We start from the raw sequence: 72,089 nt of genomic DNA, 5'->3' as shown, positions 1-72,089 counted from the left end.
TGTTTTTCATTGCCTTGAATAATTCATGATAATCCCTTCTGGCCTGAAATGTTTCTGTTGAGAAATCAGACAACAGTGTAATTGGGGTTCTTGTAAGTAACTACCTGCTTTTCTCTTGCACCTTTTAGGATTCCCTCCTTGTTTTTAAGCTTTGCCATTTTAATTATAATGTGTCTTGGTGTAGGATTATTTGGGTCCAACTTGTTTGGGGCTCTCTGTGCTTCCTGGACTTGTGTGTCTTTCTTCCACCAGACTAGGGAAGCTTTCAGTAATTATTTCTTCAATAAGGTTCTTATATCTTGCTCATTCTCTTCTTCTGATATTCCCAGGATGTGGATGTTGTTACGCTGCATGTTGTCCCAAAGATTTCTTAAGCTCTCCTCATTCTTTTTTTTTTTTTTGCTGCTCTGCTTGGGTGTTTTTTTCTACCTTGTCTTCCAAATTGCCAATTCAGTCCTCTGCTTCCTTTAGCCTACTGTTCATTCCTTTCAATGTACTGTTTATTTCAGATAGTGCATTCTATATTTTTTAAATATATTTTTTTGATTATGCTATTACAGTTGTCCCATTTCCCCCCTTCTCTCCCCTCCCCCTGTACCCCCCCAACCCATGTTTCCCCCCTTTAGTTCATGTCCATGTGTCATACTTGTGAGTTCTTTAGCTTCTACATTTCCCGTACTATTCTTGCCCTCCCCCTATCTATTTTCAACCTACATTCTATGCTACTTATTCTCTATACCTTTTCCCCCTCTCTCCTCCTCCCATCCCCCTGCTGCTAACCCTCCATGTGCCCTCCATTTCTGTGGTTCTGTTCCTGTTCTAGTTGTTTACTTAGTTTCTTTTGGTTTTGCTTTAGGTGTGGTTGTTAATAATTGTGAGTTTGCTGTCCTTTTACTATACATGTCTTTTCTTTATCTTCTTTTCTTAGATAAGTCCTTTTAGCATTTCATAAAATAAAGGCCTGGTGACAATGAACTCCTTCAACTGGACCCCATCTGAAAAGCACTTTATCTGCCCTTCCATTCTAAATGAGAGCCTTGCTGGATAGAGCAATCTGGGATGTAGGTCCTTGTCTTTCATGACTTGGAATACTGCTTTCCAGCCCCTTCTTGCCTGTAAGGTCTCTTTTGAGAAATCAGCTGACAGTCTGATGGGAACTCCTTTGTAGGTGACTGTCCCCTTATCTCTTGCTGCTTCTAGGATTCTCTCCTTTGTTTTTACCTTGGCTAATGTAATTATGATGTGCCTTGGTGTGTTTCTTCTGGGTCCAACTTCTTTGGGGCTCTCTGAGCTTCTTGGATTTCTTGGAAGACTGTTCCCTTTGCCAGATTGGGGAAGTTCTCCTTTATTATTTGTTCAAATACGTGCTCAACCTGTTGCTTTTTCCCTTCCCATTCTGGTACCCCTATAATTCAGATATTGGACCCTTTAAAGGTGTCCTGGATGCTCTTAAGCTTTTCCTTGATTTTTTGAATTCTTATTTCATCATGCTTTCCTGCTTGGTTGATTTTATCTTACTCCTGGTCCACTGTATTGTTTTGAGACTCATATTCCTTCCTTTCACTCTTGGCTCTCCTCTGAGTATCTTCCTGCATCTCTTTTATGGTAACCTGCATCCTTTCATCTATATTGCGTCCAAAATCAACCAATTCTGTGAGCTTTCTGATCACCAGTGTTTTGAACTGTGCATCTGATAGATTGGCTATTTCTTGGTCGCTCAAAAGGATGAGTCCTGGGGGACTGATCTGCTCTGTTGAAAACGTATTTTTCCCTGTCTCTCCTTTTTTCTTTTTTCCAGTCTGGTCGCTCTTGTTACGGTGGAGGGCGGAGCCTTAGGTGTTCACTGGTGCTGGGCACCCCAGTCGCTAGATTGTGACGTTATATGTGGGGGCGGGGGTGGGAGCGGGGACGGGAGGAAACAATGGCGGTAGTTCCGTTCTCCTGGGGTCAGACCCTTCTCTGGGCTCCCAGGCTGCAAGTTCTGCCCTGGTCCACAATCGCTGCCCCTCTGGGTCTGCCAGCTGCAGCTTGCGTACTCAGGGATCACCGCTGCGTTTTTGTGCCCCGGATGGCTGTTGCGCCGATTTTGCGCCAAACTTTCCCCGACCTCCACGCGCTGTCGACCCGTGCCAGCCCCAAGCCCGCCTGGCTCATCTTCTGCTACCAGTCCGGATGAACGCGTCTACTTCAACTTCTTGGCTGTCCGACTTCCATTCAGATAAATCCTCTGTCAGTTCTGGGCGTTATTCTATCTGTAAATTATTGTTGTAAATTATTGTTGTTCTAATCTTGGTTGTGCGAGGAGGTACGGTGTATCCACCTATTCCTCCATCTTGCTGGAAGTTGCGTTCTATATTTCTGATCAATCCTTTTTTATGGTTTCTGTGTTTTTTTTCATGTTGTTGAGTATCCTTATAATCATTACTTTAAACTCTCTATCTGATAAATTGGTTGCCTTCCTTATATTTAGTTCTTCTTCTGGAGGATTCTCTTGTTTCATTTGGAGCATGTTCCTTTATCTTCCCATTTTGGCACCCTCTTTGTGTTTTTGTCTGTGTATTAGGTAGATCTGCAAAGACTCTGGTTTAACCCTACGTCAGACCCTGACTGTGACTGGTCCTGGGCTAACTATTTGGAGCTATCAGTAATCTACAGCTTGTGGTTCCCTCTGCTGGGCCTAGTTGTGTGCACAAAGAACCAGGCTGAGCACCAAGTCTGGTTTTTACCAGCAGTAGGCCCTGAGGAGTGTCAACTAAAGCCTCAGAGCTCCTAGATATCTGCAGAGTTGTTAACCTAGTCACTGATATAGCCTCAAGCTGTATTCAGCAGCGGAGCTTAAGCTCCACAGGGTGTGGCAGAATAATTCCTTCAGGCAGGGCTATTACTTCCCCTCAGGCTGATGCCACCTGGAAGGGACTGCTCTGCCTGAGAAAGATGAGTTCTGCAGTATGGGAAGTGACTCTGCACAGAGATCCTGGCAGCTATTCCTTCAGTTTTCTCCCCAGAATCACCAGTCCCAGACTCCTCACACATCTCTAGTCCACTCTGTCCTGCCTTTGCTGGAGTCCAGTGTAAGTGTCTGCAAGTGACATTTTGTTCATTGGCCCTTTAGGAGGCTCTCTGCATCTCCAGCTGTTTCTTCCTGGCAAACAGAAACCCTGTTGCTTTTCACAGCTGGATATTATCTGGGTTTCTTTCCTGGGTCTGGTGCTGTAGGATAGGAAATCCCAGCGTGGGGTTTATTCCACATTTCTCAGGGAGAACATCCCCCACACCCCACCCTGGCACTGAAATATCCCTCCAGTTCTTCAGCTGCCACCCATGGGAGCCCAGCCAGCTCTCCTGCATCTCCTCTACACTCCCTATCAGTCACTTTGTGGTAAAGTGGTTTCTTTTGCCCATCCTTGGTTATAAGGCTTCTCTTCGGCTGGTGGTCAGTTGGTTATTCAGGATTTCTCTACTGTTTTGTTGTTATTTCAGTTTGGGCCTAGGAGGAGGTCTGTGCAGCTTCCACTTACTCTTTTGCCATATTGGATCCCTCTCCCTTTAGTTCTGTTAGTAGTTGCTTTATATATTTTGATGTTCCCTGATTCGGTGCATTAAGAAATGTTATGTGTCCTTGATGTAGTGTCCCCTTTATTACTATAAAATGTCCATTGTTGTCTCTTGTTAGGTTTGTTATCTTGAGCTCTATTTTGTCAGATATAAGTATGGCTATACCTGCTTTTCTGTGGATGCTGTTTGCATGGAGAATCACTTTCTACCCTTTCACTTTTAGTCTCTTTGTGTTTGCAACTTAGATGTGTCTGTCTCCTGAAGGCAGCATATGGTTGGGTTTTTTTTTTTTGAGTGCTGATTTAATGAAAAGTAATTTTAAAAAACCACTCCAATATTTCCCAATTTTATTGCCATGGCATCAATACCACATTGATAAACTTTGCTGGCCTAAAATGCATCAATTCTTTTTTTTTCTTGCATTTATAGAAAGATATTCTTTTTAAAAACATATATTTTATTGATTATACTATTACAGTTGTCCCATTACCCCTCTTCATTCCCTTCCACCCTGCACACCTCCTCCTACCCACATTCCCCGTTTTAATTCATGCCCATGTGTCATAAGTTCTTTAGCTTCTACATTTCCCATACTATTCTTGCTCTCCCCCTGTCTATTTTCTCCCTACCATCTATGCTACTTTTCTCTGTACCTTTTCTGCCTCTCTTCTCCTCCCACTTCCCTGTTGCTAACCCTCCATGTGATCTCCACTTCTGTGGTTCTGTTCCTGTTCTAGTTGTTTGCTTAGTTTGCTTTTACTTTAGATAAAATAAAATAAAATATCGTTGTTACTAACTGTGAGTTTGATGTCTTTTTTTACTGTTCATATTTTTTATTCTTTTTCTTAGGTAAGTCCCTTTAACATTTCATATACTAAGGGCTTGGTGATGATGAACCCCTTTATCTTGACCTTATCTGAGAAGCACTTTATCTCCCCTTCCATTGTAGAAGAAAGCTTTGCTGTATTGAGCAATCTTGGATGTAGGTCCTTGCCTTTCATGACTTGGAATACTTCTTTCCAGCCCCTTCTTGCCTGCAAGGTCTCTTTTGAGAAATCAGCTGACAGTCTGATGGGAACTCCTTTGAAGGCGACTGTCTCCTTATCTCTTGCTGCTTCTAGAATTCTCTCCTTCATTTTAATCTTGGGTAATGTGATTATGATGTGCCTTGGTGTGTTCCTCCTTGGGTCCAACTTCTTTGGGGGTCTCTGAGCTTCCTGGACTTCCTGGGAGTCTATTTCCCTTGCCAGATTGGGGAAGTTCTCCTTCATTATTTGTTCAAATAAGTTTCCCACTTATTGCTCTTCCTCTTCTCCTTCTGGTACCCCTATAATTCGGATGTTGGAACATTTAAAGATGTCTTGGAGGTTCCTAAGCCTCTCCTCATTTTTTTAAATTATTATTTCTTCATTCTTTTCTGTTTGGTTGTTTCTTTCTTCCTTCTGGCCCACTCCATTGATGTGAGACCTGGTTTTCTTTCCATCACTATTGGTTCCCTGTGCATTTTTCTTCATTTCACTTACTGTAGCCTTCATTTTTTCATCTAATTTGCAACCAAAATCAACCAATTCTGTGAGCATTCTGATCACCAGTACTTTGAACTGAACTGTGCATCTGATAGGTTGGCTATCTCTTGGTTTCTTAAAAGTATTGGCTATGAGACTTTGATTTGTTCCTCTGTTTGAGCCATTTTTTGGGGTGGGCGTCTGGTCGCGCCTGTTATGTATGAGGGGCGGAGCCTTAGGTGTTCACTAGGGCAGGGCACCTCAGTCACTGGGTTGTGATGCTGTCTATGGGGGCAGGGTCAGAGAGGGAGCAATGGTGTTTGCTCTGCTCTCTCTAGGACTTCAGTCCCCTCTGCCACTTCCCACAAGCAGATTGGGCCTTTCTGGTGCTGGATCTCTGGCGGTTGGGCTTGTGGATGTTCTAGGACTCTGTGGGTCACCCCAAGGAACTCTCCTGTGAGGCTGGGATATTCTCTCAGCACCTCAATCCCCATAGGTGTTTTCAGTCAGTGCTTTTAGGCTTTATTTCCTGGCGCTGGGTCCCTGGGTTGCATGGCCTGTGTCGCTGCCCATTTTCACCTGATTTGTCTGTGCACAAATGTGTAACTGAAGACAGCCAGTTGCCTTGTGCACCTCACTGGGTCTGTTTGTTGCCTCCCGCGCCCAGAGTCTGCCACCGGGTCTGTCAGCTGCCCCTGCGTATCTGGGGTCCGCCAACTGCCGCCTGCACCCTGCGTGCCTGCATCTGCCAGCCACCACTTTTTCCTGCCGGGACCTTTCGACCCTTCTCCGTAGGCCTCCAACTCTGTCCCTCTTACCAGTCTGGATCAATGGTTGTCAGACTTCCATACAGTTCATTTCTTTCTGTTCTGGTTGCTTTTTTTTGTTTCTAAATTTTTGTTGTCCTTAGTTTTGGTTGTGCGAGGAGGCCCAGTGTGTCTACCTATGCCTCCATCTTGGCCGGAAGTTGTATGTATGTTTCTAACAAGTAAAAATATCAAGAGGAAAAAAGAGAAATGGCATGCTTTATCCATCTTACTGAAAGGGCTTGAGTTTAAATCATCTAAAATAACAGGTACAATGAATATTGTCACAAGTTATTTTAATTTTTGAAGTGGTATGGGTACTGACTATCAGTAGTACCAAAAATATGTTCAGAATTGTTTTGAGACCTGTATTTACAAAAAACAATGTCGTGGGGACAGTTGGTGAATTTTTGTTAAAAGCTGTTTCTGTGTGTTACATGTAACAGACACAATAAGTATTTGTTTACTGTCTTTGATAAACATGCATGTAAGTTTAAGTGAAATCAGCAAGGAAATAGGTGTGTGTGAATACGTGATTTTGAAAGTGAAGTTAGTCTTAAAATGTAAATAAAATATGGATAATGTTCTAAAGAAAAAAATACACAGTAAGCAATGCACATGACCAAATAGCAGAGTCCTTCTGACATCTGGCAACAGGTTAGCGTGGTTTCCAGTTTCCTCCACTGCCCAGGGCTCATTCTGAAAGGGATGACGTTGAACCCGGAGCAGGTAACATCACTTTAGGCCAGCTATCCTTTCTATTCCCTACTTGTGCGTAAGCAGTGCATGTGGCCCAGTCTCTTTAAAGTCACATGCCTCCCAGTGTGGCTGAACTCATCAGCCAAAGATTTGAATGTTTCTGTAGTGAATAAGGCACTAACATTCCACATTTCTCTTTGCTACATCCTGGAGAGCAGAGTGACCAGAAGGCAAATGTAAGGTCATCTCTCTAGGGTCCCTGAGTCTATAATAAGAGTTCATTCAGGTCATCTGATAATCTTTTTCTTTCTTTTTCTTTTTTAAATATATTTTATTGATTATGCTATTACAGTTGTCCCATTTCCCCCTTCACTCCCCTCCACCATGTACACCCTCTCCCACCCACGTTCCCCCCTTTTAGTTTATGTCCATGTGTCATACTTGTGAGTTCTTTAGCTTCTACATTTCCCATACTATTCTTGCCCTCCCCCTATCTATTTTCAACCTACATTCTATGCTACTTATTCTCTATACCTTTTCCCCCTCTCTCCTCCTCCCACCCCGCTACTGCTAGCCTTCCATGTGCCCTCCATTTCTGTGGTTCCGTTCCTGTTCTACTTGTTTACTTAGTTTCTTTTGGTTTTGCTTTAGGTGTGGTTGTTAATAATTGTGAGTTTGCTGTCCTTTTACTATACATGTCTTTTCTTTATCTTCTTTTCTTAGATAAGTCCCTTTAGCATTTCATAAAATAAGGGCTTGGTGATGATGAACTCCTTTAATTTGACCTTATCTGAAAAGCACTTTATCTTCCCTTCCATTCTAAATGAGAGCTTTGCTGGATAGAGCAATCTGGGATGTAGGTCCTTGTCTTTCATGACTTGGAATATTTCTTTCCAGCCCCTTCTTGCCTGTTAGGTCTCTTTGGAGAAATCAGCTGCCAGTCTGATGGGAACTCCTTTGTAGGTTACTGTCCCCTTATCTCTTGCTGCTTCTAGGATTCTGTCCTTCGTTTTTACCTTGGCTAATGTAATTATGATGTGCCTTGGTGTGTTTCTTCTTGGGTCTAACTTCTTTGGGGCCCTCTGAGCTTCTTGGATTTCTTGGAAGACTGTTCCCTTTGCCAGATTGGGGAAGTTCTCCTTTATTATTTGTTCAAATAACTTTTCGACTTTTTGCTCCTCCCCTTCTGGTACCCCTATAATTCGGATGTTGGAATGTTTAAAGGTGTCCTGGATGCTCTTAAGCTTTTCCTCGATTTTTTGGATTCTTATTTCATCATGCTTTCCTGCTTGGTTGATTCTATCTTCCTTCTGGTCCACTGTATTGTTTTGAGACTCAGATTCCTTCCTTTCACTCTTGGCTCTCCTCCGAGTACCTTCCTGCATCTCTTTTATGGTAACCTGCATCCTTTCAGCTAAATTGCGCCCAAAGTCAACCAATTTTGTGAGCTTTCTGATCACCAGTGTTTTGAACTGTGCATCTGATAGATTGGCTATTTCTTGGTCGCTCAAAAGGATGAGTCCTGGGGGACTGATCTGTTCTGCTGGAAACATGTCTTATGTCTTTTCCTGTCTCTCCTATTTTTTTTTTTCGGTCTGGTCGCTCTTGTTACCATGGGGGGCGGAGCCTTAGGTGTTCACCGGGGCTGGGCACCCCAGTCGCTAGATTGTGACATTATATGTGGGGGCGGGGGTGGGGGCGGGGGCGGGGACGGGAGGGAACAATGGCGACAGTTCCATTCTTCTGGGCTCAGACACTTCCCTGGGCTCCTCGGCTGCAAGCTCTGCCCTGGGCCACAATCGCTGCCCCACTGATTTCCCCCCAGCCGCTGCTTGGGTACTCAGGGACCACCGCTGCGTTCTTGCGCCCCAGATGGCTGTCGCGCCGATTTCGCGCCAAATTTCCCCTGACCTCCGCGCGCCTCCGACCCACGCCAGCCCCGTGCCCACCTGGCTTGTCGTCCCCTACCAGTCTGGATGTACGGGTCTACTTCAACTTCTTGGGTGTCCGACTTCGATTCAGATAAATCCTCTGACAGTTCTGAGTGATATTATATCTGTAAATTATTGTTGTTCTATTCTTGGTTGTGCGAGGAGGTACGGTGCATCCACCTACTCCTCCATCTTGCCGGAAGTCGATAATCTTTTTCTTGCCTGGGTTAATTAGTATTGTCCCTTTTTTCCTCCTGATGTCAGAATCAGATATGGAGGTCAAAATATCACCTTAATAAAGCTGACCAGAAGATGTGGCCAAGTGGGCATGCTCTTACTTGTCCCTAGTCCCTGGCACTGTTGAACAACACAGACTTCCCAGTAGAACAGTGCAGGCCCATGTTGGGAGGGCAGACCTACTCTCTGCCAGATACTGTTCTAACAAGGGTGAAGGGAAGGGCTGAGCTGTTTATTCTCCCCACATATCCAACTAGTTGCTCCCCTTCCCCTGGGGAGGAAAAAATGAGGGTTTGGGGAGAGGCTCATTGATTCTCAGGCATCCTGGGAGTTTGAGGTCACCCAGGGGACAAATGTGCAGCTAGGCTGAAGAACCATCAGCCTTGCCAAAGTTAGTATATGTGGAAGTATAAGGGGTGGAGGTAACTGTTCTTCCTTATAACTAAGGAAGTTCGATGTGTGTATGTATATAAATGTGTGTGCATTGTTTTCCTTTTCAATGAAACTTTTTTGTTTTGAGATAATTACAGACTCACATGCAGTTATAGGAGATAATATAGAGATCCCATATATCCCTGACCTAGTTTTTCCCAGTGGTAGCATCTTGCTAAACTTTACAATATTGCAACCAGGATATTGGCATTGGTACAGTCAAGATACAGAATATTTTCATCCCCACAAGGATCCTTCATGTTGTCCTTTTATAGGCACACACATTTCTTTCCCACCCCTACCCTCTCTAGCAAGGTTTGTTTTAACTATGCTCTGCTCTTCTCATAAATGACAGATTTTCTTTGCTGTATTTTCCTTGCTATTAATACAATGCAAATAAAGACACATGTTTTCAATTTCTTCTAGTAGTAAAACTGTCTTTAGCCACCAAAAACCTTTTGCTGGGTTTGTGTTACCACTGTTGTTTTGAGCAAATTACCCGGAGTCATAAAACAGTTCTTTTGGGGAAGAGATTGGGTAGAAAAATGTGTTCATAAAATATTCTTCAGACATTTTCTACGTTGTTTGTGAATACCATAATTGATGTAGTTAATCATTTTTCCTTTGTTCAACTTGGCCCATAAAATCTCTGGAATAGCTTTTATTTTAAAGATGGCTGTAACAATTAACTGTCTCCCTCCTGCTTAAATTGTCAATAAACCAAATAATTAGTGTGCTTCTGACTGTATCAGAAACTAAAACACAGGTGGAACTTTACTTGTTCTTTGATGACCCTTCATGACATACCTTAGCCTCTCAGGACATATCTCTCCCTTGGTTTAGATTATAGAATTTCTGGCATCATCTCAGAAGATTCTCAGGAATGTCCTCACCTCAGGTTTTACCACCTCCGCCCCTCCAGTTCTTCTGGTTTTCCAGTCCCCTTCTAGCCTCACTCTCTTGCCTAGTTTGGAGGCCCCAGCATCCATCACTATTTCCAGCATTCTCAGTTCTCTCACGTTTCTACTCTTCTGTTTCATTTGTGCTAGTCCCTCAACCCCCACCCCAAATGACAATCTACCTTCTCCAGTTCAATTAGGAGGCAATTGGAAAAGAAGATACAACATTAGGTTTTACATCCGACAAATACAGATTTGGATCTTAAGTCTGCTATTTTATCTGCAGTGGACACTTACTCATTTTTGTTCACCATCATTCAATCCCTTTTCTTTTGACAGTAACATTCCAGTTCTCCTTTGGTGAATTTCATCTCTAGCACCGTACTCCAGTTTGGGAGGCAGCTTCCGTAACTAAGCATGTGGCCCTTGCTGGGGCAAAGAATTTCTGTCTCTGGAATTGGACTCAGGAGTGGAGTGATCCAAAGATATTAAGTGAATCACATAGATAACAGTGTCCTAAAGAATCAATCTATCTGCTCGTAATAGTGGGACCTATGAAAATACTTTGGTTTTGTCCTTTACATGTTGGTTCATGAGCTTCCCCTTTGTCTTGATAGGTTCACATATCCTTTCCATGAAATTTCTTTATCTTATGTTAGCCAGAGTAATTTTTTTTCTATGTAGTCACAAAATCCAAACTAACTAGCTGTGGAAGCTTATATTAGTGACTTAAATTCTGTATAATCAATAAAATTATATTTACATATATGCATGTCATGAGACTTAAAGGTGAACACACATTTAAAGGGTCTGACATGCAATAGCCACAATAAATCCATAACCACTAAATTTAGGTGAAGTTGCCACAGAGCTTGACAATGTTTTTATTTGTTCTGGGCCCTCTGCTTCTCTAAAATCCCCTCACCAGATTTTATAAACACTTATAATTTTCCTCAAGCTGCTCATTTTACCTCCACATGAATCTCAACAGGCTGTCTCAAGTGTTACGGGAGAATGTCAAGAACACAGAGGTACCAGGCTTGCAGAATCTCTGAAGGTTTTATTGACCTTGTGGTTCACACCAGTGTCACAACATCTCAAACCCAGCTCATAAGAATAAACTGTTGAAAAACATATGATCAAAGCCTTCCCAAACTTACAACATCAATCAGAGTCTGCTTACCATTATCTACATCCGATAATAAGTGTTTGTCATACTCAGAGAGACTCTCTGTTTCCTTTTGCACACATGCAGCACTTTGTAATATGCAGTAGGTGGATGGTAAATCAATGGAGTGAGGTTATAATTGGATCTGCTGCTGAAATTCCTCCTCCTAATTTGATGATATTGGACTTGAAGGTCATATCTGATAGCTTTCTCTTCTGTGGTCTTCTTCTTCTCCTTCTCCTCTCCGTCTCCTTCTTCTTCTTCTTTTTCTTCTTCTTCTTCTCTCCTCCTCCTCCTCCTGTTACAGAACAAACAAGGGGGGGCCTGGGACAATATACTATTATTGAAAGAAGGCCCCGGGTCCGTTATGTCTGCCGCCCTAGGAAAGACGTCTCTCAATGCCACAGATTTGTGAAAAGGAAAGGAAATGTTTATTTAATGCTATACAAACTTCAAGTAGTGACCTAATGTCTTTATCAAAAATCCTAAAGTCCCTAAAAACACCCACAAACACACAGTCCTTCCTTCCTTTCCCCTTTGCCCAGTCCAGAGTATCGTATCTCAGGAAAGGAAATAGAAGTCCATGGCTCAGGCAGTCCTCTGGTTCTTCCTCTCAGGGCTGCGGGAGTCTCCACTCTGTCAAGGCCACGTGGTTTCCCCTCTCTCAGGGCTGCGGTCCTCTCTGTAATTCAACAGCTGCAAAGTCCTCCCTCTTTCAGGACTGTGGGAAGGGAGAGTCCTCACTCTGCCAAAACTGCATGGTTCTCTCCTCCAGGGTTGCCGCATGGTTCTCTCCTCCAGGGCTGCTGCATGGTTCTCCCTCTCTCAGGGCTGTGGGAGTCTACACTCTGTCAAGGCCGCGTAGTTCTCCCCCAATGGCTGCTGTGTCTGGGTTTAAATCCCCCGCGCCAGTCTTCTTCTGCAGCCCCATTTCCTACTCCTCCTACACTTGGGCACACTTGCCCTGAATCTGCTGTCTTCTCCAGCTTTTCTGGTTGCCATCGTGGGTCTGGGCAGGTGTCACCCCATGTCCTGGAGCCAATCTTCTCCCAGCTCTCACGCAGGCGCTGTAACTCAAGGGACCTGCCTCCCAGGTCCCACCTTGGGGGAGAGGTCCCTTTCCATCCCCCTGGCCTTGAGCATGGCCATAGCTATTTAGCATATCTAAGTGACCAGCCAAAGGCTATAGGTATGCTAAATGACCATGCCATGGATTAGCTGCAAAGCTGCCCTGCATGTTCTTGCTCTGTGTGCCCCTTCCCCCAACTCACACCTGTGGGGGAAGGGGTGAAGACACCTTAAAATCTCCTGGACACCTTGAGTTCTGGACCCCATTTCAAATGCCTATTTGTGATCCCTGCTCTTGGCTGCACCCTGCAACACTCCTCCCCCCTCTCCTCCTCCTCCCCCCTCATCATCCTCCTTCTTCTTCTTTATTCTCCTCCTCCTCCTCTTTATCCTTCTTCTGACAGTATTCAATTTAATACAGAGAGAAATTGTGTTGTTGAAAAATAGTATGTGATAGGATAAATATTGAATATGTTTTGATTATTACATGGAGTTATTTAAGCTTTACATATAAAACTAATGCAGAGATTTGTTTTTAAAATGATCACTGAAACCATCATGAAATGATTCTTTTACACAGGTCAGTTATCACAGCAAATTATATTGCATTACTTTGTTAAAATAATGTTTTCTTCAGTTGTATGACCTACAAAATTATACGTTTATTCTCTACCCATTCTCAGGTATTTAGAAATAGAAGTTTTATATTTTTTCTAAAGAAAATTGTATCAGTTTCTACCTAGTTTAGCAGCTTAGATTTTAATCTATCTATCTTATAGAAATGCCAGCTATAATAATAAACACTCCTCTTACTGATGTCAGAAAATAAAGATTAAATAAGAATATAAAAATAGCCATTTCTGGTTCAGTATGGTCACAAAATAGAGGAAAAAGTGAAGACTATGCAAAGTGAGATAAAGAAAAATATACAGGGAACCAACAGTGAAGGGAAGGACACTGAGATTTAGATCAACGATTTGTTTGGAGCACAAGGAAGAAATAAACATTCAACCAGAACAAAATGAAAAAACAAGAATTCAAAGAAATGAGGAGAGGCTTAGGAACTTCTGGGACCACTTTAAATGCTCCAACATCCTAATCATAAGGGTGCCAGAAGGAGAAAAGGAAGAGCAAGAACTTGAAAACTTATTTGAACAAATAATAAAGGAGAACTTTCCCAATCTGGCAAAGGAAATAGACTTCCAGGAAGTCTAGGAAGCTCAGAGAGTCCCAAAGAAGTTGGAACCAAAGAAGCACACACCAAGGCACATCATAATTACATTACCCAAGATGGAAGATAAGGAGAGAATCTTAAAAGCACAAGAGGAAAGGAGACAGTTATCTACAAAGGAGTTCCCATAGGGCTATCAGCTGATTTCTCAAAAGAAATCTAACAGGCAAGAAGGGGCTGGAAAGAAGTTTTCCAAGTCATGAAAGGCAAGGGCCTACATCCAAGATTACTCTGTCCAGCCAAGCTCTCATTTAGAATGGAAGGGCAGATAAAGTGCTTCTCAGATAATGTCAAGTTAAAGGAGTTCATCATCACCAAGCCCTTATTTTATGAAATGTTAAAGGGGCTTATTTAAGAAAAAGAAGATCAAAACTATGAACAGTAAAATGACAACAAACTCATAACTATCAACAACTGACCTTAAAAGCAAAAACAAACCAAGCGAACAACTAGAACAGGAACAGAATCACAGAAATGGAGATTACCTGGAGGGTTATCAGTGGGGAGGGGGAGAGGGTAGTGGGAGAAAAGGAACATGGAATAAGAAGCATAAATGCTATGCTAAATAGCCTGGGGGAGGGCAAGAATAGTATAGGAAATGGAGAAATCAAAGAATTTATATATATGACCCATGGACATGAACTAAGGGAGGGGAATGCTGGTGGGAGGTGGGGTACAGGCCATAGGGGAATAAAGGGGTGAAAAAATGAGGTAAGTGTAATAGTGTAATCAATAAAATATACTTTAAAAAAGTAGTCATTTCTGTCAGTAATACTCCAAGTGCTGGTAGAGTGAAACTTCTGTATACCCTGAAGCTAAAATAATACCTATAGAAATTTTTAAAAGTCAGTTTTTAAGCCCTGACCAGGTAGCTCAGTTTTTAGAGCATTTTCCTGACATTCCAAGGTTGGAGGTTTTACCTTCATTCAGGTCACAGAAGAAGCGATCAATGAATTTACAAGTAGAACAAAAAATTGGTGCACCTCTCTCTCTTCTTCTTTCTCTCTTTCTCTCTCCCTCCCTGCCTCTCCTTCCCCTCTCTTTCTCAAATCAATAAAAAAAATTTTAATCAGTTTTCAAGAAAATGTGGATTTGTGTTAAAATGATTTTCTGTATCTAAGTTAAGCAGACCTGAAGATAACATAGAAAAGGTACACTCCAAGGCCCATAACGAAGGACTTAAATAAAGTACTTTAAAACCCTGGTGGTTTACTTTGCCCAAAAGGCACAAGAGTTTAAAATTTTGCACCAGTGACACCTGGGAGTGGTCTCACTGCTGCAGACATCGGTATTCTGCATTGATGTGCTTTGCAATAGTGTTCAGCTGAATATTTGATGCTCTTTTATGTATTGTACTTTGTTTTTTTAAAATATATTTTATTGATTACGCTATTACAGTTGTCCCATTTCCCCCTTCTCTCCCCTCCACCCTGTACCCCCTCTCCCACCCACATCCCCCCCCCCTTTAGTTCATGTCCATGTGTCATACTTGTGAGTTCTTTAGCTTCTACATTTCCCGTACTATTCTTGCCCTCCCCCTATCTATTTTCAACCTACATTCTATGCTACTTATTCTCTATACCTTTTCCCCCTCTCTCCTCCTCCCATCCCCCTGCTGCTAACCCTCCATGCGCCCTCCATTTCTGTGGTTCTGTTCCTGTTCTAGTTGTTTACTTAGTTTCTTTTGGTTTTGCTTTAGGTGTGGTTGTTAATAATTGTGAGTTTGCTGTCCTTTTATTATACATGTCTTTTCTTTATCTTCTTTTCTTAGATAAGTCCCTTTAGCATTTCATAAAATAAGGGCTTGGTGATGATGAACTCCTTTAACTTGACCTTATCTGAGAAGCACTTTATCTGCCCTTCCATTCTAAATGAGAGCCTTGCTGGATAGAGCAATCTGGGATGTAGGTCCTTGTGTTTCATGACTTGGAATACTACTTTCCAGCCCCTTCTTGCCTGTAAGGTCTCTTTTGAGAAATCAGCTGCCAGTCTGATGGGAACTCCTTTGTAGGTTACTGCCTCCTTATCTCTTGCTGCTTCTAGGATTCTGTCCTTCGTTTTTACCTTGGCTAATGTAATGACGATGTGCCTTGGTGTGTTTCTTCTTGGGTCCAACTTCTTTGGGGCTCTCTGAGCTTCTTGGATTTCTTGGAAGACTGTTCCCTTTGCCAGATTGGGGAAGTTCTCCTTTATTATTTGTTGAAATACGTGCTCAATCTGTTGCTTTTCCCCTTCCCATTCTGGTACCCCTATAATTCAGATATTGGACCCTTTAAAGGTGTCCTGGATGCTCTTAAGCTTTTCCTTGATTTTTTGAATTCTTATTTCATCATGCTTTCCTGCTTGGTTGATTCTATCTTCCTTCTGGTCCACTGTATTGTTTTGAGACTCATATTCCTTCCTTTCACTCTTGGCTCTCCTCTGAGTATCTTCCTGCATCTCTTTTATGGTAACCTGCATCCTTTCATCTATATTGTGCCTAAAATCAACCAATTCTGTGAGCTTTCTGATCACCAGTGTTTTGAACTGTGCATCTGATAGATTGGCTACTTCTTGGTCGCTCAAAAGGATGAGTCCTGGGGGACTGATCTGTTCTGCTGGAAACATGTCTTACGTCTTTCTCTGTCTCTCCTTCCCCCGCCCCCCCCCCCCCCCCCAGTCTGGCTGCTCTTGTTATGGTGGGGGGCGGAGCCTTAGGTGTTCACCGGGGCTGGGCACCCCAGTTGCTAGATTGTGACGTTATATGTGGGGGCGGGGGTGGGAGTGGGGACGGGAGGGAACAATGGCGACAGTTCCGTTCTCCTAGGCTCAGACACTTCCCTGGGATCCTGGGCTGTGAGCTCTGCCCTGGTCCCCAATCGCTGCCACACTGGTCCCCCCAGCCACTGCTTGCGTACTCAGGGATCACCACTGCGTTCTTGCACCCCAGATGGCTGTCACGCCGATTTTGCGCCAAATTTCCCCCGACCTCCGCCCGCTGCCGACCCACACCAGCCCCGAGTCTGCCCGGCTCATCGTCCCCTACCAGTCTGGATGTACGGGTCTACTTCAACTTCTTGGCTGTCCGACTTCCATTCAGATAAATCCTCTGACAGTTCTGAGTGATATTATGTCTGTAAATTATTGTTGTTCTATTCTTGGTTGTGCGAGGAGGTACGGTGCATCCACCTAGTCCTCCATCTTGCCGGAAGTATTGTACTAATCTTTGTATCTTGGAAGTAGTTTTCCACAGGGTGATCTTTGGTATAACCAATCCTCCCATCCACTTGATATAGTAATTTGTTGTTAGTCCTGAAATCTCTGATGCACAGTATTTGGCCATCGATGCTGCTTTTATGAATGGCTTTCCAGCTTCTAAAAGCCTAGCAGTGTACCCTAACCTGTGTGGTTCAGTTGGTTGGGTGTCGTTCCACAAAGTGAAAGGCTGCCAGTTGGATTCCCAGTCAAGGGCACCTGCATGGGTTGCAGATTCATTCCCCAGTCAGGACGTGTACAAAGAGGCAACTGACCAATGTTTCTCTCTCACATCAATGTTTCTCTCCCTTTCTTTTTCTCTCCCGTCCTTTCTCTCTAAAAAAAAGAAATGAGTAAAATCTTTAAAAATAATAAAAGCCTAGCAGTGTTATATGTTAGTAATCTTGCAGCTTCTAGCTGGGTGGCTATCTCCCACTTGGTGTTGGACTCTCTGAAAATCAAATATTCTTTTGTATCCTTTCTTTAATATATGGAATAGTGTAGTCAAAATATTCTTGAGTCACTCCAAGCCTCTGTGCAGCAATTCTTATTCTACCTTCATTAAAGGCTTCCTGTAGCATACGTATAGCCATGTCCAGTTTGCCCCAAGACATTGGCTTCTGGAACCTTTTTTAATGCCCATTAACATTTTTTGATGTTAATGGGCAGGTGGAAGAAGCTCTGATTCCCAATTTGTTTTCTGCTTTCCCTGTATGAAGGCTTTCTGTATCACAGTCTACTAAGAAGCAGGTAATTCCTTTATACCCCATGGTAGGGTCTACTTTCACTGTCACCAGGAAGAGCTATGTATACTTAGTATTGCTGAACAACAGCTTTGATCTGCTCACAACGTGTTTCCTTCATTATCAGTTCTGATCTCCAAAGCAAATGAATCTCTACCTGCCCTAGCCTCTGAAAGTCAGAGACTTCCTGTTTTTTCTGTTGCTAGCCTGGTGGGATAGGTAGCCTTTTTTCTTCTGTTCCATGTTTTCTAATCAGCCCTCTAACTACTGTGTTCTGGGTGTCACAACAAAGCCTCATATACATCAACTTAGGCTAATTCTTCTATCACTAGGACAGGGGAAGAAAAAAATGAATGCCTGTTCCTCTCTATTTTGTGTCAGTTTCAACAGTCATCAACTCTTGTTGGAATAATCCTCATATTACTGATTTCTCCATTATTGAATTTTCAGCCATTGTTGAAACCAAAGGAGCAATTTGTTGACTGTGCTTTTCCTTATCCTCTCCTCATCTGTAAACGTATGCCATGGGGTGCAGGGTAGCCCATTATTCATTATACTGGGCAGAGCTTCTGACTGGGAAGATTTTAGGACATGAGTGGAGCCTTCAAGAAGACAGGCAAGTTAGGGAGATTCTTCTTAGCAGCATGCTGCCTCACAGCAGCTCCTTCAGTAGGTGCTGTGGGCTGGGTAGCCTAATAACTTATTTTATTACTGTGGGTTTCTGGTATGCTGGCAAAGCAGCATTATTCAGTTTTTGTTTGAACAACTATCAAGATCAGAATATTCCTGGTTTGTCCTGGAACCAGAGATAGTATTTGAAATGTTTTGTGCCTTCTTCCAAGTTGATATTAGAATATTAAGATTTCACACAGCTACAAATAATTTATGTGGTAAAGCATCGGAATTATGCCTTAATTACAAAGAGTCTGTAGGGCATTCTCAACATTACCAAAATAGAAACAGATCAGTATAGAACATCAGCCATAAATGTAAAGAGTACCAATAATGATTAATAAGTAGCACTATGAGATGAAGAAGCATTGGCTAACTTGAAAATATAGTTTCAGGGTATCTCACAAACAAGCCCTGTACCTTTATCATTGATTTCTTGATAAGAAGGTTTCTTTTATATATATTTTCTCTTTCTCTTCCCTCCTTCCTTCCTTCCTTCCTTCCTTCCTCCCTCCCTCCCTTCCTTCTTTCCATCCCTTTTGCCTTTCTTCCTACTCTCCCTCCCTCCCTTCCTTCCTCTCTGCCTATTTATATTGTGATAATGAGTAAGCATTAAGTTTGTTACACATGGCATTTTCTCAGTACCTATGTTCCAAATTATCTTCCTATTTAAAACTTTAACCCTGATCGGTGTAGTTCAATTGGTTGGGTGTTGTCCTGCAAAGTGAAAGGTCTCTGGTTCAATTCTCGGTCAGCGCATATGCTTGGGTTGTGGGCCCACTCCCTGGTTGGGGTGTGTGCGAGAGGCGTGTGAGATTGATGTTTCTCTCACACATCAATGTTTCTCTTCCTCTCTTTCTCCCTCCCTTCCCCTCTCTCTAAGAATAAATAAATATATACTTTTTTAAAAGTTTATTTTATTTTGCCATTTTCCCTAGGCTACTGAATGTTTTCAATGTTTAGGTATATTTCCTGGATGAAACATGAGTTTCTTCTTGTAGTTCCTGACCAGTTTTAAAGCTTAGAGCAGCAGTAACACTGGTGACTGGTTTCTGGGCAGTTTCTGACTAGATGAGCTTGAAGTACAGAGGAAGTTTCATCAGTCTTAGAAAGGAGGCTCTGGAGACTCAAACGTTTGGAGAAGTTCTGAGTGCTCAGTCTCAATACCAAGTGATGCCAATGGAAAAAATTCATGGCTTCAGTGAGAGGAAATACCTGTTTACCTGACATCTGCTTTTGCTCTTGAGGAAGGGCCTATACTAACATGAAAATGTTAAAACTTTTTAACCTTGTATGTGTATAAACAGCAGGCTGCTGCCTAGGGTCCTGTGATTGGGCATTACGATGTTATTAAATATGTGCTCTTGTTCACAGCACATTTATGTGGTGGAAATGTAGGGGCAGCAGGAGTGGCCATCATAGTAAGAGCTACAGAATGTAGGCCAGTGGCTGTGCTAATAGCACACTGTGGGACAAGACTCTTAGAACTTGGCCTCATAAAAGTGGTTCAGGAGGTTTAGGTCTGAAACCCTGAGTGTTCCAAGAAGAAGCTGGTCTTAGTAGAGCAATTATATCTAGAAGGACAACCATCATGAATGAAGTATCTGAAGGAGGTGTCAGATTAGCAGTTGAATATGAGGTATCTGGGTACAGCTCTTACATTTATCATTCGCTGCATAAACTGATTTTAGGTGAACCTTCTGTTCCTCTTTATGTTGAATTCAAACTATAAATAATGGCTTGGTGGACATATTGGTCACTTTTAGAAAGGGAGGGAAATATATGCTGTATCTATATTCCTTTATGTCTCTGCACTAAAGCTTGTACCAAACAGATAAAACTCTTAGGAGGTAAGATTCCCTTTAGAATACTTTTTTTTTCCCCAAAGATTTTATTTATTTATTTTTAGAGAGGGAAGGGAGGGAGAGAGAGAGAGAGAGAGAGAGAGAGAAACATCAATGTGCAGTTGCTGGGGGTCATGGCCTGCAACCCAGGCATGTACCCTGACTGGGAATTGAACCTATGACACTTTGGTTTGCAGCCCGTGATCAATCCACTGAGCCACCCCAGCCAGGGCTTAGAATACTTTTTAAAAAAGTTTCTCCTCCCAATCAGAAGTTCTCAAAGGTAATTGATCCCCTCAAATTAAGCTGGCACATGTATTAATTGAGAAATTGGTGGAGCTTTCACATTCTTAAGCAAGGAATTGATTATATTGTGGAACTCAGAAAAGAGAACTAATTTGGGAATTTAGATTTGGCAGTTCACAACATACAGATGGTAGCTAAAGCCTCTAGTACAAAAGAGTTAGAAAGTGAGAGTTTTTAGAACAATAAGAAAAAAAGGGAGAGGGTTGAATTGTGAATACTGTTATTTATAGAGCAGTAAAGGAAGAAGATGAGCAAAGGAGACTGAGAAACAGTCTTGAAAGTGCTAAGACCAAAGGCAGGAAAGAGCTGTGTTACAGTAGAGGAGGGAAAAGAGGTTCATGGAAATTTGTAGAGATTAAGGACTGAAAAATATGCTGGAATTTTCAACCAAGAAGTCCTTGCAATGTCACAGTGAGCTGGGGATCGCAGTTACGTTAAAGAAGTTGGGGTGCAGGTCAAATTATTGTCGACCAGAGAAATGAGAAGTGGGGAAGTAGAGGTGTTCATGGAATTCTCCTTCAGGAGACTCAGCTTTGGAGACAGAGTGGTAACTAGAGCAGAACCTATAGTCTAGGAAGATTTGTATTTTTTCTTTTCCCCCAAGAAAGTATAAAAGTGAAGCTGCTGAGTATAGTTTCAGGGTATCCAGAATCAAGATAGGGAAGAGGAAGTAGTCAAAGTCCAAGAGCAAAAGGCTGATTGCTGGAAATAGGAGAAGATAATAAAAAATTTGAGAGCAGTATGGTAGCCGGAATCCAAGACAGCCCCGGTGATCTGTGCTCCTGGTATCCACAAACTTGTGTCGTCCCCCTCCCATGTTGTACCATGGATGGTCTGTATATCCAATTGAATATGGCATAAGTGATGCTATGTTGCTTTTGAGATGGGATATAAAAAACACTGTGGCTTCCATCTTGGTGGCTTGTGTGCTCCTTGTACAACTCCCCACTCTCATCCCATCATTTACTCTGGGGAAGCCAACTGCCATTGCATAAGCAACACTATGGAGAGGCACACATGGTGAGGGACTGGGGCTCCTTGCCGACAGCCATGTGAGAGAGCCTGGAAGTACATCCTCCAGCTCAGTTAGCCTTCAGATGACTGAAGCCCTGGCTGACATTTTGGCGGTAACAGCATGAGATGCCCTGAACCACGTACACTTAGCTAAGCTGCTCCCATATTCCTCACCACTTGAAATGGCATGAGGTAATAAATGTTTATGGTTTTAAACTGCTAAGTCTCAAATAATTATGCAGTGTAGAAGAGGAAAAAGTTTTCTTCAGCCCTTTTACAGTCCCTGGCGGGGTCTAAAAATGAAACTGACAGAGACACATTAGCAAGAGAAAAACATACAGATTTATTTAATATAAGTTTTACAAGATACAAGACCCAAAGAAAGAGTTAACCCTGGGTATTTATGCTAAATTTAGTGAAGAGTGAGAGTTTTAAGAGAAATATGATAGGGTGAGGTATATGAAGTAATTATAAATTGGGGACCCTTAGCGAGACCTGTTTGGATTTTTCTTGGCGTCCCTTTGTCTTTAGAGATAAAGATGCTGCTTTCTTCTGGGTATAGGGCGGGCACTCTGACATGAGGGTTTCATGACCAGTTTCAAGGGAGAAGGGTAAGGTCAGAGTGACCTTCTTGCTTCTGCTGTTTTTCACACTATTTCTGCTTAAAATATTCAATATGCCAAGATGCCATATTTTGGGGTGGCATGTCCTGAACCCTGTCAATACGCTGAGTAATAAAAAAAAATCTAAATTTCTACTTTCTTGATTCCCAAAGTGCTAATTTTACTAAAACTGTGGAAATAGGCAAGATATTTTCATAGCTGTAATGCTGATTTTTAAAAATGATGTGCAGATTTTGTATTAAGCTGGAGTAATTCATATCTGTGTGTTTGGTTAGAGATGAATGAAAGAGTACTAAACAAAGAAGCAAAGTCCAGTTTATCTACTGAGCCCAAGCCCATTAGCCGAAATAGAAAAATAATATGAGGGATTAACTTTGGGCAGAATGATGGATTCTGTTTCCTCTGAGAAGCTGTCATGTCTGGCCATTGTTACAAGTTCCTGTTCTTTAAATTGACCTCTTAGAGTGATAGATGAACTATCTGCAAATATATCCAAGTTATCCAGCAAAAAGTCTTTACTGGACAAAACAGTATGGCTGTTAGCATAAAACGACAAACAAATACCCAAACAGTGAGAAGTTAATTATCCAGGCAGAAAAAAAAAGATGCATAGGAAAAAAACCTATGCATGCATGAAGAACAATCTGAGAATGTATCAAATCAAAACTAAAATCAAAAATCAAATCAAAATCAAAGCAAAAATCATGCTTGCATGACGAACAGAGCCTCAGTTAAGACAAATGAATATTCTTGATCATAGAACAAGGAGAAATTCTTCCAGCAAATGAGTATAACTGCCAAATGGGATCATATAAAAAAATGTCAAGGGAAAACTAATTTCGAAGTTATAACCAGGAGGAGTTGAAGCTGATTGTTGAAGTTCTGCTATAGGTTAGTCAAGAGAATTGCACTCCCCTTTTAACCATTTATGCTAAGTTTGAAATTCATGTGTAAGAAATTATTCTGCTGGCAGATGTGACTTATCATGGTAAGAACTTTAAATTTTTCAGTCATTTCCATGATTTAGCTCAGACCTTTACTCTTATATTCATTTTAGGAAGGACTTATGTGCAAACCATTCTACCACACTTAAACTGTCAATGTATGCCTTAAAGAAAGTGGATTTTTAATTAATTAATTAATTAATTTAACCAAAGAGTTTTTAATCACTTTCTATTCTCCTTTGTTGTATTTTGGGCTTCAGTGGGTTGGAGCAGGCTGGACCACAGTGACGACCAGAGCTCCGCCAGGCCACAGGTTTACAGGCCCTGCTGTCAGTACAGAGAAGGTTCTGACCCTGTGGGCAAGGCATGGCTTTCACGGTTTCCCACTCAAAGTCTGTGGAAAAAATTATAGTACTTGGAAATGGAGGACTTTGATTTCAATTCTGGTTTTACTACTTAGTAGCTGTGTTATGCTGAGCAAGAGACTTGACCACTCTTAAGTCTCAGTATCTCCTTCACAAAATAAAACTAAAAAAATCCTGCCATGATTACATACTGGTCAAATAAGGCTTACATCAGGTATATGCAGAAGCCATTTTAAACTTCAAAGAACTACAAACATAGTATTTTTATTGTTGATGCTATTATCGTCCCTTCTTGCCTTGTATCTTTAAGTTCTCGGCAATAGCTCAGATAGGCTTTAAATCTTGAACATAACTTGAGAAAGGCTAATAGCTAAAGTGAAAAATAACTGTCTTTTAAAAACACATTTAAAATTAATTTTTGAATCAAAAATTAATGCCTAAACCAAATCTGAATTACTGGAAAACATTAAATATTTATCTCCTAGAGTTCATATGCAGGACTCTAGGACAGAATCCATTTTCCCATCACCAAAAGGCCAGCATATTAGAATTTGCTATTGCAAATAGATGCCACAAAAATAAAATAATCTAGATTTAATTTGTAGATTATGTAAAAAGAAAGTCCATTAAGATACATAAATATTTTCCTGATTATAAATATAACACATTCATTGTAGAAATTTTGGAAACTCTATACAGGTATAAAGAGAGAATTATTATAGCTCATAACCACAATGCTCATCATCACTCTTAGCATTTTTGCATAGTTTTTCCAATTTTCATCTCCTTTTTTTCACATATTTTAATTATATCACTACCAAACCATAACATTAATTAATCTTTCAAAACATGATTTTATTATATTATAAAAATGTTTTGCATATAAAATCCAAAAATCTTTTTTAAAAGATCTGAATTTTCTCAAACATAAATATTTTCCCTCCAACTAGTTCCCTAAGGACCCTATTTCGAAATCATGCATCACTTTGGCTTCTCCTTTTTTCATGTGGGATATCACCAGAATGGACTTTACTCTAAGTCAAATATGAAATATACCACTGAATCCTTTTAATTCTTTCCTTTCATTCCAATTGCCATGGCCCATGTTTCTTGAACTCTAGATTATTGAGCCAGTTTTCTGGCTGGTCCTCTTTCTAATCACTTTTCTCTATAGTCTATTTTACAAACCTCTTTCCTTTTTAAAAAAATATATTTTATTGATTATGCTAATACAGTTGTCTCATTTCCCCTTCACTCTCCACCCTACACACCCCCTCCCATCCACATTCCCCCTATTTAGTTCATGTCCATGGGTCACACATATAAGTTCTTTAGCTTCTACATTTCCCATAGTATTCTTGCCCTCCCTCTGTCTATTTTCTACCTACCATCTGTGCTACTTATTCTCTGTACCTTTATCCCCTCTCTTCCCCTCCCACTCCCCTGTTGATAAACCTCCACGTGATCTCCATTTCTGTGATTCTGTTCCTGTTCTAGTTGTTTGCTTAGTTTGCTTTTGTTTTTGTTTTAGGTGTGGTTGTTAATAATTGTGAGTTTGCTGTCCTTTTACTATACATGTTTTTTAATCTTCTTTTTCTTAGATAAGTCCCTTTAACATTTCATAAAATAAGGGCTTGGTGATGATGAACTCCTTTAACTTGACCTTATCTGAGAAGCACTTTATCTGCCCTTCCATTCTAAGTGAAAGCTTTGCTGGATACAGTAATCTTGGGTATAGGTCCTCGCCTTTCATGACTTAGAATAGTTCTTTCCAGCCCCTTCTTGCCTGTAAGATTTCTTTTGAGGAATCAGCTGACAGTCTGATGGGAACTCCTTTGTAGGTTACTGCCTCCTTATCTCCTGCTGCTTTTAAGATTCTCTCCTTATCTTCCATCTTGGGTAATGTAATTATGATGTGCCTTGGTGTGTTCCCCCTTGGGTCCAACTTCTTTGGGACTCTCTGAGCTTCCTGGACTTCCTGGAAGTCCATTTCCTTTGCCAGATTGGGGAAGTTCTCCTTCATTATTTGTTCAAATACGTTTTCCACTTGTTGCTCTTCCTCTTCTCCTTCTGGTACCCCTGTGATTTGGATGTTGGAACGTTTAAAGATGTCCTGGAGGTTCCTAAGCCTCTCCACATGTTTTTGAATTCTTATTTCTTCATTCTTTTCGGTTTGATTGTTTCTTTCTTCCTTCTGGTTCACTCCATTGATGTGAGACCCAGTTTCCTTCCCATCACTATTGGCTCCCTGTGTGTTTTCCTTCATTTCACTTATTGTAGCCTTCATTTTTCATCTAATTTGGGACTGAATTCAACCAGTTCTGTGAGCATCCTGATTACCAGTGTTTCGAACTGTGCTTCTGATAGATTGGTTGCCTCTTCATCGCTTAGTTGTATTTTTTATGGAGCTTTGATCTATTCTTCCGTTTGGGCCATTTTTTTGTTTTTGTCTTGCCGCAACTGTTACGTAGTGAGGCGCGCAGAGCCTTAGGTGTTCACCAGGGCGAGGCAATGCACGTCACTGGGTTGTGACACTGTATGTGGGGAAGGGGTCTGAGAGGGAACAATGGCGCTTGCTGTGCTGTCTACCATATTTCAGTCACTTTCCCCAATTCCCACAAGCAAATTGGGCCCTTCTGGTGCTGATTCCCTTGGGGGTGGGCTTGTGCATATTCTAGGACCTGGTAGGTCTCTCCAACAACATCTCCTGTGAGACTGGGAGTCTCTCCCTGCACCTCAACCCCCAAAGGTGTTTTCAATCAGTGCCCTGAGGCTCTATTTTCCTGTGCTGGGACCCTGGGGCTGCTTGGTCAGCCAGCCGCCTTGCACGCAGTGCTTCATTTCACAATCGCCGCCTCCCTGGGTCTGCCCATTGCCACCCCGAGCCCGGGGTCTGCCAGCTGCTGCCTGCAAACCCAGGTTCCACCCGCTGCAGTCTTATGCGCCTGGGATGCCTTACACACCCGGTCCCACTGCACTTTGTGCCTCGAACCCTGTCCGCCAGGCTGCCTAACTCCGCACCTCCTACCAGTCGGGGTTGAGGTGGCAGTGGGAGAAACTCCCAGCCTCACAGGAGAGTTCCCTGGAGAGACCAATAGGGTCCTAGAATGTACGCAAACCTACCCCCAAGGGAATCAGCACCAGAAGGGCCCAATTTGCTTGTGGGAATTGGGGAAAGTGACTGAAATATGGTAGACAGCACAGCAAGCGCCATTGTTCCCTCTCAGACCCCTTCCCCACATACAGTGTCACAACCCAGTGACGTGCATTGCCTCGCCCTGGTGAACACCTAAGGCTCTGCGCGCCTCACTACGTAACAGTTGCGGCAAGACAAAAACAAAAAAATGGCCCAAACGGAAGAATAGATCAAAGCTCCATAAAAAATACAACTAAGCGATGAAGAGGCAACCAATCTATCAGAAGCACAGTTCGAAACACTGGTAATCAGGATGCTCACAGAACTGGTTGAATTCAGTCCCAAATTAGATGAAAAATGAAGGCTACAATAAGTGAAATGAAGGAAAACACACAGGGAGCCAATAGTGATGGGAAGGAAACTGGGTCTCACATCAATGGAGTGAACCAGAAGGAAGAAAGAAACAATCAAACAGAAAAGAATGAAGAAATAAGAATTCAAAAACATGTGGAGAGGCTTAGGAACCTCCAGGACATCTTTAAACGTTCCAACATCCAAATCACAGGGGTACCAGAAGGAGAAGAGGAAGAGCAACAAGTGGAAAACGTATTTGAACAAATAATGAAGGAGAACTTCCCCAATCTGGCAAAGGAAATGGACTTCCAGGAAGTCCAGGAAGCTCAGAGAGTCCCAAAGAAGTTGGACCCAAGGGGGAACACACCAAGGCACATCATAATTACATTACCCAAGATGGAAGATAAGGAGAGAATCTTAAAAGCAGCAAGAGATAAGGAGGCAGTAACCTACAAAGGAGTTCCCATCAGACTGTCAGCTGATTCCTCAAAAGAAATCTTACAGGCAAGAAGGGGCTGGAAAGAACTATTCTAAGTCATGAAAGGCGAGGACCTATACCCAAGATTACTGTATCCAGCAAAGCTTTCACTTAGAATGGAAGGGCAGATAAAGTGCTTCTCAGATAAGGTCAAGTTAAAGGAGTTCATCATCACCAAGCCCTTATTTTATGAAATGTTAAAGGGACTTATCTAAGAAAAAGAAGATTAAAAAACATGTATAGTAAAAGGACAGCAAACTCACAATTATTAACAACCACACCTAAAACAAAAACAAAAGCAAACTAAGCAAACAACTAGAACAGGAACAGAATCACAGAAATGGAGATCACGTGGAGGTTTATCAACAGGGGAGTGGGAGGGGAAGAGAGGGGATAAAGGTACAGAGAATAAGTAGCATAAAAGGCTGGTAGAAAATAGGGGGAGGTTAAGAATAGTAAAGGAAAAGGAAAAGCCAAGGAACTTGTATGTACAACCCATGGACATGAACTAAATAGGGGGAATGTGGATTGGAGGGAGTGTGCAGGGACAGGGTAAATAAAGGAGGGGAAATGGACAACTGTAATAGCATAATGGATAAAATATATTTAAATAAATAATCTTTTTTTTAAAAAACCTCGTTGAATATTTGTATAATTTTGAGATGGGGAAGGAGCATCTAGTTTGATGCCAAAAATATAAACCTTAAATTGGGAAATAGAAATTTGAATTTTTAGTTATTATATTTTTTTATTTTGACTTTGTTTATTTTTAGAAAGAGGGGAAGGGAGGGAGAAAGGGAGAGAAACAACAATATGTGTTTGCGTCTTGACTGCCCCTTAGTGGGGACCTGGCACACAACCTAGGCATGTGCCCTGACTGGGAATTGAACTGGTGACCCTTTCGTTCACAGGCCCATGCTCAATCCACTTAGCTACACCAGCCAGGGCTCATTATTTTATTTCTATATTATATTTGCTCAATGGAGTAAAACATGAAATATCTTTTTCTGTTAGGTGAGCTTTCAACTTTTAGATTTGTGCCTTGAAGTTCTGTTGCTTTTAGAAGAGCCGGATTTTCTTGAACATGGTGGGGGAAATGGCCAGCCTTTCCAGACCTTGCTTAATAGTAGTACATGTCTCTACAAGGAACTTCTTGCTGTAGAGATAGAGAGAGAGTGAGAATGTGTAAGACAGCGACACAATAGAAAATATCAGTATTGCAATAGCCTTTGGTTCTGGACAGAATTTGAACAGTTACAGCAAGAAAAGGATGGAAAATTTGTAAATGCTGGGTATGAAACTACTATAAAGTAGATGGAAGTTAATCATGTTTTAGTGTTAGGGCTAAAGAAAAGATGTTGGACTTATCATTCATATCTTGAAATGTGAAGAAATCATCTTGATTTTCAAAAAGCCAAAAGAGGAGGGTTTTTTCCCCCCAGCGAAACATAGTAGAATCTTTGAGTAATGTAAAACAAATAAAGCACCTTCAAACTACTATGTTATCACCACTCCATGTTCTAATCTGAGTGATGAAGGCCCAAGTATAGCTCAGGAGGTCCCCTCCTCCACAGTCTTCATGCAACCCTCAACTGTCTCTCAGATGTCTTTTGGAATTTTCATTCTTGTTTATAAATAGTTGATACTTTTTCAAACCTGTAATGTATAAATAAAATCCTCTTTAGTAAGATGAGTTATATTTGCTGATCTATAACATATAATCTAAGTAGTAACTGGTGAACTTACAGTGCAAAGAGAAGAAATTGTCAACAGCCCCTTACCTACCCCTTCCAGACCCAGAATGTTGATCTTTAGGGATGGCAACTTGGTTGGGGTGCGAGAAGTGGCAAATGGGGCAGTGTAATGATGATTTATGTTGGCTAGGTTGGGGAGAGTTCATTAAAATTATGGAGGTACTACTGTCAATTCAAGACACCTCTTGTCACTGTGCTCCTTCCGAGCAAATTGTCAACCCTAAGCCCTATATAAAAATTCTGGCGATGTCACTGCCATAATCTTTCTAGAATATACCTTTTCACCTTCTTTCCGTTCCACTCTCCTTCAGAAGGCAAAGGTAAGTGAAGAAAGAAAATAATAATAATAATAACAACATTTATCAAACAATATGTATCAGGTGCTATTATGTCTGATTTCTATTTAAGTAACACATTTATTCTTCTCAACATCTTAGGTGGTATTTACTATAATTGTTCTTTTTTTGCATATGAGGAAACTGAGGCATGAGTAGGCAAAATAACCTGCTCAGGGTCACTAAGCTAATGTGTGGTAGAGCTAGGATCCTACTGATAGTTAAGTTTTCAGGATTCATGCCTTTAGCTACTAAACTAGGGACATCAGATGGGGATAAATTGGTGGGGAGAAAGATTCAAAGAAATAATAATAGCTATTTTTTTATTGAACAATTATGTACAACTAAGTGCATTCAATCCTCACTTCATAAACTATATCATCCTCATTTTACAGATGGAGACACTGAGGTTGAAAGAGGCTAATGTAAGAGACACTAAAATCCTAAGAATTTTTCATGAGGCACTCTTATGTCTATTTCGCCTGAAGTTGTTCCTCTCATTCCTGCTTGCACAGGATCTTAGCCCTTCATTCCTTCTATCCATTTAAATAAATCCAAATTGCCCAAACAGTAGATCGCAATCTGCAACAACAAGTCCCTTTTCTTCCAAGAAGCTTTTCTGACCAAGTATTCCCCAAACTAGCTGAATTTTAGGTGACAATCCCCTCCCCTACCCCAGCTAAAATTCTGTGAAATTCTTGCCCTTTCCTTCCCCAAGACAGACTGATCCTTAGCTCCTTCAGGAGCCTTCATAAGCCAGATATTTTAATTTTTATTTTATTAGTTTTATTTTCATTGTAAAATCATTTTTATTTTTCATTTATAGTTGATATACATTATTATATTAGTTTCAGGTGTACACCCCAGAGATTCGACCTTACATAATGTACCAACTGATCACCCCAATAAATCTCATATCCATCTGACACCATACATAGATATTAGAATATTACTTACTATATTCCCTATGCTATACTTTACACCCCCATGACTATTCTGTAACAACAAATTTATACTTCCTAATCCCTTCACCTTTTTCACTTATGCCCTCAGTCGCCCTCCCATCTGGCAACTATCAAAATGTTCTCAGTATCTGAGTCTCTTTCTGTTCTGCTTGTTCATTTATTTTACTTTTATAGATTCAATTATTGATATGTATTGCCATTTTATTGTAATATTTTTAATCTTTTTTTCCTCACAAAAAAAGATCCTTTACTATTTCATATAATACTAGTTTGGTGATGATGAACTCCTTTAGCTTTTTCTTGTCCGGAAAGCTCTTTATCTGTCCTTCAATCCTAAATGATAGTTTGGCTGGATAGAGTTATTTTGGTTGTAGGTTTTTGCTTATCATCATTTGAACTTTCCTTGGCACTCTCTTCTGGCCTGCAAAGTTTCTGTTGAGAAATCAGCTGACAGTCTTATGGGAACTCCATTGTAGGTAACTAAGTGCTTTTCTCTTACTGCTTTTAAGATTCTCTCTTTCTCTTTAACATTTTGCATTTTAATGATGATGTGTCTTGGTGCAGGCATCTTTTGGTCATCTTGTTCGGGGTTCTCTGTGTTTCCTGGACTTGTATGTCTATTTCCTTCACCAGGTTAAGAAAGGTTTATGTCATTATTTTTTTCAAATAGGTTTTCAACATTTTGTTCTCTCTCTTCTCCTTCTGGCACCCCCATAATGTGAATGTTGATATGCTTAACATTGGCCCAGAGTCTCATATTAGCCTCATTTGGGGGAATTCTTTTTTTTTTTTTTCTGTTCTGATTGGATCTTTTTTGCTTCTTTATATTCCAAATTGCTGATCTGATGCTTGGCTTCATCTACTCTACTGCTGAGTCCCTGTAAATTATTCTTCATTTCGGTTAGTGTATCCTTCATTTCTGACTGGTCTGTTTTTATGCTGCTGAGGTTTTTACTAAATTCATTGAGCATCCTTTTAACCAGTGTTTTGAACTCTGCATCTAGTAGATTGCTTATCTCCTTTTTGTTTAGTTCTTTTCCTAGCATTTTGTTCTTGCTTTCATTTGGGACATGTTTCTTTGTCTCCTCATTTTGGCAGCCTCCCTGTGTTTGTTTTAATGTATTAAATAGAGCTGCTATGTCTCCTAGGCTTGGTAGAGTGGCCTAATATAGTAGGTTTTTTATAGGGTCTAATGGCACAGTCTCCCCAGTCACCCAAGCTGGGCACTCAAGGTGTATCCCCCATGCAGGCTGTGTACACCCTCCTTTTGTAGTTAAGCCTTGATTGCTGTTGGCATGCCAATGGTTGGAATTTACCCCAGGCCAATCAGCTGCATGATCTGCTTGCAACCACTGACATCAGACCACTGAGGAGGAGCAGCTCTGGCGCCCACTGACACCAAACTTTGAGTGCATTGCTTGTGGAGGTGGTTGTGTGGTGATACTTCAATGTGGTCCGAAGTTATCCACTGAGTGTGCTGGCTCAGAGGCACCCTGGGAAGTGCAAGCCAGGGTCAGTGACCACCTGTGTTCTGCTTGGGGCCCCCTGCATGAACTACAAAGCAATCTGAAGATAGCTGTGTATGTACTGGACTTGTAGGTGCTCATTTGAGGCCATGCTGTGAACCAAGGCAAGCTGTTGCTAGTGCTGAGCCTGGGGTCACTTAGCAAGAGGTACAGGGCATGCTGAGGCCACATGCTGCCCATTTGAGAGATTTTAGGAAAGTCTGAAGTGTGAGCCAAGGTAGGCCATTCATATGGAAAAACTACTGTAAACAGCTTGGGTGGGCCTGAAAGTTGTGTGGGACAGGGTCTTGAGGAATCACCAGGTAGGGGCAAACAGTGTTAACCAGGTTGATGGAGACTTAGATATGGTTCCTGCTTGCTGCCTCTGTAGGGAAAAGGCTCAGAAAACGAACAGTGGCCTCTGCCAGCACTTCTGTCTGTGAGAAAGCTGTCCATCACCACTTCTCACCTTTGTGCTAGACAAGTCATTTCCTCTTCATATGTCTCTGAGGCCTGTCAAGCTGCTGCCCCAGCACTGAATTTCAGAAGGAATGAGTCTGAGTAAGTCTGTGCACGGGCCCTTTAAGATGAACTGACCGGGACTCCAGAAGTCCTCTGTTTTCCTCTGCCTCAATCCCCGCTGGTTTTTACAGCCATAACTTATGGGAACTTACCTTCCTATCACTGGGACCCTGGGCTATGAGACCTGGTGTGGAGCCAGGACCCCTAGCTCCTCAGGGGCACCTCCACAGCCAAGATATCCCTCCCAATATTTATCCATCACATGTGGATGTGGGACCAGCATGTTCTTCTCTGCCCCTCCTGTAAGTCTCAGTGAGGCTTCTTCTTTACTTCCTTACTTGTAGGACTTCCATTTCAGGTAGTTCTGAATGATCATTGTTCTGTAGTAACATGATCATTCATGTTACTATATCATTCATGATCATTATAACATCAGTTATAATTTTGATGTGGTTGTGAGAGGAGGTGATTGCTACATTTACCTCTGCTGCTATCTTGACTGGATGGCCAGACATTTTGAAATAAAGTCTTATGATAACAGTGCCCTGGCTGATCTATTTCCACATTAATTTCCCCAAAGTCACACAGCTAGGAAGTAGTAGAACTGAGATTCAGACCATGATCATTTAACTGCCATACTATACTGGTAATTTTCTCTTTTTTAAAAAAGTATTCTATTGATTATTCTATTACAGTTGTCCCATTACCCCCCCTTCATTCCCCTCCACCCTGCACACCCTCTCCCACCCACATTCCCCACCTTTAGTTTATGTCCATGGGTCATAAGTTCTTTAGCTTCTACATTTCCCATAGTATTCTTGCCCTCCCCCTGTCTATTTTCTCCCTACCATCTATGCTACTTATTCTCTGTACCTTTATCCCCTCTCTTCCCCTCCACTCCCCTGTTGATAAACCTCCATGTGATCTCTATTTCTGTGATTCTGTTCCTGTTCTAGTTGTTTGCTTAGTTTGCTTTTGTTTTTGTTTTAGGTGTGGTTGTTAATAATTGTGAGTTTGCTGTCCTTTTACTATACATGTTTTTTAATCTTCTTTTTCTTAGATAAGTCCCTTACATTTCATAAAATAAGGGCTTGGTGATGATGAACTCCTTTAACTTGACCTTATCTGAGAAGCACTTTATCTGCCCTTCCATTCTAAATGAAAGCTTTGCTGGATACAGTAATCTTGGGTATAGGTCCTTGCCTTTCATGACTTAGAATAGTTCTTTCCAGCCCCTTCTTGCCTGTAAGATTTCTTTTGAGAAATCAGCTGACAGTCTGATGGGAACTCCTTTGTAGGTTACTGCCTCCTTATCTCTTGCTGCTTTTAAGATTCTCTCCTTATCTTCCATCTTGGGTAATGTAATTATGATGTGCCTTGGTGTGTTCCTCCTTGGGTCCAACTTCTTTGGGACTCTCTTGAGCTTCCTGGACTTCCTGGAAGTCCATTTCTTTTGCCAGATTGGGGAAGTTCTCCTTCATTGTTTGTTCAAATACATTTCCCACTTGTTGCTCTTCCTCTTCTTCTGGTACCCCTATAATTTGGATGTTAGATCATTTAAAGATGTCCTGGAGGTTCCTAAGCCTTTCCTCACTTTTTTTTTTTGAATTCTTGTTTCTTCATTCTTTTCTGTTTGATTGTTTCTTTCTTCCTTCTGGTCCACTCCATTGATGTGAGACCCAGCTTTCATTCCATCACTATTGGTTCCCTGTGCATTTCTCTTCATTTCACTTATTTTAGCCTTTATTTTTTCATCTAATTTGTGACCAAAATCAACCAATTCTGTGAGCATCCTGAGCACCAGTGCTTTGACCTGTGCATCTAATAAATTGGCTATCTCTTGTTTGCTTAAAAGTATTGGCTACAGGACTTTGATTTGTTCCTCTATTTGAGCCATTTTTTTGGGGGGGAGGGTCTGGTCATGCCTGCTATGTATGAGGGGTGGATCCTTAGGTGTTCACCAGAGCGGGGCAACCCAGTCCGCTGGGTTATGACATTGTATGTTGGGGTGGGGTCCAAGAGGGAACAACGGCACTTGCTCTGCTTTCCATAGGACCTCAGTCCCTTCCACTGCTTCCCCCGAGCAAACTGGGCCCCTCTGGTGCCGATTCCCATGTGGGTGGGCTTGCACACGCCATGGGACTTTCCAAGGACCTCTCCTGTGAGACTGGGAGTCTCTCCCTGCACCTTAACTCCCACAGGTGTTTCTAATCAGTGTTTTGAGGCTGTATTTCCCAGCGCTGTGATCCTGGGTTGCAAGCAGTGCCTTGCTTCACAATCACTGCCTCACTGGGTCTGACAGTTGCCACCCTATGGCTGGGGTCTGCTGGCTGCCGTTTGCGCGCTCAGGGTCCACCCGCTTTGGTCTTGTGTGCCCCAGATGCCTTACACACCCGGTCCCAATGCTCTCTGCTCTCTGCTCTGCAACCCACGCTGGCTGCTGGACTCCGCGCCTCCTACTGGTCTGGATGAACATGTCTATTTTAATTTCTTGGTTGTCCAACTTCATTCAGATCAATTTTCTGTCAGTTCTGGTTGTTATTTTATTTCTAAATTGTTGTTGTCCCTATCTTGGTTGTGCAAGGAGGCACAGTGTGTCTACCTATGCCTCCATCTTGGCTGGAAGTCCTCTATACTGGTAATTTTCTATTTGAGCAGTTACTGATTGAGTTGTTTGTTTGCAAAATGAAATGTCCTTTCATTGTCCATCAGAAAAAGACAAATACCATACGATCTCACTCATATGTGGAATCTAATATACAAACTGAACTAACAAGCAAAACAGAGACAGATGGAGAGCAGATGACAGCTAGGCGTGAGGGGAGATTAGGGGGTGGAGGGATCGAGCAAAAGGGAAAAAGGACTCATAGACATGGACAACAGTGTGGTGACTGGGGGGGGATAGGAGTATAAGGGTACTAAATGGTAATGGGGAAAAATATAAGATTATATTAAAAAATAAATAAAGTTACATTAACCAGACCCAGAAAAAAAAAATGGAAGTGTTAACACCTAGCTCACAGGGTGGTTATAAGAATGAAATAAGCATCCAGTGCACATCTGAATTTTTAAACTACCATATAAATACACCTTTTTAATAGTTATTATGACTGATATGATTGACTTGAGGTCTTTGGTACATCAGAACACTGTCACTGTGTGTGTCTAAAATTGTATATAAATATAAATTGTATAACAAATCATATAAATATGATTTGACATTTATATATATTGCAAAATGATGACCCCAATAAGTTTAATTAACATCCTCAAACTGTATATTAATTGTTGTTATATGATGAATGTATGCTCCAAACAGAAGGAAGAGTAAGTACAAAGGTCCTGAGGTAGAAGTGTGCTTGCAATCAGGGAACAAAGAAGAAGCCAGTATGGCTGGAGCTGAGGGACCAAGGGAAGAACATACGAAGATGAGGTTAGGGATGTTAGAGCTGGGTATTGGTTATAAGATCATAAGTGAGATAGGATGTCATTAGAGGATTTGAGGCAAAGTGTGACATGATCTGGCTTCTATTTTATTGTATGAAGAATAGAGAACAGAGAAATAGAGATTAATTAAGAAGTTACTGAAATAATATGGGCAAGAAATTATTTGGAACAGCAGTAGCAGTGAAGTGGTAAGAAGTACTCACATTATAGATATATTACACTTTGAATTTAAAGCTAATAAAGAGCTTGAGAGAAAGAGACGTAAAGATGACTCCAAGATTCTGGCTCTAAACACCTAAAAGTTTTTCTTCATTGAGATGTGTAATGGAAGTAGTAAGTTAGAAAAGAAGTCAAGGCTTTGTTTTTAGGTAAGTTGAGTATTTGATGACTATCTGATATCCAAGTGGAATGTTGAATAGGCAGGAGTTCAGAAAAGAAATCCAGGCTGGACATATAATCTGGGGAGTTATTAGCTTATAGATCATCCTTAAAACCATACAAATAGTGATGTCCACTCAAGGAGTGAGAGTAGACAGAGAAGGGAAGAGGCCCAAAGAGTGAGTTCTGGGACACACCAGAATTTAGAGTTTGGGGACACGTAGAGGAATTAGCAAAGACTCCTAAGAGGTAGCCTGGGACAAAAGATGGGAATCAAGAGAGTGATGTCACTCTCTCGGATTCTTACCCTTAGGAAGCTAAATTATTTTTGGAATCTAAATTATCTAAACTGTCTCTAAAAGAAGATAAAAACAGACTCTTTGAGACTACAGCCAGGTTTTTCTCTTGTTTTGATTTGTAAACACAAAGGGAGATAGTTCTCTAAATCCTTCTGGGCCTTTCTAGGGAGGATGAAAAGCAACTCCCTGTCCTGGAATGTAAAGCATTGATTCCAGGTAAGACAGAAAAGTTTCATTATCCTGTAAATGCCAGTAAACAGCTCCACTATCAAGGCTGTAAAGAATAAATGTTGCTGGGGACTTACAAACAAACATTCAGTAGATCAGTGTCCATGGCTCAGGAGGCTGAGGTTTTACAGGAACACAGAAATAATTTTCCCACAGATTACAGTGCCAATTTTCAAAATGGGTAAAATTTGTGTTTGGTAACATGTGGACATCCTTTCTGCACTTTTGTCTTCCATTTAGTGCATCTTTTCTTTCACCTTTGGTCCTCTTGTGGGACTCTCCCATTACTTGAATTTTGGGTTATGGGCCCCTTCCCAAAATATTTTATGATGTAATATTACTTTTGTCCCATATCCCCAAATTAAAAAGCCCCACATGTTTGGGTAGCAGGTCTTAGCTAGTTGCTAGAAGGAAAGCAAACGAATTCAAAATGGACCAGTAATGAACAATGTGGTCTTGATATTGTGGAAGATATTTTTTCTCCAAGAGTGACGATGCCTATCATGTGGAGGGGAAGGAACTGAAAAAATGAAATGAGACAGATTTTGTGAAAACACACTCAAATCTGTAAAATGCCATATAAATAAGTATATAATAATCTGTATAATAATTATTACTGATACTACTACCCTGAGGCCTGCATGAGCAAAGACACTATTTTAATTCATGACTTTGCTCATTGACTTTGGGCATTTTGACTTTGCCCACTTCAGTGCACAGGATTTCATTTTCCTGCTTTCTGCCTCTTGGTCACAAGAATGCTGTTGTACCTACAGACTCATGTTGCCAAATATTCCTGGCAGAAAGAAGGATGTGAAATAAAGGGTGAAGAGGACAAAAAAAGCTTGGTCTTTTTATTTGGAAAGGGACACCATCCTCAGGAACTACTAGGTTCATTTTATTACATGTAATTGTGTCACATGGCCAGCCCAAATGCCAAGGAGGATGGGAAAGTGTTTTTTTAATTGGGGAAAAAGCTACTATGAACACTACTTCAAATAAAATTGAGGCTGTATCAGGAAGAACAAGTCAGCAGGGGTTGGGGTGGATATTATTTGAATTGGCAACAAGCAACCTTAGGCCCATGTGGCAATTTTACTTCTAAAAATTTATCCTACAGTGTATTCACAGAACCTGTTGATGCCCTCACCTAGTTTCCTGGTGAACCCTGCTGCTGATGGGGCACTCAAATGTTGGAAAACTTTAGTTTCTGGTGATAGCTAATAAGCTTAGTAATCAATCTATGTAAAAAAACCTATTGTTCCAGGAACTGAAGGTATGCCCGCCTTGACTTCAGGAGACTGTAAGCAGTTCCACCTCTGTGCCTCAGGGCAACTGCAAGCAATCCAAGGCAGTATCTGAGTCATTGTACTCCAGGGTGAGATTCCTATAGCCCTGGACAGAGATAAAGACCACCACCCAGGGCAGAGATAAGACCACTGCCCAGGACACAGGTGAAAGAATGCTGTAGCTTTTATCTGATTAACTTTTTCCCTGAATTCCAAACCCCTTACCTATAATTCTCTTCTCCTTATAAAAAGAGTTGGTTTAAAATGGAATTTAAGATGCTCTGTTAGGGTACAAACCCGCCATCTTTTCAGATCGCTGGCCATCTGAATAAAGCACCCATAAAAAGTCAGTCCCTGTCTCTACTTATTGGGTCTGGTAGGTGACAGGCAGCATGAACACCAGATTTTCCAGTCTCACTACCATTTTAGTGTATCCATGCCCCTAGCAGCTGTGGGTGCTCCTGAGAATGGCTTCTACCTACAACCCCAGAGGATTGCCTTTAGATGAGTAGAGCCTCTGAGCCAGAAGTGCCTGATAACCAGAGTTCTGTGGTGATCCCCTATACCCACCCCTCCCTTCCCTGCCCTCCCATCTGAAACCAGCCCATAGCCAGTGGCTATCTAGGGATGAGTGTGGGTGGGGAGGTGTAATAAATGCCTTGGTCCCTAGCCTAAGGGCAGACAGATTCTGCTTGCAGTTTATGCTTCTGAGCTCCCTGTAAAAACAGACTGAATGCAGACTTCATCTGAAACTACATTCTTGCTTTACTTCTTCCCCTTCCCCTTCCTGCTTTCTAACTCCCCTAGCTTTCCCCTGAGAGTAGTGTTCTAATAAATTCTGTACACTATACCCTCCACCAGAATCTGCTTGTGGGGAGACAGACCTAAGACACACATATGTAGAAAGACACAAGATTATTCATTGCTTCACGATTTGTACAATAATAGCAAAAGACTGTTAAACAAGCTAAATGTCCACCACGAGCATACTGGTTAAACAAAGCACAATAATATAACATATACTTACTGTTGAATAAAAAGTATTCAACAGTAAGTTGAATACTTACCATTGTTAAAAACCACAAAATTCAACTGAGTAAATTTCAAGATCTAATTGGCTTTAATTAAATGACTCCTGAATCAGCAACATCCAAACTAGCAACTAGAGTTGTACAGATGGCAGGTTTTTATAAGCAGAAAGAGGGTGGAGGAAGTTAGATGAGTAGATTGGGGTGGGACTAAGAAAATAAAAGTGGATTGTTTCAGGCAAGGATGCCTTCCCTCCCCCCAGGAGAAGGCAGGGTATCTTATCAAGTGGAATACCTTACTAGTGTTATCAGGAGATTCCAGACTGATTGATTGGGATTCTGTTTCTGGGAGAGGTTGAAATTGCAATTAGATCAGATATTAAATCTAGGTTTGGTATCCTGGGCTTTCAGCATGAGTGACCCCCTTTTACACCCATGGTTTCAGTTTAGCACCATGTATCTTCCAAAAAGGATGAAGCAGCTAGAGGAACATTGGTTCCTCTTGGGAAAAAGACTGGGAGTTGAAGGACAATGTGGAAATTTGGAACCATTTGAATGTGTCGCATATTTTTTAGATTAAAATCAATACCAAACATTAATGTAGACTAGGCAAGTAAATTTGATACTTAAGTGAAAATTCCCAAGCACATATAAAATTTATTAAATAACTATAAAATAGCACTAACAAAATCTACTTATTGAGAGATTACTCTGTAGTCTATAGCTCCTTTTTTTATATCTGTCTCTCAGTCATTTACACTCCCTGTAACCTCATACTTCCTTACTCCTCTGCCACTGCAATCTGGCTTTGCCCTCTCCCTCAACACAGTCCTCACCAAGGTTATCAATGACCTCCTTGTCTTTAAATCCAGTACCTGCTTTTTAAAAATTTTTATTTTTATCACCCCAAATCCATAGATTTATTACAGTTCAATTTTCCCAGTGGCTGCAGTTTTGAACATTCTTTTTGCTTTTACGTGTTTGGCCTTTCTTTTCTCAGTGTTCAGGTCTCAGATCAAATGTCACTTCCTCAAAAAACCTTCTCCAACCATGCCCTCTAAAGTGTCTCCATGCTGCTTTTTATCACAGGGAAAAATACTAATTTTCTTTGTCAAGAGCCAACCAACAGCTGACCCTTGACACAGTTGGGTCGGATGAGACACATCTACATAGCAGAGGCGACTGTGGCCAGATCTCCTGTCTATCTCCTCCTGTATGCCTGTCCCTGCTAGCAATAGGTGGTGGGATTTTTAGATACCCTTGTGTTATAATAAAAAACCTGCACAATGCCTCTGATTCTGAGTGAAATGACTTGCTGACCACAGAACAGAAATCCCTAACAACCCTAATACTGCCTACTTCCCCCACCTGGGAAGTTAAGGAGAAAATTAAACTATGGGCAGACCAGCTGCCAGAACGCTGGAGGAAGCTGTTGCTAGGAATGTCCCTTAAGGAGTCACCACTTAAAAGCTCAAAATTTATTAGAGCCACTACCCCTCCCATACCCTGGACAGGAATGTTTATTAATGGGACCAGGTAGGTAAAGAAGCAAGGAGTTCTAGTTGAATATAATAATCTCAATACATGAAAATGAATATAAAACATGGGCCCCCCAAGATGTATAAATCAAAAAACCTAGGCAAAAAACCAGTTACCTAACTGAGACAAATCTAACCTCAACAGACAATAGCTAATTTCTATACAACCTATAAATCACCCCTTGCACCCTTTTAATTTAGACCAATCCCTAGAATCTTAATAGACACCTAGTTACTAATTGGCACCTGAAAGTTTGTGCCGGTATAGCTTCGTTGGCTATCTGATTGATAATCCTCTTGGTCAAAATAACCTTTGTCTAACATGGTTGATCTGTGGGACCTCCTGTACTTTTCAGTTATTTCTTTGTTTAACATGATTGACCTGTAAAACCTGCTGTACTTTTTGAAGTTATTTATTTCTTCAAAAAAAAGAAATAACTGGTAACTGGTTCTGTTTTAATAATCACACTATGCATTGAATGTTGTATAACCTCCCTTATAAAAATAAAGATTGATTCTTCTTGGTGAGTCAGTCAGGCCTAGAGAGCCTGGCTGTCCTCCAGCACCCCACCTGGTGTCTCGCTTCATTCACTTCACCTGAGCCATTCCTCCTTCGGGGACCCTGAGACCCACCGAGGCTGCACCCCCACATTTCTTCTCAGCATTTAACACAATATATAACTATGCTCATGCATACATGCATATACATCCATATAGTTACATATTAAATATGTAACTATTTGTGACTTTGTTTATTATCCATCTGCAATGCTCACCTCTACCCCAAATGTTAGCTCCATCAGGGCAGGGACCTTGTTTGTCTTATGCACTCATGCATTCCTTTTAGCTAGAACAATGTCTAGCACTAGTAAGGAATTCGTAAACATTCCTTACAAGATGTTCACATCACTCTCCTTATGTTTTGTTCACTAAGCTTTATTTGAGTTCTTCAAAAATGCTTTGCAACTTTCTCCCCTGGTTCCTTAGTGTATCTTGTTTGCTCTGCCTGGAAATTTCCCTGCCACCATATATTTAGTTAACAGCTACCTATTTTTCAAGCCTACACTTTCCAGGTGTAAAAGTAACTTCAGCTTTATTATCCCTGATGTTCTAGACAAGATAAAGTCACTGTTATATAATCTAATATCTATACTCTTCCTTCATAGAACTTATGAAAATTTGTAATTATATTTGTTGGTTTCCTCTAGACTAGGCATCAACCAAGTATGGGTGATGGGCCAAGTCTAGCCCACAACCAATTCTGTAAATAAAATTCTATTGGAACACAGTGACACCCACTCATTTATGTATTGTTTGTATTGCTGTAAAATATTTACATTCTGGCCCTTTACAGACAATATTTGCTGACTTCTGCTATAGAGTAGTCTATAATCTCTACTAGGACAAAGTTATTGTCTGTCTTGTTTTGATCAGGTTGTCCTAGTACGTTTCTAAAAATTAAAGGATTCTAGTAAAAATCAGTTAATAAATGGATGGCGATCACCTTACTAAGTACTTTACATATATGTTAATTTCCACAGCTTACGAGATAAGCAGTGTTATGTGCAGTGTACGGATGAGAAAACGGAGGTGCAGAGCCCCCAGTGAGTTGCTCTAAGACTACATAGCTGGTAAGTAGCAAACCATATTTAGGCTTCAGTCTGAAACCCTTTTTTCTTCTATAAATTTTATTTAGAAGTATTTAATTGATACTAAAACTAGTCAGTAAAAGTTAAATAAGAAACAGCATATAATCATACAAATAACTAATTAATTACAGGAGAGAGATAGTAACTCTACAGTGGAAACACCAATAGATCAAAGTTACCACCACCACTGACGGGGTACACTGACACCATTTTCTGCTGATGTAGTGCAACGAGAAGGTCGTAACATCTCCCATGCAGCTTTCACGCCCAAAATACATGATCTGAATCGAACCACAAGGCGATATCAGATAAACCCAAATTGAGTGATAGTCTACAAAATTTCAAAAACTTTAAAAAAATATTTATTTATTTATTTTTAGACAGAGAAGGAGGGAGGGAGAAAGTGAGAGAGAGAAACATCAATGGGTGGTTGCCTCTTGCACTCCCCTGCTGGGGACCTGGCCTACAACCCAGGCATATACCCTGACTGGGAATTGAACTGGTGACTCTTTGGTTTGCAGGCCACTGAGCCATACCATCCAGGTCTGTTTCTATTCAAAATGTCAAATAATTCTTTAAAAAAAAAATTAAAAACATCAATGTCATGAAAGACAAAGAAATACTAAGGAATTGTTCTAGATTAAAGGGTACTAAAGGGATGTGACAACTAAATGCAATCTGTGATCCTAAATTGGCTCCTAGGACAATCTTTTCTTTTTCTATAAAAAACATTATTGAAACAATGGGAGAATTTATGCTAGAAATACTGGAGGATTTAATATAGTTACAGATTATTTGCAGCTCCTCCTGGAGAGGGGGAGTCTGCTCCCCCATTGTATTAGTCAGAGTTCTCTAGAGAAACAAAACCAATAAGATAGATATACAGATAGAGGTATGGAATTGGCCCACATGGTTACAGAGGCCAAGACAATGATGGTCTGCTGCCCACATGCTGAAGAATCAAGGCAGCCGGTGGTGCAATTTAGTCCTACCTTAAAGACCTAAATACTGGGGGATGGATGATGTAAGTCCTGGTCTGAGCCTGAACACCCAAGACCCAGAATGTCAATGTCTGAGGGCAAGAGAAAATGGATGCCTCAGCTCAAGCAGAGAGAGCAAATTCACCCTACCTTTTTGTTTTATGTAGGTCCTCAATATATTGGATGATACCCACCTTGGTAATGATAATCTTTACTCATCTACTGACTCAAATGCTAATTTCTTTCAGAGATATCCTCACAAACATCCCCAGAAATAAGTTTTTACCTGCTACATGGGCGGCCTTTAGCCCAGCCAAGTTGACACAATATTAACCATCATACCTACCTCTTGACTCTGACTGGTCTTGTGACTTTGCCCAATAAAATGCAGAAGCAATGTTATACTACTTTTGAATTTTAGCGTTGTAGTTCTGCTCTCTCTGTTTTTGTATGCTGCTCTGAGACTATTGTAAAAGAAGCTTGGTCTAGCCTATTGGAAGTAGAGGAGCACCAGTTGACAGCCAGGATAAATGCCAGGTATGTGAATGAGACATTCTTAGAGAGATTACTGGAGCCATGTGAGTAACTCCAGGCAAGACCAGCATAACTACCCAGCTGATTCCAGACCAAATTACAACCCACAGAATTATGAGCAATAAGTGGATACCGCATTAGGCTACTAGTTTTGGAGTGGTTTGTTATACAACAAAGGCTAACTGAAACAGGTATATCTGAGGTCAATTGGCTGTTTGGGTAAGGACTCACAAAGTGAAATTGCTAGTTAGGGTCATCAGTGTACAGAATCTGGTCCTCAACTCACAGATGTGGAAATTTAAAATTGTTAATGAGTACAGAATTGAGCAGGCATTGTGAATACTGTTATAACCAAACTCACAAGAAACTGTTTCTAAACCAGGGAATCTGTCAAAAAAAATTATGGTGAAAATTATGTATTTTTCCATGTCTTCTGTTTGGGTACCTGTAGGGTAAGTGGAGGCAGTCTGGCTTCCTCACCCAGATGTCTGGGTAACTAAGGGAAGCAGTTTTCCCATAGCCTTGGAGGAACCTGATAACCAGTGTTCTCATAGCCTTGAGACTGGGTCTGATAAACTGTTCCTATAACATGAAGTGAGCTTACATGCACAGAATTATGTTATGTTATGTAATGTTCTGGTAGTTTTCCGGCTTTGTTCCTTTCTAGTGCTTCAACAGGTAGGGACTCCCTGCTGGAGGCAATGACGATGAGAGACACGCAAGGGGACAGGTGCCACGATGGGTGCCATGCTGGGGAGCAAGGGCCACAACATGAGACATGCAGATAGACACACAGATTGCAGTGTGCATGGCTCACCTGCCTGTGAACAAAGGCAACCAGACACCCCAACGGCTCCGTGAATATTTATCCATCTGCACAAATACCATGAACCTGCCTGGCCTTGAAGGGTGGCAACACAGTCACTGAGAAGCATTTATACAATCAGAATTTGACCTAGGGGAGAATAGAAGCAGAGCAATGAGAAGTATATCATTTATCCAAATTAAGAAGTTCTTGACTTGGGGTGGCAAAAACACAATGCAATATACAGTTGATGAATTATAGAATTGTATACCTGAAACCTATATAATTTTATTGACCAATGTTACTGCAATAAATTCAATTTGAAAAAAGAAGTTTCTGGTCCAAACCATTAAGTAAACCATCCTTGTCCTACAATAGAATGTAACTACATCCCAACCAGAGTATTTGCCTTAGTAATCAATTTCTCTGAATACTGCCGGGTAATCAGTGCCAAAATCTTGTTCTCTTGCTATCCTTTCCTTATCTCCTCTGACCTTTGTTTTTATTGTGAAATTTCTCTGGACAGGGTAAAATTTGTATTTTAGCAATAGTAGGTAAAATCACATTTTAGTTCTTTCTTGTGGATATCATTTGCCAATCACCTAGTGGATCTGGGGTGTTTCCAGGTGTTCTTATTTCACAGGTGTTTCTCATTTGTAGTTTGACTTTGTTAGTAAGTCCTTGACTTATGCCACGCATTCACTTTTTTTTAGTAGATAAATTTATCATTTAAAAAGATCTCTGAGTTTTGGGACTTCCGGCAAGATCGAGGAATAGGTGGATACACCGTACCTCCTCGCACAACCAAGATTACAACAACAATAATTTACAGATAGAATAACAGCCAGAACTGACAGAGGATTTACCTGAATGGAAGTCGGACAGCCAAGAAGTTGAAGTAGACCCGTACATCCAGACTGGTAGGAGAAGACAAGCTGGGTGGGTGCGGGCCTGGCGCGGGTTGGCGGCGCTCGGAGGTCGGGGAAAATTTGGCGCAAAATCGGCTCGACAGCCATCTGGGGCGCAAGAACGCAGTGGTGATCCCTGAGTATGCAAGCAGTGGCTGGCGGACCCAGTGAGGCAGCGATTGGGGACCAGGGCAGAGCTTGCAGCCCAGGATCCCAGAGAAGAGTCTGAGCCCAGGAGAACGGAACTGCCGCCATTGTTCCCTCCCGTCCCTGCTCCCACCCCCGCCCCCACATATAACGTCACAATCTAGCGACTGGGGTGCCCAGCCCTGGTGAACACCTAAGGCTCCGCCCTCCACCATAACAAGAGCGACCAGACCGGGAAAAAAAAGGAGAGACAGGGAAAGATATGTTTCCAACAGAGCCGATCAGTCCCCCAGGACTCATCCTTTTGAACGACCAAGAAATAGGCAATCTATCAGATGCACAGTTCAAAACACTGGTGATCAGAAAGCTCATGGAATTGGTTGATTTTGGACGCAATATAGATGAAAAAATGCGGGTTACCATAAAAGAGATGCAGGAAGATATACGGAGGAGAGCCAATAGTGAAAGGAAGGAATCTGAGTCTCAAAACAATACAGTGGACCAGAAGGAAGATAGAATCAACCAAGCAGGAAAGCATGATGAAATAAGAATTCAAAAGAAAAAAAAACCAGGAGAAGCTTAAGAGCATCCAGGACAACTTTAAACGTTCCAACATCCAAACTATAGGGGTACCAGAATGGGAAGGGGAAAGGCAACAAATTGAGCACGTATTTGAATAAATAATAAAGGAGAACTTCTCCATTCTGGCAAAGGGAACAGTCTTCCAAGAAATCCAAGAAGCTCAGAGAGCCCCAAAAAAGTTGGACCCAAGAAGGAACACACCAAGGCACATCATAATCATATTAGCCAAGGTAAAAGTGAAAGAGAGAATCCTAGAAGCAGCAAGAGATAAGGGGACAGTAACCTACAAAGGAGTTCCCATCAGACTGGCAGCTGATTTCTCAAAAGAGACCTTACAGGCAAGAAGGGGCTGGAAAGAAATATTCCAAGTCATAAAAGACAAGGACCTACATCCCAGATTACTCTATCTAGCAAAGCTCTCATTTAGAATGGAAGGGCAGATAAAGTGCTTCTCAGATAAGGTCAAGTTAAAGGAGTTCATCATCACCAAGCCCTTATTTTATGAAATGTTAAAGGGACTTGTCTAAGAAAAGAAGATAAAGAAAAGACATGTATAGTAAAAGGTCAGCAAACTCACAATTATTAACAACCACACCTAAAGCAAAACCAAAAGAAACTAAGTAAACAACTAGAACAGGAACAGAACCACAGAAATGGAGGGCACATGGAGGGTTAGCAGCAGGGGGGTGGGAGGAGGAAAGAGGGGGGAAAGGTATAGAGAATAAGTAGCATAGAATGTAGGTTGAAAATAGATAGGGGGAGGGCAAGAATAGTATGGGAAATGTAGAAACTAAAGAACTCATAAGTATGACACATGGACATGAACTAAAAGGGGGGAACGTGGGTGGGAGAGGGAGTACAGGGTGGAGGAGAGAGAAGGGGGAAATGGGACAACTGTAATAGCATAATCAATAAAATATACTAAAAAAATTAAAAAAGATCTCTGAGTTTTGTATCATACTGAGAAGGCTAAGGACTTCAGAGATATATATCTAGCTATTGGAAATAGACTTTCAAAGAAAAACTGTCATGCCAGGATCAGCACTGCAGGAGCAGACTAGTTGACCTGGTAACAAAACACATGACCTCAAGATAAATAGAAAGAATCCATGTCAATTTTATCTCAATGAACGTGGAAAATAAATGGGTAATAGGGAAAACTCCTGAAGATAGTAAGAAGCAGGAACTGAAAACTCAAACAATCTTCCTCATTCCTGATCTGTGAAATAATGTCCTGGCTCATAATAGAGAATTATCTCACCAGTCTTTGTTTTCTTTTATTTTGACAGAGGCCAGTAGTCCTTGCTCTGTTCCATGTAATAAGGTTTCAGGTACATACCTGGTGCACCTATGAGGAAGGTTGTTATTGTCTTCAGGAAGACTTATTTTTATCTACTAAGCAAAAGATCACAACATAAGAATCTTACTTTACTTATCTGCCACTATTTTAATGTATTATTGTTTATTCGTGTTTAGATAGGAAAGATGGCCTTTTTAAAAAAAGATTTTATTTATTTGTTTTTAGAGAGAGGGGAAGGAAGGGGAAAAGAGAGGGAGAGAAACACCAATGTGTGAGAGATACATTGATTGGTTCACTCTTCTGTGCCCCCAACTGGGGGCCTGGCCCACAATCCAGGCATGTGCCCTGACTGAAAATCAAACTGGTAACCTTTCAATTAGCAGGTGGGGACTTAATCCACTGAACCGTAGCAGCCAGGGCAAGAAGACCATTTTGTGAAAAGTAAATAATTTATATTTCAGAGGGAATTGAGATAACTATGCATTCTTGTGAACAACCTCAAATTTTCAACCTGTTGTTATAAATATAAGGTATATGTAAATCAACTTAGGTTTATATTCCGTGGCCCTGACCCGAACCTATTATCTTTAACCTCATTACCTATTATCTCTTGTCACATCAAAGTAAAATTTGTCGGACTTTATAGAACAGCATATGTAAGTATAAAATTGTGGTAAAAGAATAAAGCAGGTTTTAGGGTATATTTGCACATATCTCCATAAATTTGTATAGAGTAACAATCTAGTGATATTTCCTTTATTGTCATGTGTGTAAATATGTGATCAGCCCTGGCTGATGTGGCTCAGCGGATTGAGTGCCGGCCTGCGAAACAAAGGATTGCTGGTTTGATTCCTGGTCAGGGCACATGCCTGGGTTGCGGGCCAGGTCCTCCACTAGGGCAGTGGCACGAGAGGCAACCACACACTGATGGTTCTGTCCCTCTTTTTCTCCCTCCCTTCCTCCTGTCTAAAAACAAATAAAATCTTAAAAAATATATATGTGATCATACATTGTGGAAAAATAATGCTATATGCTTTTTATTTTTGCTATTATAGGACGATCTTATTGATTCCTTTATTGTGTTTATGCCAGTTAAATTAATCTCTATAGGACTGCTTTTTGCTTATAATGCTAACTATGAAAATCCAGAGCTTGGCTTTATCAATGTAAGCTTTTCTAATGAACAAAAGAAGCCTCAGAGGGAGATAAAAGATATGCCCTTCTGCCCTATAGCACAGAGGAAGTGATACCTTTCTGTGACATTAAATGTTCAAAATATCTGACTTTGTAAGGTGTTAAATGGTGGATATTTACTAAAAATATTGTGTTTTTTTCTGTGTATGGAAATGGTGTGAACATTCATAACTATTTCCATCATGTTCTATTTCTTGTTATTATAAATCCATCCTTGGAAATATAATTTTAAAAGTTTTGTAAAACTGCTGAGACTTAGAAATTTCATTGTTATATCCTCAAAAATAACCTTCAGAGAAATGCTTGAACTTTGAGGATCCTAAGAACACAGCTAGTTTGGAGATTTGTTACAAGGACTTCTTTGAGTAATAGGTTATAATCATGGCCAAGGTTTATTGCAACAAAATATAATATGCTATCAGCAGAAAAAACATATGTCTAGGTGACATCCAGAAAGATTAGGTGCAGACTTCCAGGCCCTCTTCATGTGGGCCACCCTGAGGTGCATTTGCTCCCATAGTAAATTACAAGAATGAGTATGAGATGCCTGCCCAAGTAAACCCACTTAGGTCTCAGGGCCCAGAGTTCTTATTAGCAATCTGGCCATTTGACCACCCATGATGGGGCCTTAAACCTGGAGACAGGTGCATGTGATAAATCTTGATAGATATGTTAAATAAAACTGACAATCTGCTATCTTTTTTATTCAATTACAGTTGACATTCAATATTATTTCATATTACTTTAAGGTATATAGCATAATGGTTACATATTTATATACTTTATGAAATAATCCTCTTGATAAATCTAGTGCCCACCTGGCACTGTACATAGTTATTACAATAGTATTAGTAGCTATATTCTCTACCTGTACTTTATATCCCCAAACCATTTTGTATCCACCAGTTTGTACTTCTTAATCCCTTTACCTTTTTCATCCAGCCTTCTTTTTTTAAAAAATATATTTTATTGATTATGCTATTACAGTTGTCCCTTTACCCCCCTTCACTCCCCTTCACCCTGTACATCCCCTCCCACCCATATTCCCCACCTTTAGTTCATGTCCATATGTAAAGAACTTGTACATATAAGTTCTTTAGCTTCTACATTTCCCATACTATTCTTGCCCTGCCCCGTCTAGTTTCTACCTACCATTTACGCTCCTTATTCTCTGTACCTTTTCCCCCTCTCTCCTCCTCCCACTCCCCTGTTGATAAACCTCCATGTGATCTCCATTTCTGTGGTTCTGTTCCTGTTCTAGTTGTTTGCTTAGTTTGCTTTTGTTTTAGATGTGGTTGTTAATAATTGTGAGTTTGCTGTCCTTTTACTGTTCATGTTTTTTATCTTCTTTTTCTTAGATAAGTCCCTTTAACATTTCATAAAATAAGGGTTGGTGATGATGAACTCCTTTAACTTGATCTTATCTGAGAAGCACTTTATCTGCCCTTCCATTCTAAATGAAAGCTGTGCTGGATACAGTAATCTTGGGTATAGGTCCTTGCCTTTCATGATTTGGAATACTTCTTCCCAGCCCTTTCTTGCCTGTAAGGTCTCTTTTGAGATATCAGCTGCCAGTCTGATTGGAACTCCTTTGTAGGTTACTGCCTCCTTATTTCTTGCTGCTTCTAGGATTCTCTCCTTCATTTTAATCTTGGCTAATGTAATAATGATGTGCCTTGGTGTGTTCCTTCTTGGGTCTAACTTCTTTGGGACTCTGAGCTTCCTGGAATTCCTGGAAGTCTATGCCCTTAGCCAGATTGGGGAAGTTCTTTATTATTTGTTCAAATAAGTTTTAAATTTGTTGTTCTTCCTCTTCCCCTTTTGGTACCCCTATAATTTAGATGTTGGAATGTTTAAAGATGTCCTGGAAGTTCCTAAACCTCTCCTCATTTTTTTGAATTCTTGTTTTTTCATTCTTTTCTGTTTGGTTGTTTCCTTCTTCCTTCTGGTCCACACTGTTGATTTGAGTCACAGTTTCCTTCTGATCACTATTGGTTCCCTGTGTGTTTTCCTTTATTTCACCTAGCATAGCCTTCATTTTTTCATCTAATTTGCAACTGAATTCAACCAAATTCTGTGAGCATCCTGATTACCAGTGTTTTGAACTGTGCCTCTGATAGATTGGCTGCCTCTTCATTGCTTAGTTGTACTTTTTCTGGAGTTTTGATCTGTTCTTTCATTTGGGCCCTTTTTTTTTTGTCTCAGTGCACCTGTTACATAGTAAAGGCAGAATCTTAGGTGTTCTCCAGGGCAGGGCAACCCATGTCCCTGGGTTGTGACGCTATATGTGTGGGAGGGGTCCGAGAGGGAACAATAGCATACGCTCCGCTCTCTGCCGTATTTCAGTCACTTTTCCCACTTCCTATGAGCAAATTGGGTCCTTCTGGTGCTGAATCCCTTGGGTTGGGTTTGTGTATATTCCAGGACCCTGTGGGTGTCTCCAGTGAATTCTCCTGTGAGGCTGGGAGTTTCTCCCACTGCCTCATTCTCCACAGGTGTTTTCAATCAATAGTTTGAGGCTTTATTTCCCCAATCTGGGGCCCTGGGTTGAGCAGTCCATCCTGCTCCCCAGATGTTTCTCCTAGTTTATCTGCATGCAAATTTGGGATCGCCCAGTCTGCAATCCGCCACCTCACTGGGTCCGCCATTCGCCGCCTTGCCGCGAGTCCTCTCCACCTGTCTGCTCATCTTCGCCCCTCCTACTGGTCTGGATGCGTGTGTCTTCTTTAACTCCTTGGTTGTCAAACTTCCATACAGTTCAATTTTCTGTCAGTTCTTATTGTTATTTTGTTTCTAAATTGTGTTGTCCTTAATTTGGTTGTGCAAGGAGGCACAGTGTGTCTACCTACACCTCCATCTTGGCCGGTAGTCTGTAGCTTATAATTCTGATTGGTTGTTTTACTTAATAATGTGTAGTCCTGTTAGTAATGTAATTATTATCTCTTCATGTGTAAGTAGTATTAATTCTTGTAAGATTGCTCTGCAAATAAGAATATCATTTGTTAGTCTTCTTTCTCATCTGTCATGTGGAGAAAGTCTTTTCTCATTTTAATAAAGAGTCTATAGTCTTATCTAGTTAAAATGAACAACTAGCAAAAGATTTTAGCAGCATATAACTTTAAAATATTTTATTTAAGAGTTATTTATGCTTGTAAACTATTCATAACATAATGTTCCATAATAATTACACGTTTTTGTTACACTGGAAATAATGAATTGAAGGGTCCAGTAGTTGCCTTTTAAAAAATAACATCTTTATTGAGGTGTAATTCACATGCCATAGAACCCACCCAATTAAAGTATACAATTCAACGGTTTCTAGTATATTCAAAGAATGTGCAACCATCATTACCATCAATTTTAGAACATTTTCATCATCCCAAAGAGATATACCCATTGGCAGTTACCCCTTTCCCCCCCAAATCCTAGGCTCTAGGTGACCACTGATCTGCTTTCTGTCTGTGTGGTTTTACATATTCTGGACACTGGAGAGAAATGACATCACATGTCATATAGTTCTTTGTGACTGACTCCTTTTCCTTAGCATGGTTTCATGCTTCATCCATGTTGTAACATGTATCAGTACTTCATATCTTTGTATTGGTGAATAATGTTTCATTGTATAGATATAACATTTTATTTATCCATTCATCAGTTGATAGGTAATTGGGCTATTTTTACTTTTTAGCTATAATGAAGAGTGCTGCTCTGAACATTCATGTACAGTTTTTGTTTCAACATATGTTTTCATTTCTCTTGGATATATTTTTTTTCCAGGAGTGTAGTTCCTGGGTCATAGGTCACTTCATGTTTGACCTTTAAGGAACTGCCCAGCTGTTTTCCACAGTGGCAGTGCCATCTTACATTCCCACAAGCGCTGTATGAATCCTCCTATTTCCCTACATCCTCCTCAATACTTCTTATTTGTCTTTTTTTTTCCATGATTGCCATTAGAGGAGGAATTTTTCTTTCCTACTTCCAGATATAATCTCTGATAAAAAAAGTCACAATTACTGACTTGAGGCTCTTCTGACTTCTGAAAAAAATATCATATTTAAGAAAATGTCCTGTTTATCACTCAACTCTTCTGTTTAGTTTTTAGTTCGAATATTGCTTTACATAGTTATCAAAGTCAAGTGATTTCTAAATCCATATGATACCAAGAAATAGTGAATTCACCATTACTGGACATATGTACATAGAGACAGATGACTAGTTAGCAGAGACATTACAAAAGCAACGTATATGTGGGTTGGAATAGATGGTGTTTGAGGGGTTCAAAGATGACCCCAAGTTTGATGATTTGCCAGAAGGCTCACACGACTCAAAAGCAGGTTAAACTCACAGCTAAAGCTTTATTGCAGCATAGGCTACAGAGCAAAACCAGCAAGAAAAACCATGCATCAGGTGGTAGGTATCTAGAGAGGTCCAACTCATATTCTGAGTCATACCTTATCTGAAACCACACAGGACACACTTTCTCTCTAGAAGCAAAGTCATAAGGGTCATAAGTAGAATGTCTCTGCCCAGAGAAGCCTATTCAGGATTCAGAATGTGAGTCTTTTATGGGGACCGGTCTCATATCCTACCATGCTACCACTGACAGCAACCAAAACTCAGGACCTCAGCTATGAAGGCAGGTGTACATCAGCAATCTGCATTTTGTGCTAAGCAATTTGGCAAGCTGGTATGGCACTGTACATTGCTCCAGTTGTACACTGTAAATCATGGATCATTTGCTTACCTAAAGAATATTTAGAAGACCACATTCCTGCAGGTTGGCCAAGGGTCTGTCACGGTTCCAGACTGCTTGGAGATGTGAGAACGTAGCAACTAGACCTGCTGGATTGACTTACTTCACAGATGATATCTTAAAGAGAGTTATCATTCTAGAACCATCTTTATCAACAAGATTCACATACTAAAATTTAATGTGCCCAAAGAATCAAAACCAAACATATTGAGAAAATCCAGATTGCAAAGAAAATATTAGTGAAGTAAATTGAATCATTCATAAAAAGGACCACATAAATAATGGAAGTTACAAAGCAATTTTAACCTATTATCTTAGGGGGGAAAGGGTGTTTATTTTTATTTGTTTTTATTTTTTAAAGATTTTATTTAGGACTTCCGGCAAGATGGAGGCATAGGTGGATGCACCGTACTTCCACACACAACCAAGATTAGAACGACAACAATTCAGAGCTAGAATAACACCCAGAACTGACAGAGAATTTATCTGAATGGAAGTCAGATAGCCAAGAAGTTGAAGTAGACCCGTTCATCCGGACCAGTAGGAGGGGCATTGAGAGGAACGGGCTCGGGTCGTGGGGTGCAAGATCAGTGAGAACTGAACACATAAGGCACTGGGAGCGCATAAACCTTCCGGGACGTGCAAGATCTCAGCGGTGAACCCTGAGTATGCAAGCAGGGGCTGACAGACTCAGTGAGGCAGCATTGTGGACCAGGGCAGAGCGCGCAACCGAGGATCCCAGAGAAGGGACTGAGATCACAGGAGAAAGGAAATACCGCCATTGTTCCCTTCCATCCCCACCCCCCACATACAACGTCACAATCTAGCGACTGGGGTGCCTAGCCCAGGTGAACACCTAAGACTCCGCCCCTCACCGTAACAGGAGCGACCAGACCAAAAAACAAAAACAAAAAAAAAAAAAAAAAAAAAGGAGAGAGAGAGACACACACACATGTCTCCAACAGAAGAACAGATCAGTCCTCCAGGACTCATCCTTTTGAGCGACCAAGAAATAGCCAATCTATCAGATGCACAGTTCAAAACACTGGTGATCAGGAAGCTCATGGAATTGGATGATTTTGGACGCAAATTAGATGAAAAAATGCAGGTTACCATAAAAGAGATGAAGGAAGATGCACGGAGAGCCAATAGTGAAGGAAAGGAAACTGGGACTCAGAACAATAGAGTGGACCAGAAGGAAGATAGAATCAACCAAGCAGGAAAGCATGAAGAAATAAGAATTCAAAAAATCGAGGAGAAGCTTAGGAACCTCCAGGACACCATTAAACGTTCCAAACTTCCCCAAAAGGGGAAGAGGAAAAGCAACAGATTGAGCACATATTTGAACAAATAATAAAGGAGAACTTCCCCATTCTGGCAAAGGAAATAGACTTCCAAGAAATCCAGGAAGCTCTGAGAGCCCCAAAGAAGTTGGACTCAAGGAGGAACACACCAAGGCACATCATCACTACATTAGCCAAGGTAAAAATGAAGGAGAGAATCCTAGAAGCAGCAAGAGATAAGGGGACAGTAACCTACAAAGGAGTTCCCATCAGACTGGCAGCTGATTTCTCAAAAGAGACCTTACAGGCAAGAAGGGGCTGGAAAGAAATATTCCAAGTCATGAAAGACAAGGACCTACTTCCCAGATTGCTCTATCCAGCAAAGCTCTCATTTAGAATGGAAGGGCAGATAAAGTGCTTCTCAGATAAGGTCAAGTTAAAGGAGTTCATCATCACCAAGCCCTTATTTTATGAAATGCTAAAGGGGCTTATCTAAGAAAAGAAGATAAAGAAAAGACATGTATAGTAAAAGGACAGCAAACTCACAATTATGAACAACCACACCTAAAGCAAAACCAAAAGAAACTAAGTAAACAACTAGAACAGGAACAGAACCACAGAAATAGAGATCACATGGAGGGTTAGCAGCAGGGGGGTGGGAGGAGGAGAGAGGGGGAAAAGGTACAGAGAATAAGTAGCATAGAATGTAGGTTGAAAATAGATAGGGGGAGGGTAAGAATAGTATGAGAAATGTAGAAGCTAAAGAACTTATAAGTATGACACATGGACATGACTAAAGGGGGGGATATGGGTGGGAGATGGTGCACAGGGTGGAAGGGAGTGAAGGGGGGAAAATGGGACTACTCTAGTAGCATAATGAATAAAATATATTTTAAAAACATTTTGTTTATTTTTAGACAGAGGATGAGGGAGGGAGAAGAAGAGAGAGTGAAACAATTTGTGGTTGCCTCATGCACTCCCAGCTGGGGACCTGGCCTGCAACCCAGGCATGTGTCCTGACTGGGAATAGAAATGGCAAACCTTTGGTTTGCAGATCAGTGGTCTATCCACTGAGCCCCACCAGCCAGGGAAAGTGTTTATTTTTAATTTGAGATGACATATTATGTCTATTCATCTTCTAGAGCAGGAAGTTTAACTTCTGTCTTGGGATGAACTGAGCGATGACCCGACAGGAGCTCAGCATCTAGACATACAGGAATAAGAAAAATGAGCATAGCCCCAGCTGGTGTAGCTCAGTGGATTGAGTTCTGGCCTGAGAACAAAAAGGTCACAAGTTGATTCCCAGTCAGGGAACATGCCTGGGTTGTGGGCCAGGTCCCCAGTAGGAGGCGCACAAGAGGTGACCACACATCAATGTCTCCCTCTCTCCCTCCTTTCTCCTCTCTCTAAAAATAAATAAATACAATATTAAGAAAGAAAAATGAGCATATAATCAGTGTCAGAAGTGGGAAACAGACTACAAATATCAGAAAGCTCAGTTTGGATTGGATATCAAGGTCACATCGACCTTTTTAAGGAAAGGGAAGTTCAAACAGCTGAGAGTAGAACTATAATGTAGATGAGGAAGTAAAAATGCTTAGTAGAGGAAAATTATAGAAGTAAATAGGGAAATGGGGCTCACAATGATTTCTTTTTTGTGTTTCTTCCCTTTTTTCTTCTTCTCTCTCAACAATTGCCTATAGAATACTATTAATAAACACTGAGTGAGTGATCTCTAAGTAAGACTGAGTCACATATGTCTAGATATTTCCTTAATGCATGTAAAATCCTCAACTTGTCAAATTTGTGCCAAGGGCCCTTAAAGAAAAGGTCATATATTGGGAATGTGTGGATGGACAAAAGGTTGATATACAGCTTCGGGGAGGTCTGGATATTTGGTTTTTGCCTCTTGGCCCATATGAGGAGAGTGGAACTTATGATGTGTTGTTTAAAATCTGAACCTCCCCTGCTTAACCACAAGGTCAGTTTCTTTACCAATGGTTTTTGACTAGCCTAACCAGTTAGATCACATGTCTTAACTATATGACCAGATGGACAAAACCCTGCTGAGAACTTCTGCTTTTGCCTCATCTGAGGCCAAGATTTACTGCACATCTCTTGATGCTTCAATCTGGTGAGGAAGCCCCATTGTACCACAAGTGAGGACCCTGGGGAACTTGTGTTTATTGTTGTTTTAAGCTACTAAGTTTTGAAGTAACTTGTTATGCGTAATAGATAAATAGCTCATTAGTAAAGGTATAAGTTGCTCATTTGAATATCTGGATAAAATAAGGCGCAATAGCCCTTTTATTTTGTGTTTCAGAGAGTTTTTCTATAGCTCCCCACCCCCACACTCTACACACCATACACATTTGGGATGGGTGAGAAGTATGCCTTGATTTGTACGTGGGGAGAAGAGTGATCAGAATACTAGCTGATCAGACATTGCGAGGGACTTCCAGCCAAGATGAAGGCATAGGTAGGCACACTGTGCCTCCTTGCACAACCAAGATAGGGACAACAACACTTTAGAAACAGAGTAACAACCAAAACTGACAGAAAATTGAACTGTATGGAAGTCAGACAACCAAGAAGTTAAAATAAACACACTCATCCAGACTGGTAGGAGGGGTGGAGTCGGAAAGCCGGGCAGAGAGGGGACGCACAGCACAAAAAGCATTGGGACCGGGTGATTAAGGCATCCAGGGCACACAAGATCGAAACGGGTGGATCCTGAGCATGCAAGTGGCAGCTGGCAGACCCCAGCCCGGGGGTGGCAACCAGCAGAACCAGAGAGGCAGCAATTGTGAAGCAAGGCACTGCATGTAACCCAGGATCACAGCACTGGGAAACAGAGCATCTGGACACTGATTGAAAACACCTGTGGGAGTTGAGGTGCAGTGAGAGACTCCCAGCCTCACAGGAGAGGTCATTGGAAAGTCCCACAGAGTGCACAAGCCCACCCACACGGGAATTGGCACCAGAGAGGACCAGTTTGCTTGGGGGAAGTGGCAGAAAGGACTGAAATCCGACAGAGAGTAGAGCAAGCACCATTGTTCCCTCTCGGACCCCGTCCCCCCATACAGCGTCACAACCCAGATACTGGGGTGCTCCACCCTGGTGAACACCTAAGGCTCCCCCCGTCATATGTAACAGGCATGACCAGACCAAAGAAAGAAAAAAGGTGGCACAAACAATCGAAAGCCCCAGAACAAGTACTTTTAAGTGACTAAGAGATAGCCAACCTATCAGATGCACAGTTCAAACCACTGGTGATCAGGATGTTACAGAACAAACAACGGGGCCTGGGACAATGTACTATTATTGAAAAAAAAGCCCCCAGGTCCGTCATGTCCGCCGCCAGAGGAAAGACATCTCTCAATGCCAGAGATTTGTGAAAAGGAAAGGAAATGTTTATTTAATGCTATACAGACTTAAAGTAGTGACCTAATGTCTTCACCAAAATCCCAAAGTCCCTTAAAATACCCACAAACAGACACATTCCTTCCTTCCTTCCTTCCCCCTTTGCCCAGTCCACAGTACCGTATCTCAGGAAAGCAAATAGAAGTCCATGGCTCAGGCAGTCCTCTGGTTCTTCCCAGTTAGTACTCCATCTCGACTGGGAGACCTCCCTGGGTTCCTGGCACCCTCAGCTGAGTGGCCGGGATCTCTGCTAAAACCAGGTGGTGGTTTCCCCTTCTAAAGCTGCAGGGGTCCCCACTCTGGCAAAGGCACATGGTCCTCTCTCCCAGGGCCACGGGAGTCTCCACTCTGTCAAGGCCGCGTGGTTCTCCATCCAATGGCTGCAGGGGTGGGGGGCGGTGGTCGCCACTCTGCCAAAGCCGAGTGGAGGTTCTCTGCTAAAGCCGCATGGTGATTCACTCTTGCAGGGCTGCGGGAGTCTTCACTCTGCTAAAGCTGTGTGGTTCTCTCCCCATTGGCTGCTGCATCTCGGTTTAAATCCCCGCGCCAATCTTCCTCTGCAGCCCCATTTCCGATTCCTCCCACACTCGGCTTCACATAGCAGAACTCATACCCTTCCAGCTTTACTGGACTGCCATCATGACTCTGGGCAGGTGTGGCCCCAAGTCCTGGAGCCAATCATCTCCAAGCTCCCACGCAGGTGCTGTAACTTGGGGGGACCTGTCTCCTAGTCCCATCTTGGGGGGAGGTCCCTTTTCATCCCCCTGGCTTTGAGCATGGCCATAGCTATTTAACATATCTAAGCGACCAGCCAAAGACTATAGATATGTTAAATGACCACACCAGAGGTTAGCTACAAGGCTGTTGCTATGTGAAACAGTTCTCAAAGGCCCTGCTCCATTTGTCCCTTCCCCCAACCCACACCTGGGGAATGGGGGTGAAGACATCTTAAAATCTACTGGACACCTTGAATTCTGGACCCCATTTCAAATGCCTATTTGGGGTACCCCCTCTGGGCTGCACCCTGTTACAAGGATGCTCACAGAATTGGTTGATTGTGGTCACAAATTAGATGAACAAATGAAGGCTACAATAAGTGAAATGAAGAGAAATACACAGGGAACCAATAGTGATGGAATGAAAGCTGGGTCTCACATCAATGGAGTGGACCAGAAGGAAGAAAGAAACAACCAAACGGAAAAGAATGAAGAAACAAGAATTCAAAAAAAAAAAAATGAGGAAAGGCTTAGGAACCTCCAGGACATCTTTTAACATTCCAACATCCAAATTATAGGGGTACCAGAAGGAGAAGAGGAAGAGCAGCAAGTGGAAAACTTATTTGAGCAAATAATAAAGGAGAACTTTCCTAATCTGGCAAAGGAAATAGACTTCCAGGAAGTCCAGGAAGCTCAGAGTCCCAAAGAAGTTAGACCCAAGAAGGAACACACCAAGGCACATCATAATTACATTAGCCAAGGTAAAAATGAAGGAGAGAATCCTAGAAGCAGCAAGAGATAAGGAGGCAGTAACCTACAAAGGAGTTCCCATCAGACTGTCAGCTGATATCTCAAAAGAGACCTTACAGGCAAGAAGGGGCTGGGAAGAAGTGTTCGAAGTCATAAAAGGCAAGGACCTACATCCAAGATTGCTTTATCCAGCAAAGCTTTCATTTAGAATGGAAGGGCAGATAAAGTGCTTCTCAGATAAGGTCAAGTTAAAGGTGTTTATCATCACCAAGCCCTTATTTTATGAAATGTTAAAGGAACTTAACTAAGAAAAAGAAGATAAAAACATGCATAGTAAAAGGACAGCAAACTCACAATTATTAACAACCACACCTAAAGCAAAACCAAAAGAAACTAAGCAAAAACTAGAACAAGAACAGAACCACAGAAATGGAGATCACATGGAGGGTTATCATCAGGGGAGTGGGAGGGGGATAGAGGGGGAAAAGGTACAGAGAATAAGTAGCACAGATGGTAGGTAGAAAATAGACACGGGGAGGGCAAGAATAGTATGGGAAATGTAGAAGCTAAAGAACTTATAACAAATGGAAATGAACTAAAGGTGGGGAATGTGGGTGGGAGAGGGTGTGCAGGGTGGAGGGGAATGAAGGGGGGGTAATGGGACAACTAATAGCATAATCAATAAAATATATTTTTAAAAAAGTGCATTGTAAAACAAAAAGAAAAAGAAGTGAATACTAGCTGATCACAGCCTTTTTCTCAGGCAAGTCAGTTTTATGAGAGTACAAACAGAATCTGAGACTCAGAAATTGGTTTGTAAGCAATTTGTGCCTACGTACATCAGAAAATTCTTCGAGTTTTCCCAAGGGTACACATCTCAGTCTGAGGGCCACTGGAGAGGAAGTGCTATTCTGTGTTGGGGAATCCTTTAAAGCAGGAAACAGTGAATGTGATATTTTCAGGATTCTAGTGGGTCACCGTTGCTGAATCAAAAACTGTATTCAACCAAAAAAGGCATCATAAGCCAGGTTCTGGGCTCAGCTGGGTCTCCTGGGACTATAGAAGGCATTCTTGCATTGGCCTTACCTCCTTACCTTTGATGCTTCTTTTGTGTGGGAAATGGTAGATGACTTTTTTCTTCCTGGAATTCCCTTTTTTGTATGTTCATCTTTTTTTACGTTTATTTATTTATTTTTAGAGAGAGGGGAAAGGAAGGAGAAAGAGGGAGAGAAACATCAATGTGTGATTGCCTCTCACATGGCCCCCACTGAGGACCTGGCCCGCAAACTAGGCATGTGCTCTGACTGGGAATCGAACCAGCGACACTTTGGTTTGCAGCCCATGCTCAATGTTTACATGTTCTTTAATGTAGGCTTTCTAATTGTTTCTTTCCTCTTCATAGGCATTTACCCAACATAGGACTTCTTGCCCTTCATGAAATATGTTTTAATTGCAACTGTGGGTACAGTTAGGCAGTATAGGATATTTCAAGACATGATTCTACAATAACTCATTAAGGTTTTCCCATCACTATCAGTACATGATCACATTTTTTAATTTATTTTTAGAAAAGGGGAAAGGGAGGGAGAAAGAAAGGGAGAGAAACATGTATGTGAGAGAGAAACATCAGTCAGCTGCCTTTTGTATGCACCCGACCTGGGACTACTGAACCCACAACCCAGGTATGCCCCCTGACCACGAATCAAGCTGGCAACCCTTCTCTTTGCAGGACAATGCCCAACCAACTGAGCACGCCGGTCAGGGCCATTATCACATTTTAAAAATCATTTTTCCATTTTTATTAAGATATCACTGACATACAGCATTATGTAAGTTTAAGGTGTGCAGCATAATGATCTGACTTACATATATTCTGACATGTTTACCACAGGTTTAATTAACATCGTGTCATATAAATACAAAAAAGAAAAAGTTTTTTTCCCTGTGATGATAACTCTTAGGATCTACTCTTAGCAACTTTCAAATATACCATACCATTTAAAAAAATTTTTCAATCTCATTATGAGTTGACTCAATAAAGGACATAAGCAGAACTTCTCAGTCACCTTTACAATTCTTTAGATTCTTGTCAACTTTCATGGCTTCATTTACCATCTATGCATCTATAACAAGATGCCAGAAGTGACTTTCCCTATTGAACGAGAACTGGGGACTACTGTCAAAAGCTGAGGCAAAGAACCAAGGAAAAAGCTCCATGATGCTATGGTTTCTTGCGAGTGTCAAGCTCCTCATCCCCTGTCCTCTTAGTATAACTTGCTGGCAATAGTCTAACTGTAAATAAGCCCAATACTCTGCTTTTTCTTTTCTTACACCTGGGTGGCCTTTATCCAAGCCCTAGTGGAGAAAATAAAACCAGGCATATTGGTACCACTCCAAATTCATAAACTGTAAACCTGACCATTGAGCAGACCCTAATGACCTTCGTACTTCCTGGCAATTCTATTGTATTTTGATGTGGGAACATCTAAAATGTGGGAATTTCTATCCCACTGTTTTTAGTTTTAATATTTTACTGTGAAATATCATTCATACAAAGCTGTAAATATTTTATATATATATAGTTTAATAGTAATAGGCACCCATATAACCACCATTCTGCTTAAGAAATAAAACAGCCCTGGCTAGTGTGGCTCAGTGGATTGAGTGCCCACCTGTGAACCAAAAGGTTGCCAGTTCAGGGCACATGCCTGAGTTGTAGACCAGGTTCCCAGTAGGGAACATGCAAGAGGCAATTGATTGATGTGTGCCTCATTCATCGATGTTTCTCTACCTCTCTTTCTTCCTCCCTTCCTCTAAAAATAAAAATCCTTTTTTAAAAAAAGGAACCATCTCCTAATAAACATTTATAAGCTGTACAAGACTGGTTTCAAAAGCCACTATGTTGGCTGAAAAAAACAACAACCATTACATTGTCTTTAAGAAAGATAACCATATAATTTTTTTCTTTCAAGCAGGACATTCTTGAGAGTGAAAAGTATGCTTAATGGACAGGATTCGGCAGGAGGTATAAAACGAGGACCTTCCCAGGCCAATCAGGATGCGTGGTCAGCCTATTTAAAGGCCTCCTGGTGCGCTTCACTGAGGTTGCATAGTCCTTGACTCTGAATCTTGTGTTATTTTTTATTTCTCTATGGCATGTGTACATTCCTAAACAACATGTTGTTTCATTTTGCCTGTTTTTAAGTATAATAAAATGGAATCATGCCACACATATTATTCTGAATTCTGTTTGTTTTATATGTTTTTAGATTTATCCATGTGATGTGAATGTCTGTAGTTCATTCAAATTTCTCTGCTTTATTCCATTGATGAATATACCACAATTTAACGAATCTGTTGATTAAGAGTAGGCAATTTTTAGTCGGGGGCTGTTATAATGTTGCTTAGAAGATTCTTGTATTGTCTCCTGATGCTCATGTGCAAAACTCTGGGATATGATGTAGGTGTAGCATTACTGAGCTGTGGTTATGCACATGTTCAACTTTACTCTATAATACAAAACTACTGTACAAAATGGCTGTACCAATTTCCACCAGCATTGTATGAAAGTTTTCATTATTCCACATCCTCACCAACACTTAGTATCATCAGATTAAAAAATTTCTGCAAACCCAGCGCCTAAGAGATGCTCTCATTGTGTTTTTAATTTCCATTCCTTCATTTGCAATGACATTAAACCTTGTTTTCATATGTTTATAGTTCCTATTCTATTAAAGACCTTTTGCCCATTATTTCATTTTGTTAATTAATTAATTAACTTATGCAATTTAGAGAATTTTTGTGTTGAGTTTAATTGAGTCATACTGACATATGCCAGGGAGCAAGATCTCAAATATGCCACCTTATTTTCTTTTTTATTTGTAGAAATTGTTTATATTTCCTGGATTAATGCTTTCAGTTATATAATTTGCAGATATTTTCTGTTAGGGTGGTTGGTGCCCTGTGCTGTGAAAGAATTCACAAAGGCAAGAAAGTGTAGAGAGTAAAGCTTTCATTGACTCTCCAAGAAAGAAGCCGGCCGTGGCGTGGAGAGATACACCAGCACTGAAGGGTATCAGTGGCTTTGAGCTTTTTTTTAGGGGCTTTGAGCTTTTATTGGATTTAAAAAGGGTGGGAGCATTGCTGTTGTGTGGCCCCTGGTCTCTTGGGGCGTGGTAATAGGAGGCTGCAGTTTGTTCCAATGTTATCTTCTGCCTGTGGCTGCAGGGAGTGGTTATTTACATTGTGTTCTTGCTTTTCTGTAGTTTCCAGTCCTGAGGACAGAAGCTCAGAAGAGTAAAACAGCAGTCATGGTTAACAAGGTCACTGGCCTGCTAGGCAAACGGTGCCACATTAGCATATGGCACTAGCTTTGTCCTTTCATTTTTCTTTTTGTTTATGGATTGTTTTTACTTTATGGTGTCTTCTGATAAATAGATATTCTTAATTTTAATGTGGTTCAATTTATCAATCTCTTGTTAAGTGTTTTTATACATTTTTAGGAAGCATTTGCCTACTTTAAAGTCTTAAAATATTTTGCCTTCCAAAATTTTTATAATTTTGTCTTTCATATTTAGGGACTTAATTTACCTAGAATTTTTATTTCAGCAACATCGAGTCAGGAGCTGTCTACTTACCTGTAGCGCCTGCCTATCATAAGTCATGTTTCTGCATATGCAAGGGACTTTGTTCTGGGCTCTCATTCCTGTTCCACTGATCCATTTTTTAAAAATCTATTGTTTATACTATACTTTTTAAAAGAGTGTTTGCGGTTTGCCCTTATTCTTCAATAATAATTTTAGAGTCAGTTGCTCAAGTTATAAGTTAATCTTGAGAGACTGTAGAGATATTGGCCCTTACCCAAAAACATGATGTTCCCACTTATTTAGGATTTCTTTCATGCATTTCAATAAGCTTTTATAATTATTTTCCAAACAGCATTTGTACACTTTTTATTAGATTTATTTCTACGCACTAGAAATTTCTTGTAAAATATGTATTTTTTAGGTGTATTCCCCCAACTTTTTTTTTTTTAAGATTTTATTTATTTATTTTTAGAGAGGGAAGGGAGGGAGAAAGAGAGAGAGAGAGAGAAACATCAATGTGCGGTTGCTGGGGGACGTGGCCTGCAACCCAAGTATGTGGCCTGACTGGGAATCAAACCTGCTACACTTTGGTTTGCAGCCCATGCTCAATCCATTGAGCTACACCAGCCAGGGCTCCAACTTTATAAAAAAAACCTTTTAAACACTCAGGAAAATTGGAATAATAGAATGGACATATTTTGTCATATTTATTTTAATGCCTGTGTGTGTAAGTTTTTTGTTGTGTCCTTTCCACAAACTTTGCAAGTAATGGAGTCATTATTTAAAACTAGGGAATCTAATTTTAGGTCATATCAAGACATTCTGAGCTCACCTTGTATTTTCTGGCCAAGAGTTCCCAATAACCCATTTCTTGCCCTTTGGTTTGTCTTGATCAAACTTTAGTCCTAGGTTTCTTCTCTTTTTCCTTCAGTCCCCTGAACTCTGCTTGGCTCAAGCCTGAGCAATTACACACACAAAACAGTGAAACACACCCCCTTATCAGCTTTTCCTGGGAATCAGCTGACAATAGCCAGACCCCTTTCCTGTCAGACCCCACTGGTCTTGTCTCTTGCTTATCTAACTTCCCTTTAAAAGATTTTGCTTATCTCTGTTTCCCTTCCTTTACCTTATAAGAGATAAACCTTTTTCTGTTTGAGTTTTAAATGCTTGCAGATTTCTGAGATCAGATGGTTCTCCCTATTGCAATAGTCTTTCTTTCTAATTAAATTCCTCTCAGTCTATATTTGTTTTTATTTGACATCTCCCAGCCTCACAGCTGAAATCAGCCATTTTCCACTTAGAAAGGAAACTATTCCATTTAGTGTATGTGTGTGTGTATATGCTTAAAAAAAAAATCTAACCATTAATAAGTTGCAAATACCATGACACTTCACTACTAAATAGCTCAGCAAGCATCTTGTAGGGGAGTCTGCCTCTTAACCACAATCTGTTATCCCACCCAAGAAAGTTACCTGTAATTCTATACCATCTAATATTTTGTCCAGTGATTTTCAACTTTTTTCATCTCATGGCACACATAAACTAATTACTAAAATTCTGTGGCACACCATAAAATATATTTTTTGCTGTTCTGATGAAAAAAAGGTATAATTTTTTATTGATTTACAAGAAAACAAAAATAATAATTACCTACCCTTTTTGCTCCAAAGTGATTTTTTAAAAAATCAGGTGCCTATACTTGTAAATAAGAATTTCAGGTACCAAGAATTAACCAATTAGATGCATCCTTATTATGCAATGTGACCAATAAGCTGAAACTCTATTATATGACCTTTATATTTATAGCTTGAGACAGGGCATTCAGCCTGACGGTTGTTGTTGTGTTGTCTGTTGTCATTTTTTATTTGACAATTTAAGGAAAAGAGGTGAGTGCCTCACTAAATAGTCAGATACTACATGTTTTAAAAAATTCTTGTACACCAGCTAAAAATCGCTGATCTAGTCCATATTCTAATTTCCCCAAGTGTCCTCAAAGCCTATTTTGCTGATTTTTCTCTCTCTCCTAACAATAATCTAATCAGGGTTCATGCATTATATTTGGTTGTCTGGTCTTTTTAGTCACTTTATCTAGAACATTAGTGCCACCTTCTTTGTTTATTTGTTCTTCATGACATTGACTTTTAAAGACTATACATAACTATTGTGTATATGCACACATATACACATATAATAGGATAAAGCATATAAGAGAATACATTAAGAATAAAGTTTAAAGCCCTGGCTGGCGTAGCTCAGTGGATTGAGCGCGGGCTGGGAACCAAAGTGTCCCAGGTTCGATTCCCAGCCAGGGTACCTTCCTGGGTTGCAGGCCAGAACCCCCAGCAACCGCACATTGATGTTCTCTCTTTCTCTCTCTATTTCCCTCCCTCCCTTCCCTCTCTAAAAATAAATAAAATCTTTAAAAAAAAAAAGTTTAAGAGCTTCCCCCCACCCCAGTTCCAGAGTGAGGAAGACTCTTGAGACATTCTCAGCCATTCAAATCACATGGGCCCAGTGCTGGGCTTCTCCAGCATATAGTTAGTGGCAGATGAATGTTCAAGTTCTTAGCTGTGATGTTTAAAAATCCTTTATTGCCTCAGTGGCATTATTTCAGAAGGAAAAACAAAGACTTAGTCTGGAAGACATGAATTGAAGCAAATAATGAAAATATTTTTGTTAACATGGATCACTTCATAATAAATTATGTAGAAAAATACATGTTGGAATACATTTAATTGGTGGGCAATAATATCTGTTTTTTTTTTTTAAACAAAAATAAGACAAGTGTAAGAGAAATAAGATACAAAAATAAAATAAAAGGAAACCACAATGGTATATTTGAACTGTCAATATCAATATCAACCCATGATTTAAAAACTATATCACTTCCTAATTTTACTCACTGAAATGACCTAGAAGCAATGATACGTTAGAAGCATTGAGCAAACCTGATGTCCAGATGGTAGTTTCTAAATGTTATTTCCCACTAAAAAGAATTATCGCTTTTAATTGGGAAAATGAGTGACATCAGAACTGAGGCAGTGAGATATAAGGTAAGCATATAATGTTTTGTTGTGACTCTAAAATTAGACATCCTTGTTTTAAATCATGGTTCTACCACTTGCGAAATTTGTGATAAACAGGGAGGGGGTGGGGAAACATTAATTTCTCTATATTTCAATGTTTTTATGTGTAAAGTAAGAGATAATACTTAGTTCACCGTTTCTGCAGAGTATTAAATAACAATGGTTATAAAATTTGTAGAATGCTACCTGGAACACAAGTACTGAAGAAGCATGGGGTATCATCATCATTATTTTCATTAACACTATTTAGATTTCCTATTTTTCTTAGCATAAGAACCAAAATCTTTAACAAGGGTTGCAAGACTCTGTCTGATCTCCTTTCTACCTTTCTGTCTTCACTGAATACTATTCTGTGCTTTCAAAATTGGAACCACATTTATGAATGTGTCATATTCTCATCCACTTCAGAGCCTTGGCATGTAATGTCCTCTCTCCTTGAAATGTTCTTCCCAGTCTCCTTTCTTTTTCTTTTTTTAAAATATATTTTATTGATTATGCTATTACAGTTGTCCCCTCCCCCCCCTTTATTCTCCTCTGCCCTGCATACTCCCTCCCACCCACAATCCCCCGCTTTAGTTCATGTCCATGGGTCATACATATAAGTTCTTTGGCTTCTACATTTCCTATACTATTCTTAACCTCCCCCTGTCTATTTTCTACCTACCATCTATGCTACTTATTCTCCTTACCTTTTCCCCCTCTCTTCCCCTCCCACTCCCCTGTTGCTAACCCTCCATGTGATCTCCATTTCTGTGGTTCTGTTCCTGTTCTAGTTGTTTGCTTAGTTTGCTTTTGTTTTTGTTTTAGGTGTGGTTGCTAATAACTGTGAGTTTGCTGTCATTTTACTGTTCATGTTTTTTATCTTCTTTTCTTAGATAAGCCCCTTTAGCATTTCATAAAATAAGGGCTTGGTGATGATGAACTCTTTTAACTTGACCTTATCTGAGAAGCATTTTATCTCCCCTTCCATTCTAAATGAAAGCTTGGCTGAATAGAGTAATCTTGGATGTAGGTCCTTGCTTTTCATGACTTGGAATACTTCTTTCCAGCCCCTTCTTGCCTGCAAGGTCTCTTTTGAGAAATCAGCTGACAGTCTGATGGGAACTCCTTTATAGGTAACCGTCTCCTTATCTCTTGCTGCTTCTAGGATTCTCTCCTTCATTTTTACCTTGGCTAATGTAATTATGATGTGCCTTGGTGTGTTCCTCCTTGGGTCCAGCTTGTTTGGGACTCTCTCAGCTTCCTGGACTTCCCGGAAATCTATTTCCTTTGCCAGATTGGAAAAGTTTTCCTTCATTATTTGTTCAAATAAGTTTCCCACTTATTGCTCTTCCTCTTCTCCTTCTGGTACCCCTACAATTAGGATGTTGGAACGTTTAAAGATGCCCTGGAGGTTTCTAAGCCCCTCATCATTTTTTTGAATTAATGTTTCTCCAATCTTTTATGGTTGAATGTTTATTTCTTCCTTCTGGTCCACACCATTGATTAGAGTCACAGTTTTTTTTCCATCACTATTGGTTCCCTGTACATTTTCCTTTATTTCACTTAGTATAGCCTTCATTTTTTCATCTAATTTATGACTAAATTCAACCAATTCTGTGAGCATCCTGATTACCAGTGTTTTGAACTGTGCATCTGATAGGTTGGCTATCTCTTTGTTGCTTAGTTGTATTTTTCCTAGAGCTTTGATCTGTTCTTTCATTTGGGCTTTTTTTTTGTCTCAGTGCGCCTGCTGCTATGTATAATGGGTGGAGCCTTAAGTGTTCACCAGGGCGGGGCAACCCATGTCGCTGTGTTGTGATGCTGTATGTGACGCTGGGTCTGCCAGCCACAGCCTTGCCTGCCCCAGTCCTCCTACTGGTCTGGATGGATATTTCTTCTTTAACTTCTTGGTTGTTGGACTTCCATATAGTTCGGTCTTCTATGAATTCTAGTTGTTCTTTGTTTTTAAATTTTTGTTGTCCTTTTGGTTGTGTGAGGAGGCACAGTGTGTCTACCTATGCCTCCATCTTGGTCGGAAGTCTGTTCTTCCCAGTCTTCTTGACTGGCCCTTTCAGAGGTCAGCTCAAGTATAACTTCCTCAGGGAATCCTCTCAAGCCAGACCCCATCTTATATAACCCCCACAGCACCCTATACTTAACAGCACTTCTTCAGTTACCAAGTGAGTAACGGTGTCTGGCTTCTTTGCTATCTTATTTCCAGCATCTTGAACATAGCAGGTACTCAATCAACATTTGTGGAATGGGTCCTTCTTTCATTTGAGAGATGGCATCACAACTCCCTACGAAGATAATTTAGTCTCTGATTACCATTTCCTCATAGTCATTTTTTCTAGGGAACATTTACAAACAAAACAAAAAATTTCTAGTCAACATTTATATAGAAGCATCAACTAATATTTTTGTATAGTAGAAAATCTACCAGAGCTATCATGGGCATTGGTTTTTTTGGAGTTGGGATAACATGATGATGAAAAGCACACCCATTGAGAGAGAACCTTGCTAATTGACAGAGCAAACCAGAATAGAGAAATTGAGAGAAAAAGAAATAGAAAGGGTGTTTGCAATTGCCAACTGTAATACTGGTTGAGTTTTTGGGTTATGAAGCATCTGAAAGTATACCTACCAATGGAATTTCCAGTGTAATAAACCAATACATTGCCCTTGTAATTTAACTAGTTTGACTTGGATTTTTGTCATTTGCAGCTTAAAGAATCTCAATAAACACAGATTTATGCTCTACGTGGAAAGTTCTTTGAAGTGGACTTGAATGTATTTTAGCAACATACAAGTTAAACTATACATTTGCAATCAGAAAGTTTGTAATACTGAGAAAAACATAAGGATTTATATTTGTTCACAAATGTGGCTCTACCAATGAGAACAAGGGAGGTAATCTTGCAGTAGAAGTGTTTTACTGAGACAGTGTTTTGGAATAAACATCCTCTTTTCTTATATTTCAGATGTTTAAAGAGAGAAGTCATATTATTTCTGGCATGCAGGAAACTTGGACAGCTTTAGAAGTTGGTCTTATCACTTTATAAATGTTAGTGAAAATGCCTACAATATTTAAAAATTTTCACAGTGGTTTTGACAACAATTTACAGAGCACAAAGTATTTTTATAGCTAAATCAATGTTAAATTAAATTTTTAAAATTCATTTTAAAATATTGAAAATTAGTTTTGGGTTCTACTTACCACCCATCTTTTTATTCCTTGTATCGCTGGGAATGCCCTTTATGACTTAGATGATGTAAAACATTTAACTTTCTTTCAACAAGTAAATTCCTAGCTAGCAGGACCTGACCCTTTCTCAAGTGAAAATTGAGAAAGAAAATCTGAAGAAATCTGTGTGAAGAAAATCTGATTCTGATCCGAAAGCCTTTTTTTTTCTAAAATCATAGTTTCCTCTTAGTCTCTACAAGGTATTTTAAGTAAGCTAGCTGTAAGCAAATAGTCATTGGTGTGCCAGAGAAAGAGATGCCCCACTCACCTCTCACCATGAGTCCTTAAAAACAAACTCCAGCCTGGCTGGCGTAGCTCAGTGGATTGAGCATGGGCTGCAAACCAAAGTGTCACAGGTTCGATTCCCAGTCAGGATACATGCCTGGGTTGCAGTCCATGACCCCTAGCAACCACACACTGATGTTTCTCTCTGTCTCTTCTTTTCCCTCCCTTCCCTCTCTAAAAAATAAATAAATAAAATCTTAAAAAAAAACCCAACTCCAAACACAGCCTTGATCTTGTTAAATCAAGGCTAAACTGGGAAGCATAAATGACCTCTTTAGTGAAAAAGTCTTAATGAAGGGAGTTCACCAACTTGGAGCCATCACTAGAAGCTTGACATCAGATTTATATTACCCCAGGAGTGTATCTAGAAGTCTTTTGAGCACCCAGAAGAAAAAAGATTCCATGGTATCCTGGATCCCTTATTTTAGAATATGAAGAGGAAGAGATTAAACATAGTCCACACTATGAAAATTATGCAGTTCCACCTACAATGCATATTATGAAAATTCTGAACCACCTAACACTGAGATATGTCTGGCAGATGACTAATTTCCAACCACTTGAGAATCATAATCTCTTCCTACCCTACCCTGCCTCTCTGCACTGCTTGTCCCTTGGGTCTTAATACTACCACACCCAAACCCCAAGCAAGCACTCTGCTGTTCGGTTTCTACCAAGCTTCCTAGTCCTTCAGATTTCCAATGAGTCCTTTTCAGACTATTTTATGGAGGTCCTGCCTGATAAGCACTCCAGGATACTCACAATAATTTCCAAGAACTGTTTGTGTACAGGATTCTTCTAAGAACACCTGGATGAGACAGAACACATGATGTAAGGTGAATATCTCCACTCTTCACCTGTTCCTCAACTCCAAACAGGCACAGATGCAAATTTGTTTTTTGATTGAAATAAATATCAGCCCTGGCTGGTGTGGCTCAATGGATTGAGTGCCAGCCTGTAAACCACAAGGTCGCTGGTTCAATTACCAGTCACGGTTGCCTGGGTTGTGGGCCGAGTCCCCAGTTGGAGGCGTGTAAGAGACAACCACATGTTGATGTTTCTCTCCCTCCTCCCCCTCTCTCTAAAAATAAATAAAATCTTTTAAGAATAAAATAAACATTAAAACAGTTTTTTTCCCTCTGGAAAAAGAAGAAAATTGGATTCAGGAAAGGTTTTGTCCAATGAGTGTGTGTGTTCATGCCTCAGTGATATTTGGTGGCAGCTGGCTTTGTCCCTTTGTTCTCTTCCCCCAGTACCAGTGTGGCAGTTTAACAACTCTCTCTCCAGGTGTTTCAAAAAGCCCCCTTTTCCTTTCAGGAAGTGTTTGTCCTTTGTACTTATAGGATAAAA

At 40.7% G+C, this 72,089-nt stretch overlaps 1 pseudogene; it reads right to left on the bottom strand.

Annotated features, from left to right (window-relative positions):
* Positions 1-14,801: 14,801 nt before the first annotated feature.
* On the bottom strand, positions 14,802-64,220 carry LOC114513814 (annotated as a pseudogene).
* Between the last annotated feature and the right edge of the window lie 7,869 nt (positions 64,221-72,089).

Source organism: Phyllostomus discolor, chromosome 2 (assembly GCF_004126475.2).
Source record: "Phyllostomus discolor isolate MPI-MPIP mPhyDis1 chromosome 2, mPhyDis1.pri.v3, whole genome shotgun sequence".
Taxonomy (NCBI): Eukaryota; Metazoa; Chordata; class Mammalia; order Chiroptera; family Phyllostomidae; genus Phyllostomus; species Phyllostomus discolor.
Note: the sequence above shows the minus strand (reverse complement) of the source record. Positions and strands in the feature narration are given on the sequence as shown.